The sequence below is a fragment of the Conger conger genome, chromosome 1, assembly GCF_963514075.1.
Source record: "Conger conger chromosome 1, fConCon1.1, whole genome shotgun sequence".
Lineage (NCBI taxonomy): Eukaryota > Metazoa > Chordata > Actinopteri > Anguilliformes > Congridae > Conger > Conger conger.
In genome coordinates this window covers 74,480,769-74,552,857 of record NC_083760.1, presented here as the reverse complement: position 1 = coordinate 74,552,857, position 72,089 = coordinate 74,480,769, and the positions used below count along the sequence as shown (strand labels likewise).

General features: G+C 41.6%; 3 protein-coding genes across 8 annotated transcripts; all 3 read right to left on the bottom strand.

The window, feature by feature from the left end:
• Positions 1-1,805: 1,805 nt before the first annotated feature.
• On the bottom strand, positions 1,806-6,105 carry LOC133142506 (membrane-spanning 4-domains subfamily A member 4A-like). Its single transcript, XM_061263770.1, has 7 exons — positions 5,987-6,105; positions 5,667-5,777; positions 5,258-5,314; positions 3,654-3,836; positions 3,273-3,386; positions 3,088-3,168; positions 1,806-2,624 (listed from the first exon to the last, which is right to left on the bottom strand). The coding sequence occupies exons 1-7, from the start codon at positions 6,023-6,025 to the stop codon at positions 2,538-2,540; spliced, it is 672 nt and encodes a 223-aa protein (XP_061119754.1). The 5' UTR covers positions 6,026-6,105; the 3' UTR covers positions 1,806-2,537.
• Positions 6,106-9,231: 3,126 nt separating this feature from the next.
• On the bottom strand, positions 9,232-17,383 carry LOC133142492 (membrane-spanning 4-domains subfamily A member 15-like). Of its 2 annotated transcripts, none has more exons than XM_061263758.1 (8): positions 17,208-17,383; positions 14,886-15,049; positions 14,564-14,674; positions 13,590-13,646; positions 11,968-12,123; positions 11,561-11,674; positions 10,220-10,297; positions 9,232-9,654 (listed from the first exon to the last, which is right to left on the bottom strand). In XM_061263758.1, exons 2-8 carry the CDS (start codon positions 15,030-15,032, stop codon positions 9,577-9,579), a joined length of 741 nt encoding a protein of 246 aa, XP_061119742.1. In that variant the 5' UTR covers positions 15,033-15,049; positions 17,208-17,383; the 3' UTR covers positions 9,232-9,576. The 2 variants fall into 2 exon arrangements, with proteins under 2 accessions (XP_061119742.1, XP_061119733.1); XM_061263749.1 differs by having other exon boundaries at positions 17,167-17,381.
• A 23,886-nt stretch (positions 17,384-41,269) lies between these two features.
• Positions 41,270-66,615, bottom strand: LOC133122791 (membrane-spanning 4-domains subfamily A member 4D-like). Of its 5 annotated transcripts, none has more exons than XM_061232963.1 (9): positions 66,487-66,615; positions 64,889-65,000; positions 61,962-62,125; positions 61,691-61,801; positions 60,802-60,858; positions 59,476-59,634; positions 59,061-59,174; positions 57,748-57,825; positions 41,270-41,692 (listed from the first exon to the last, which is right to left on the bottom strand). In XM_061232963.1, exons 1-9 carry the CDS (start codon positions 66,598-66,600, stop codon positions 41,615-41,617), a joined length of 987 nt encoding a protein of 328 aa, XP_061088947.1. In that variant the 5' UTR covers positions 66,601-66,615; the 3' UTR covers positions 41,270-41,614. The 5 variants fall into 5 exon arrangements, with proteins under 5 accessions (XP_061088947.1, XP_061088974.1, XP_061088956.1 ...); XM_061232954.1 differs by lacking the exon at positions 41,270-41,692 and adding an exon at positions 55,784-56,196; XM_061232990.1 differs by lacking the exons at positions 57,748-57,825; positions 59,061-59,174; positions 59,476-59,634; ... (3 more) ...; positions 64,889-65,000; positions 66,487-66,615 and adding exons at positions 42,263-42,340; positions 43,520-43,633; positions 43,951-44,106; ... (2 more) ...; positions 46,945-47,108; positions 48,965-49,067.
• Positions 66,616-72,089: the final 5,474 nt, after the last annotated feature.

Here is a 72,089-nt window from a genome sequence, read left to right as displayed (position 1 = left end):
AACTTTCAAAATTTTCAGAGTGAAGGGCTTGATTTTTCCCAACACACAAAAAAAGGTTAAATACTGTATGTTGCTAAACTAAGCAACTATGTCCACTGAGTGCAGTAGTCCCAACTAAAATTCCTAATTTACAAGGCAATCATACTTCAATACAAACAGACCATGCACTTCTTTCCTGTCTATTCTTTCTTGTCCTTTTTCCTCTACAATGGTGATCTGTAAGTAATTCCTTTGTTCCCAGTGTTTTCTGGAAAATGTAGTTTGTCACCAGGAGGAAGGCATAATACATTCTTAGAAAAAAGGGTTCTGAAATGGTTTTTTCGTTTTTTATGGAAACTTCTGTCATAAGTGTGAAAACTCCCATACAAAGAACCATTTCGCCTGATAAAGAACCCTTAACCAGATATGGTTAATCTATGGAATCACAATACAAGTGTATTGTATTTCCATCAGTGAACACCATACCTCATTATACTAATTTCTTGACACAAAGGGGAAATGGATGAACACTGCGAGACATAACACTTTCTTGAAAATTCACTTGCAGTGTCTGACGAGCTAATTCCAGCCAGCATTACACCTTTTTTTGGGTGATAAGCTGCTGAAACAATTGACATTGCAATTTGGTTTCACAACACTAGGTAGTCAATTTACTGTTCCAAATACACAAATATATTGCCCAGAATTGCTTAATGCCTCTCACTTAATTGAAGGCAGTTTATGTCACAGAAAAAAGGCAGGGTCAAAATAGCAAATGCAGAATTGTGTGTAATTCTTAAGTATGAGTGGACTTACTGCAAATCACTGAACAGCCTACAGTAAATACGCAAAACATTTAAGTACTTACCTATATTTTGCCAGACAAATAAATGAGTGAGTGATTTCAGTGCTGCGGGTTTGCATAAAAAGAGCCGAATGCTGCTGTTGTTTCACAGTTGAGGTGTGTGACTAAATAAGTGCATTGAAAAGCTCACATTGTGTATCAGTGCTAAATTACTGTGGTTACTTCCCCCTGTGCATTCTGGACTTTCCCATTTGAAGTGTGATGCCGAAAGACAATGTTAATTATTAACACAAAATTCAGTTAAACAGAATGTTGTGTACATCAAAGTTACACTAAGGTGTTTTTTTATCTTGCTTTCCCAATTGCTTTCATCACTTTGCATAACGGAAATTAAACACCTTCTACTCATTGTTCTTACTTTGAATTTTGAACTTAATTATGCATTTTTTGTTCAATATCTCAAACACCTTGAATAAAGAAATGTTTTCTGGCACAGTAACTGAATGAATGAATATGACTGTATTCTGACTGAGGTGCTTTTTATCACACTTCATATTTTTATGTGCACAAAGACAAGTAAAGATGGCCATATCCCAGAACTGAAAGTCCACAAATGATTCATATTGTATAACATCAGCAAATATTTGAAATATATTGAAATTAACTAATGTAATAATTATTGCACTGTTTACTACCAACTATTTTCCGATGTATAATGCCACCCATTATACATCAATTTAAAATATAGATACATTCCAAGTGTTGTAGATTGGTTCCATGGCTGACTTGTAAAACAGAATTATGCATACCCTTTGTATGTCCATGGTTTTTGCATGCAAATGCAGTATTAATAAAACACCATTTTTATTTTTAAATGAGCACAACATACAGTACATGTTACACAAAAGGGTATCCTGGGTGATATGCATGTAATTTGAACTTTGAATTTGAATAAAAAAGCACTAATATACTCCACTATATTCAATTTATTTAATATATTAAACAACTTATTCCATTTTTTTTAAGACAGTGATTTTATTTCCAATTGTCCCCTCTTCACATGTCATTGACTTACAGTTACATACCAGTGTTTGCATGTTCCGAATCATGGCTTGAAGACATGTACAATAAGAGTGTTTTTTAGTTGCCCATGGGCCAAAGAAACTGGAAAGGTCATTTGGATGGGTTCTCAAATAGACTATTGAATCATTTTCAAAGAGCACATCTTTAAATATAAATATTATAATTTCAGGTACACTCTGTCATTTATACTTTTGTATCCCATGGCTACAGACCTGATGCAATCAGAACATATTTATCCTTCCAAACTGTAGGGAGGCTGCAGTGTAAAATTCAGGTTCAGAAGATTCCAACCACCTGGATTTGCTAATTACCACAATTATTCCACCTTAAGGTAGAACAAATTTGTGAAATCAGCTGGCTGAGTCCATGGGTGGAAGAAAAACATGGAAGGACTTTTACTTTCTGACCCGAGGACTTTACACCTCTGCCACTTCTACAGTATAATTTATAACATACATACGATATTTCATAACGTGTGATGCTGCTGGCAAAATATATATAATGCAATATGTTATAGAAGGTGCTAAGTACATTGGAACTAATTGATATTTGTTGGTTATGGAAAAGCAGATGTTATTATATAGAAGTTCTGCAGAATAGCATCACCAGAAAATAAATGCATACGGTAGGAACATTCCCAGTGATTGGTGTGACCACTATGACCTCTCTTTCATGGACCAACTGTAGCATATGCAGGGGGCCTCTCTTCTGGCTTGTTGCCCATCACACTTTGGCCCAAGATCTGTGGAACTGGCATCTTGAGAAAGAACAGAGAGATAATAACAAAACTCGCTAACAATTAACTTGCCAGCGACAAGTGTTGGTGCAGTGCACCAGTTCAATATCAACAATGAAGTGGAGAGGACAGACTACGTTTTATTCAGTGTGTATCTGGCGCTCAGCTAGGAACTACTTCTGGTCTTCCAACAGACAAAGCAGCTCATTTAAATGGATAATTCCGGTATAGTCTGTCTTCAGTCTCTACACTCACCGAGCACTTTATTAGGTATTTATTAGACTCATTTTTTAGACTTATAACACAGTATATTGACAGAATAACAGTATTTTCTAAGCACATTGATTATGTGCATATTAAAACAAGTAGACATCATGTGAAAAGCTTGGAAAAAGCATTCCCTAAAAGATACAATAAGTAGAAACAGAAACAAGATTTGAGATCCATTATTTGTTATATTCAAGTGGAACAACGTCAATATTACCTCCTGAGTACTTGGCGCTGGAATGAAGTTTACTGGTGCGACACTTCTCAATTGATTGCTTGTGGGTATATATATCACTTGCTAAAAAAAGACATGGTAGTTCATTACCAAATTCTCATTGTCCAGAGGTTAATTCAATAGCAGGAAAAAGTCTTATGACCCCTCTACTTTACTGCACGTCTCACCTCTGAGGAGCAGTTACACACTGCTCTGCAGGCGAATGCTGACACACAGATGGAGATGATGAACTCCAGGATGGATAACAACAGCAGCACTCCTGTGATCCCATTTGACCTGGTCTGTTCAAAGAGAAACAGATCAACACATCAATGGCAGCAATATCATTCACTGCAATACTTATATCCCAGACTTGGACTTGTGCATAACAAATACTTGAGACTTGTTAAAATATTTCCAGTATGTATAGCTCAGTCTTTATTGGCTGGATTAGAGCCCATAAATCGGGAATAAGTTGGAAGGGCTCATTGTGATTTATTATCTGAGTCACATGTGTATAGCACATTCAGTTGTTAACTACAGAGATGATAGTGATGTTACTGTTGGACCTTGAGTACACGCCGGAGCATCTGACAGATGTAGGTGCTGGTTGAATAGGCACTCTCACTGTCATAGTCATAGTCATAGCAAAAGTAAAATCTTAAGTCTATCACACAGTCCAGAGAGAAAATTATGACAGCAATGCCAGCAGAGATGGCACTGAAGATGTTCATCACAAGCGCTCCTTTCACCTGTGGGAAAGAGACAAAGGCCAGCATGACTATAAGAGAAGTGCTGGTTGTTTTGGAGATGCAGGATATGAACATTACTGATTCATAGGAAATGAACACATACAAGATATGAACAGACAATATCGCGACATACATCTTGCTGATGTAGTGCCTACTGTTGCATTGAAAAATGAAATGGAAGTAGGAGTACAATCTAATGCAAAATATCAAGGCTAACTGGGTTCTCTTTTGTTATTTATTAATAAAATCTTCATGATAAAGTCTTTGGCACTGAACATGTATTTAATGCTTAATGCAATAATGCTTCTCATAAATATTGTCGAATCCACTTATCTAGGAGGACTGGTGGTGGCCAACTTGCAACTGCTTAAAATGTATGCTAAAAGGCCAGCTGTATTTGGTGTCTAGTGAAGAGACCCACTCGCCTTTGATACAGTTACCAAGATTGTTAATTGCAAAACAGAATTGTGGTGATTGGTTAACCATTTCCAGGTTGGTTCTGTGTTAAGCTTGGGATCACTGGGATCATTAGCGATATTCTTGTCAGGGTCTCCTTTGCATATTATTTATGTCACCTTTACTTTTTTGTTCGCCTGGCTTCCCATACGATTTTGACCACACAATGGGCCTCGTGCAACAACATTTTTGTATAATTAAATGTAAAAGCTGATATTTTTTTCGAACAAAGGGCTCATCTGTTATAATACAGTATAGATGGTATGGGGGTGGGTTCCGGCGGATAGACAGAATAAGCGATTTAGTCTACCACATAGTCCATTTCGGAAAACCTTTGAGGTGAGAAATAAGCAAAGCAGTTTCTAAATCTTGATTCATATTTCAAAAGTTTAATCTGAGTTCTGTGAGCCAGGTGAGCTGTGCTGACATGCATTGCAAGCTTCTCCATAGAAAATTAATGTAATGCATTGTTTACATCATTTGTATGACAGGTCGGGACCAAAATTGTGTTCCTACCATGGAAATAATTCTTAATTCGAGAAACTTGTGAATGCGCCAACTTTTAGATCACTCATACGACCGACTTAAGAACAAATCTGTTCATACGAGTGGTTCTTGCATGAGGCCCAATGCTACTGCTTTGCAAAATAAATATTATAAATATTATAAATATTTTCTGTTCATATAAAATTCAAATCTGATTTCATGTTTCTGGACTGAAATGACACACACACATGATGTCACAGTTGGAAGTCTTGAATAATTTTTTCAGCAAAGATGTGACTGCGCTTTTTGTATTGATTTGAGGTCAGACTTATAGTGAAGGTAACATCACTGCATGTTACATGACCACTTTCCAAAATAAATATTAACAGTCAAGCCACTCTGGGAAACATAAAGCCCTTCTAGTGAAATCTGTCAGTAAATTCCTGAAAAGTCAGCACCAGTCAGTGATCAGAACTCACCAGGCATCTGTTGAGTTTGTCACTCGCGGCAACACTCAGAGCTCCTGAGATAATGTACTGAGGGAATATCACAAAAGTATATTTACTCATTTGACTTGGGAATTCTTTTTCTCCTCAAATACACCCATTGCTCCAGAAGAAGGTATACTTAGTCTATTTGATAAATAAATATTCCATAGACACACAACTAGCAGCAAAACACTAACACTAATCTAATCAATGTCTAGAATTAAATTGACATTGACAAACAGCAGGTAGATTAGGTGGAGATTGAATTTCCATCTGATCAGTGTCTGGCCTGGGACTGAAGCATCTATCAGATTATTAGAGTTTAGTCCACATCTTTTATACCTAATGACCCAATTTAGGTCAGCATTTACGCAGGGCAGCTGGTAATGACTGAACGTACCAAAGAACCTCCCCAGAAACCAATCCCAGAGAAAACACCGATGCTATCAGGATATACGGCCATGACGCTGTCCAGTACTATGTTCATCACCCCAACCATTATTTGTACTATCTGTAAAAGACAATAAAGAAATGTTACCAGCTTGTGTCTGAGTTTAGAAAGGCACTGAATTTTATTGCATTGGACAGTATGCTTATGTAAATGTTTCTTTTCAGAGCTTTTCCACAGTGACAGTCTGAGTGTTGCTGCAGCAATGCCTCTGCTTGTAGGACCCTCCCCAGAGGGACTGAAGGGTAAAATAAGAGGAGAAATGATCTCACCCCCAGCCCCCTCGGGTCTCCTTTCAAAAACTTTCCCATCACAGATGTAACATGTTGAGTAGTGCAGATAGCCGGCACAACAGCACCACTTTGCTGAGGGTATGCCTGGGTGAGGACCATGAGCCTACTGCTGTCTGAGCTGGCCATATTATAAGCAGGGGTCACTGCGGGGAGAGGTGCACTGTAAAGGAAATATCCCATAAAAAACAGTGAAAAGACTGGCAGCCATTTTGTCACAGAAAAATAATTGAATAAAGTGAAATTGATCATTTAATGAACTGTATAATCCTATCATGGGTGGTAATCAAATAAAAACTGAAATTATTTTAACAAACATTTTACCATATATATCATTTATAAAAAATAATTCATGAATACACATAACATAAATACACATTTACACATAATAATTATATTTGACTATCACAAATTGTGCTCTGTAAATGTAGTTACACCATTTCAAAGAAAGAAACACCCAAATAGTGGGGCATGCAGACAAGGGAGTGACTGGGCTAGTAAACATTCAGACTCAGACATCGCAGGGGAAGACGAGTGCAAACTAATGACTATAAACAGAACACCAGACATAACAAGAATAACAATAATAAACAATGATAAACTAACAGACAGAACACAGGAACATAACAAATCCAGCTTGTTGGGTGTTCGTGAACAAGACTATTTCTGCTTTGATGACCTACAGTTCAGGGATTGGATGGGCAATTCTAGTCCTGAAGGGCTGGGGTGTATGCAGGGTTTTGCTGCCACAAGTTCAATCAGCGAATTAGCCATATTCGATTTACTCGTAAATTAGACCACAATAAAATGCTACAAGACAAGAACATTTATCAGATGTTGGAAATTACAGATTATGTAAATTATAGCAGAGCAGAAGTTGGTCTGAAATCCAGAAACAGATATAGTTCACTTTGTCCATCCCTGACCTAGTTTAATGAAACAGGCTAAATAGTCATTTTCGTGTGAAGCTGCCATGCACTGCATCTACAGTGTATTCAGAGCATTCACTACCAAGTTACGAAGTTATTTGAGAAGGCATCCAGCACAGTATTTTCGGAAAGGTAGCGGTATGATTTTGATACTTTTAATGACACACAGCAGGGTTTGGTCAGCCAACCCAGAAAACCTTTCAAAATGTATTGGGCGCTTACCAGCAGGGGGAGCCAACCGGTGGACAATCACGAAAATAGGAATTTATTATTCATTGTGCATGGATGCTAAATATAAAAAAAACCTGACACATACACTCATACAAATCTACTCTTTGTGTCGTTGTGCTTAATAAACTAATGATAAACAGTATTTGTGTACAGTTGCAGACTTAGAAACCATCTAACATGCTCCGGCATAACAAGCAGGAAGAGAATAGCCTATATGCAGCACAGACAAAACTCCTCACAACCAAAACAAGATGCAAGACCCATTACCACTTATACTTACTGGAAAAAATAACAAAAGGAAAAAACAATCGGCTCCTTACCTCATGTCTATTTTCTGTTGGGAGAAAGCAGAATTCAAACAGAAGACAGTGGTTTTCTTTTCTTAAGAAAATCAGCCACACAAGAACGGTCTGGATTAAAGTTGCAACTAAAACAAAATCTAAGATGCTTTGTTCATTTATTTTGCGTAAAAGTTAAATTAACTTTAATAAATGTACTCTCCCATTGTTACCACTGAGTAAATAGGCTACAGATCAATTACTTCTTAGGCCATCCCTGCACCGACAGTTATGTAGGCCTATTATAGTGTTTTCTCAAAATAAAAATAATAATTTTTAAAAAATCAAATACTTTTGTGGAGGGACAGAGTAGTTAATGCAACCCGTGAAAGATGGGAATAAATATATTAGCCGAAATAAGAGGAAAATAAAGGAAATACACAAAATAAATCAAATATGAATGATTGTTCAATTGAAGGCGCCTACGATGTGCACTAATTAAAACGTTCTTTCCCGCAATAACCGAAAACTATGCATAAGATGTACGGCATGTACTTACCGTTTCGACGAGCCCAGAAATTGCGCAGTAAACAGCCACAATAGCGTGACTCTTGGCCACAAACGGTCGTCTAGATAAACTCTCAGTAGACTACTGTTGTTTAGAAAACAGTAGCCTACAGGCTACACCCATTTTAAAATGAACTCGTTTCAGTCCAGAAATCAATGCAAGTAGATTAGGCTATATCAATACAATTTCAGGCTGGAGGGACAGTAGGCGAAGTGGCCGTGCTATACTGTAGGTTAACATCATTTAGCGAAATGCTTTTCACTGCTAAAAGCCAAAGTGTATCTACTTTGAAGTTATAGCGTCGTCATTAATTGATTTAATATGCATATTAATATGATACATATTGAAAACATAAATACACATTTCAAACAGTCCGCTGATCTTACACTGTACATCTTTGTTATTATTCAAATATAGAGTGGATTGGCTCAGTTGGAAAGCATGATGATGAAATCGGAGGAATAGGCAGGCCCCTGGGAAGAGAGACGGTGCTATAGCAACTAACAAGGAGCATGGCGTTCTTTATACAGGTTCCTGGAACTACGGTAGAATCGTGTAACTGTCACGTTTCATGCTTGTCATGTCATGTTTTATGTTCAGTTATTGTCTTGCTTATGTTATTGTCATGTCACGTATTATGTTAGTCTTGTCATGTCACGTAATATAGTTTATTGTCATAGTTTTGCAAACTTGTTATGTCACAATTTATGTTTCATGTTATGTTGTACTGTTCATTGATTAGCATACTTTTTCGTGTCTTTCTGCAAATCTTGCATTCCTGCTTTCTCTCTCTCCCTTTCTGTCACTCACACCCTAATTGTTTCAATTTCCATTGTCTTCTTACTAATCTACTAACTTTAGATCAGGATTGGGAATTGTGAATTGTAAATGTATTGAAATAAAAGTATAGTTTTTCCATGTTTGAACATAAAATATAGATCTTTATCCGTGTTGTTTAATATATGCAGCCTTTTTTCTCCATTCCTATTACTGTCCCACTGTACATACCAGTGTTTGCATGTTCCATCATGTCTAGAGGACATATGTACCTGACCCTGTTTTTTAGTTTGTAACTGTGGGTAAGGTGGGTAACTGAGGGTAAAAGTCCCATTTACAGTGCTGCCCATGGGGCATGAGAAATGGAATGGTCATTTGCATGGGTTCACAAATAGACAATTGGAACTGCTGTTTCTGAGCAAGAATAGGACAACAAAAAGCACATTTTGAAAATTAATTCTATGAAACATTTAATACCAAGTTACAGCATGTCATTTAAACTTCGGTACACATTGTGTGATTTTCATCCAATGGCTACAGACCAAAGGCAACCAAAAAACATTTAGCAGGAGGCCCTACTTTATATAATTATATGAATAACAAGATATTTTGTAAAATATATGTTGCTGATAAAAAATGTATAATTTTATGAAAGCTGCTAAATACAAAGTAAATCATTGATTTCTGTCATTTATATGGAAAATCTGAAGAATTGTATTGAATCATTTGTATTAAATTGTGTCGGATTAAAAGAGAAATATATATGAACAATATGAACACTGATCTCATTCAAGGTTGAACTTCTTCATATTTAGGAGGCTGCTCAGTTTTCACGCTGTCCATCACACCTTGGCCCAAAACTGCCGTCTTCAGAAAGGAAAGAAAGAGGTAATGAAAAAGGTTCATTCATGCCAGCTACAATTGTTGGTGCAGGGCAACTGTTTGAGTTTGAGTATAACTGTTATACTGAATATTCAGTGTGTATTTAGTAAGTCTGTGCAATACTTCTGGGCTAAAATCTAAAATGACTGTCTTGGGTCTGTATATATTTTGTGTACTGTGATGGTTTACCTGAGATTTCATACAAGAGACCAGAAGGCTAGCAGAATCACAACTGAAATCAACCATCCTGCTGTCAACCTTTAACACTGCTATAATCCTGAGCATAGTTTTACACTGAAGCATTATCATAGGAAGGGTTCAAAATAGTATGCTGACAAAATGTATTGTTCAAGCATTAGCACAGTATGTACATATCAATATATCTAGATATTATGTGAAATTCTTGAGAAAAACACCAAGAGGAAGAGGAGTATAATAACCTAAAACCAAGGATGATAAAAAGATTTTAAAAACTGAGAAACCAATCACCCAAGCACAGTATTTCAGATCTATCTGTTACATTCAGGAAGTAAGATAACATAATTATTACCTCATAGGCACATGGTGTTGACATGAGAGGATTTTCTGATGTGACTTGACCGCTTGCGGGTGCCATATATATCACTTGCTATAAAAAAAGGAAGATTTTGATCAGACATAGTACTTCAGCATAGAACTTAAAGCTTACAACTGCAATGTCATACACTTCAGAATTAACGTACAAGCAGTTGTCAAAAAGTTGAAAGCACCAGTATGAAGTCACTTTACCGGATGTTGGGCCACCGTCTGCCACCAGAAGAGCTTTTATCAGGCAGGAAATAAATATGGGACCACTGTGATCACTCACCATTAAATAGTGATGAAAATTTATAGTGATTAGTGCAACCAAACCACTACTGCTAGATCCCTTCACAATAAGAACCAAGCCCTCAGGCCTGTAGGCTTCTTTAGGTGTGTGCCATTTATCATAAACCACATTTAAAAAAATAAAAACTAGCCAAACTGTATTTGCAAACTGAAACAAAAAATAAACATGCTTATACAAAACAATTAATCTAAAGCCAAACTACAATTTCTCGCCTAAAAGAAAAAAAAAAAAAAGATTTTAGTTTTAGTTTAGTTTTCAATACAAAATATTTGTTTTGTCCTGCCTGTTGTTCTAGGTCATGGCCACTAGATGTTGATATGCTGCCTTGTGCACATTGTCATGACTGAAGACCTTTTGTTTCAACAAAACAGCTGTTTCACAAACTCTTAACAAAGATTTAAATGTAAAACTGAACCAACTCAACTGAATTGGAAATAACTTTGGAATGGTAAAGAAATAAAAATGAAAAACTATAATAATCTTAGTAAATGACGCTTTACCTAACCATAGCACATTACTCTACTACTCCACTACACTGCGAACAGCAACCTGAATATGACTACTCTTCATGAAACAGCCTGCTCTTCATAACCCACACTGAAATCTGCAGTCAGCTGATTTTGAGTAGTTTGTCTGTTTGGCCTTGTACCTTAAACTAATGCATGAACATATCACAATCCAGGAGTATGCACCTCCAACCATTGTCCTCTATTGATGATATCTTTCTTCAGAGTGCCATGAGCTATCACATTAGACACAGTCCCTTGTGAAACACCAGCATTTAAGAGTTGTCCTCATCACTGAAGCTTCTGCCCAACATACCGCAACAATCACCAAAAAGCCACTGAGGTTGTGTCTTCTAGCCATGCCATAACACAGGCAAACAAACCAGCCTAGAATTTTGTACGTGATCCTGAAAATGCTGGAATGCATTTTGGAGGCTGTTTGTACCCATCATCCAACAATCTAATGGGGCACATAGCGGTATGCTGCAGGCCTGAATGATGTCTATGTAGTTCTCACCGGTGAGGAGCTGTGGCACACTGCTCTGCAGGCAAATGCTGACACACAGATGGAGATGATGAACTCCAGGACCGAGAACACGATCAGCACTCCACGAGTCCCATTTGACATGTTCTGTGCAAAGAGTAACAGAGAACACATCAGCAGCAGTCAATCATACACGCCTGCATTTACACTGCACAGACCTGAACCTGTGCACAATAAGGTTTGTTAAAATATTTTCTGTATGACTATAAGTAGCTAAATCTTCCATTGTTTCACTTACAGAGCCCATGTGATCACTAGGGAGCTTGGTTATAAGGTTTTTGACATTATTCACTAGTGATAGTCATAATACATTGGGTTCTCCAGAATATCCATATACACCTACTCAGATCATGATAAAAGAAAAAATGTGAGTGTGTTACCTGAAACCATCTTCGATACCGTTGACAAGAGCCGTATGTGTTTTCAGAATCATAGCAGCCGTATCTCATTTGAACAACATAGTCCAGAGAGAAAAGGATTATAGCAAGGGCGGCAGTGATGGTGCTGAGGATGTTCATTACAAGTGCTGCTCTCACCTGCAAAGGCAAGAATTTTATATAAAGCACATATACAGCATATATAATGATAATGATACAGTATACATCATGGTATATATAATATTCATATAGACTGCATTTGTGTGAAACCAACATGAATGTCAAAGAGGTGTCTTTGGGAGCAAAGCAAGCCATTTTGCACAAACAGAGCCATAAGAAAAACAAAGTGGATAGCTTGTTCAACAACTTGGGAGTACCGAGCAACAGACATTGAACCAGTTGACCAAGGAAAACAACAGCAGTTAATGACAGAAACATTGTGAGAGCTGTGAAGAAAAACCCCAAAACATCAGTCAGTGACATCACAAACAATCTCTACAGGGCAGGGGTGAAAGTATCTCAATCAACCGTTAGAAGAAGATTTAGAGAGCAGCAATATAGAGGCTATACCACAAGATGCAAACCACTCATCAGTAGTAAGAATCAGACGGCGTTATAACAATTTGCAAAGAAGTAGAGAGATGAGCCACAAAGGTTCTGGAACAAAGTTTTATGGACCAATGACACCAAGACTAAGCTCTACCGAGCTCATCTGTGAAGCAAGGTGGAGGAAGTGTCATGGCTTGGGCTTGCATGGCTGCTTCTGAAGAGGAGATTGAAGGGAAAAAACAACAACTAGAAAAGGCTGCAGTAAAAGCCTGGAAAAGCATCACAAAAGAAGAATGCAACAGTTTGGTGATGTCAATGGGTCGCAGGCTTGATGCAGTTATTGTAAGCAAAGGATATGTTTTATTTATTTTCATTTACTTAAATAATCTCTGTTCCAAAACTTTTGCTTCCCTAAAAAATGGGTGGTCTGACACCAAAGGTGCTATGTTCTAAGTACAGGGCGGCAAGTAGCATAGTGGTTAAGGTACAGGACTGGGACCCGCAAGGTTCGATCCCCGGTGTACCCACAATAAGATCCGCACAGCCGTTGGGCCCTTGAGCTCCAGGGGAGGATTGTCTCCTGCTTAGTCTAATCAGCTGTACGTAGCTCTGGATGCCATTGCCAAATGCCATTAATGTAATGTAATGTAATGTAATAAACCCACCCCCCATTTCAGGGCACCACAGTGTTTCGGATAAATGGCTTCACAGGTGTTTCTGATTAGCCTGGTGCATTCAGTTATTTCAGTATCTAGTCTTGATTATAGGCTTTTGATTGCCTTTGAATTTTGTTATTGGCATTTGTTAACAGGAGGACCAGAGCTAGACATATGCCAAACCTCAGTTGAACAAGCAGTTAAAGGCTTAGTTAAAAGATGAGAATCTGCACTTTGATAACATATTAATTGTTTAATTACAAGCAGAGAAAATAAGACATTAATAGGCAGAAAAAGGTGTGTCCAAACTTTTGACAGGTACTGTATTTGCAGTAAAGCCACTCTGGGAAAGATAAAGCAGTTCTACTATCTATCAGTACATTTCTTAATGGTAACATCCAGTCAGCGATCAGAACTCACCAGGCAATTGTTGGGTTTGTTGCTAGCTGCAACACTCAGAGCTCCTGAGGAAATGAACTGAGGGGAAGAAGTGAAATTAAGTCATTTATTTTTAGTTCATAAATACACCCAGCACCCCAGTAAGTGCATTGGAACAAGAACGTTTCAGTCAAGAAATATACTACTAACAACAAGACATTTGATATTTTAGTATGCAATTCAATCCAGTCATAGGGATTACAATACGAGCTCAGGATTAAACTGCCATTCAATCCAGGCGTAAACTGTAAAATTGCACCTACATCAAGCTGAGATCAAATTTTCACCAGATCAGTGACACAACTGGGACTAAAGCACAAACATCTAATAGACAAAGGACCCATATCCTTTACACAGTAGAACCTCTGAAATCCAAACCTCAGTCTGGTTAACCAAACAGGGTATGGAATCGGAAGTATGACATTAACACAAAATGATGACTGCAAAACAAAAATGGGTAACACTATTATTTGAGAAAAAACCGGATATCAAAATGATGTTAAAATTAGACAAGGGAGAGAGCTTACTGGCTGTTTTTAAAGAGTAGCCTAAAAGGAAAGAACATGAAACCCTTTTGACAAAGAAAGGCTCCAGCAAAGATCATGTCGCACTGATGGCTGCAGACAAGGCAAGCTGTGACTTTTGTTGAGCATTGGTGTTCACCCACAAGAGTGCAAAACCTTGTTGCTTTGCCAATGTCACTATATGGATTTACAAGTTTAGCCAGTGGTCGGTTATTTGACTGCACTCTATATAACAGCAAATGCCACTGCAATGCCAATGCCACATTCATACTTAGTTTAGTAAAATTGGTGTATTTCAACGTCACTTTCAGAGCTGCGATCTACCTTCATTCTTGATGTGTTTGGTTCTCTGAGGCTCTACTGCACCTAATAACCCAACTTGGGTCAGCAAAGATATTTTTTAAACAGGACAATTGGAATGATTTAACTTACCAAAAGTGCTCCCCAGAAAACAATCCCGGAGTAAACAGCAAGGGTGTCAGCATTGATGGCCAGTACGATGCCAAATAATATCTCCATTACCCCAATCATTATCTGCACTGTCTGTAAAAGAAAAGCAACAACAAAAACATGTTACCAGCTTGTTTAGGTAATTGTAAGGCACTGATTGTAGGCTTATGTAAATGTATTTCTTTCCAAACTTTCTTTCTTTACAAACAGTCTGGGTGTTGCTGCAGAAACATATCTGCTGGTAGGAGCCCCCCCCCCCCCCCCCCCCAGGGGAGTGGAGGGTAAAATAGTAGGGAAATCTCACCCCCAGTGCCTTCGGATCCCCTTTCAGAAACTTTCCCATCACAGAAGTAACATGTTGGGTAGTGCAGACAGCTGGAGCAGCAGCTCCACTTTGCTGAGGGTACACGTGGGTGAGCACCACAAACCCACTGTTTGATGAGCTGGCCATATTACAAGCAGGGGTGTCTGTGGAGAGGTGGATAAAATCAGTGGAATTACAGTTTTCCATCACATGATCATGATCAAAGTAATATTTACATTTCATTATAAAAATGTACATTACATTTCTCAACAGTACACAACTGTAAATGTGGTTATACAATTTCAAATAAGTGTACTTTAGGACAAATAATCTTTACTATGTCCATATGTGGGGTTGAATTGAATATTTCACTCTGCGCACCTTTTTAGTTTCTGAATTCAAAATACCAAAGATTTAGGACATTAATATCAAATATCAGCAGTTATTAATTTAAAAAAGTTGTACTGCCAATGTTGTCATTGAAATACATTTCGAAAAGGATTCAATTCAGTAAGTACTGCCAACATGTATTTTTGCCCGAAAATCTGTTAATGTTCACATCAAAATCAACCATCAGCATGTGAAAAAAATCTAAGAGACTTTGATCGTGGAATGATTGTTGGTGGCATACAGGGTGGTTTGAGGATCTCAATAACTGCTGATTTTCATGCAGACTAGTCTGTAAAGTTTTCTAAGAAAAATCCAGTGAGCAGCAGTAATGAGAAACCCAGAATAGCCAAACTGGTCAAAGCTGACACGAAGGTAACAGTAACGCAAATAACCACACATTACAACAGTGATATGCAGAAGAGCATCTCTGAACACACAACGCATCATACCTCTAAGTGGATAGGCTACAGCAGTAGAAGTATATACCTAATAAAGTGCTCACTAATTTTCCACCAATAGCACTGCTTGAGAAATAAATTACAAATAAATAAACTCCCGGGCACAATTTAGTCTTATGTCAATTCGGCATTTCTTGGGGGGTTAATGCTTTTTGCAAATGCATTTATTGCATAATAATATTCTCATACTCATTTTTTTTATTTTATTACGAGAGAAGATGTCTCAACCAGCAAAGTTAAATGTAATCCTAGATGAAATCCACAAACTCATTTCGCCTTCTTGAATTCTCAAGTATTTGAGTCTGAGACTTTTTGTTTAGAAACTACCGTAGTTCTACTCGACAAGTCTGGGCTTGATAAAAGAGAAATGTGACTGAATATGCTCCTGCTCCCCTGACAAGGCTACAGAGAATGTTTTCTGCATCACTTTAATGGTTTTAAAAGCAATAATCTCGTCATACCTGGAAAACAAAGAGTCATGTCGAGATCTCAGGTTTCTGTCGTTATCTCGAAAACAAGTTTTGTTTTCTTACGATCTGGAGAAAATAATCTCCTTATCTCGGGAAAACAACATCTGTTATAACACGATTTCCTGTGGGATAACTGTCTTTGTTTTCTCGAGATCACGAGTTATTTAAGTCATTATTACTTATACTGAACAAATAAAATGTACTGGCCTTTCAGAGCTTCCGTAGCCTACATCTTAGCAGCACTTACCACCAGGGGGAATCTATGGCTGATTCAGATGGAAAAGAGTCGAAACGAAGCAGTTTAAGAGTTTTAGTTATGCCATTTAATTGTGTTAATTTTGCGAGCTAGAAGGAAGGCCATTTCACATGTTTTCAAGATAATTCAAAGTATGGCTGTAGTTATAACGTCAAAGAAATGGGCTACAATTTATTTCAGAGCGGATTTCTTTGGCAGTTGTTGGCCGGATTAATATCAATTGTAAATGTACTGTATATTATTCTCTGGTGGTTATGCCCCCTTTACATGGCTACTGTAGGCTACGCCAGTGGTTTTTAAAGACAAAACGCTTAAAACCCGAATTTTGCGTATATCTTGCACCTCATATTATAACAGTTTTCCAAGAGATGTTGTGTTGTCAAAATAAACGAATAACACAAAACGTTACACATTTACATAAATTAGGCCCACACGAAAAATCATAACATTTAAGCCTACAAATGTTTTTTAATTCTGACTGTCGCAGATAAGAAAATGTTTTAGCTATAAAGTAGCCAAGACAACATGAAGTAAACAACTGCCAGGAACAGTGCGCACAACATAAAATACAATCAACAACATCCAACATTCAAATTGTGCCCCGTTACTACTTCTTCATCGTGATAATAAACTTCTAAAAATAGAAACAAATAGTGTCCAAAATCAAACGTCAATTTGAAAACGATGTTTAACTAGTAGCTTCTTACCGTTAAAGCGAGCCCAGAAATATATGGAGTGAGCTTCTTACCGTTCAAACTACGCAGTAAATAAGAGTGGGGATCGCAGCCATAGACCCTCCTTCTCTTCCAGGAAAGTTGATCACCGTCATAGCCCGCGTAATAATTTCCTATTTATTATTGGATGCATGGTTGGTTAATACATGCAAGATGAGTTCCTGTAAGAGGCGAGGACAATCTTAGAGACATCTACTCGCTCTGCCCAGAAGACAACGAAAATAAATTATTAATGAGACATTCCACTCAGTTTACGTAAAAATAGAATTACGGAAATACGGGAACGTGCATGTCATTTGCGTATATTTACTGGAAATGTTCTTTGTTATTTTGGGCTTTCTTTTCTCTCTCCCTCATAAATCTTCTGAACAGGCTTCTAAAATCGAAAATGACACTCTGTCTTGGGTCAGTAGCTTATATGTTTTGTGTACCATCATGGTGTACGTTGGTTTTCATTCAACAAAAGAACAGAAGATAGGTTAAAAGGATCACAACTGAAATCAACCATCTGACCTTTAACAGAAGGTATGCTGACACAATAGGCTACACCCAGAGGAAGAGGGGGAAAAAAAACAAGAAAAAAACTGAGAAAGCCTATTGCCCAGCACAAATTGAGTTTTATTCAGGAAGTGAGATAACAGAATCATTACCTCCATAAGTATTTGGTGTTGAGATGAGAAGATTTTCTGATGAGACTTGACTGCTTGTGTATACGGTATGTCACCTAAAATAAAATAATAATAATAATAATAATAATAATAATAATAATAATAAACAGAAGATTAGAAGGCCCCTCCGAGGAATCGCCACCTTAACGTGGTGGAGGGGTTTGTGTGTCCCGGTGTCGCCGCCATGTGGGCTCACCACCTGCAGGGGTCGGCATCGGAGTCGGGTGCTTTGCCCAACGGGCAGTAGGCAAAGGCGGGGATCCGGGCGTGCTGATCCTCGGCGTCGCAGACTGGTTCTGGGGACGTGGAACGTCACCTCTCTGGTGGGGAAGGAACCGGAGCTAGTGCGGGAGGCGGAGTGGTACCAACTAGATATAGTTGGGCTCACCTCCACGCACAGTACTGGTTCCGGAACCAAACTCCTGGAGAGGGGCTGGACTCTGTTCTTTTCTGGAGTTGCTCAAGGTGAGAGGCGCCGGGCGGGTGTGGGGATACTCACAAGCCACCGGCTGAGCGCCACTGTGTTGGAGTTCCACCCGGGGAACGAGAGGGTCGCCTCTCTGCAACTACGTGTCGCTGGGTGGAAGGCTCTGACTGTCATTTGTGCGTATGCACCAAATGGCAGTTCAGAGAATCCGGCCTTCTTGGAGTCACTGGGTGGCATCCTGGAAAGGGTGCCACCCGGCGACTCCATAGTTCTGCTGGGCGACTTCAACGCTCACGTGGGCAATGACGGAGAAACCTGGAGGGGGGTGATTGGGAGGAACGGCCTGCCTGATCTGAACCCAAGCGGTGTTTTGTTATTGGACTTCTGTGCTGGTCATGGATTGTCGATAACAAACACCATGTTCGAGCATAGGGTAGCTCATAAGTGTACTTGGTACCAGAGCACCTTAGGCCAAAGATCGATGATCGACTTTGTGGTTGTATCATCAGACCTGCGGCCGTATGTCTTGGACACTCGGGTGAAGAGAGGAGCAGAGCTGTCAACTGATCACCACCTGGTGGTGAGTTGGATCAAGTGGCCGGGGAGGCTGCCTGACAGACCCGGTAAACCCAAACGTGTAGTGAGGGTGAACTGGGAACATCTGGCGGAGGCCCCTGTTCGCAAGGTCTTCAACTCCCACCTCCGGAAGAACTTCTCACGCATCCCGGGGGAAGCTGGGGACATGGAGTCCGAGTGGGCCCTGTTCAAAGCCTCCATTGCAGAGGCGGCAAGCAGGAGCTGTGGCCAGAAGGTCCTCGGTGCCTGTCGGGGCGGCAACCCAAGAACCCGCTGGTGGACAGGTGAGGGAAGGAGGCCGTCAAGCTGAAGAAGGAGGCCTTTCGGGCTTGGCTGGCCCGGGGGTCCCCTGAAGCAGCAGACAGGTACCAGGTGGCCAGAAGGGCTGCAGCTTCGGCAGTCGCTGAAGCAAAAACCCGGGTATGGGAGGAGTTCGGGGAGGCTATGGAGAAGGACTTTCGGTTGGCCTCGAGGAAGTTCTGCCAAACCATCCGACGACTCTCAGGCTGTTTTCAGCAGGGGGGGAGAACTGCTGACCCGGACTGGGGATATTGTCGGGTGGTGGAAAGAGCACTTCGAGGAGCTCCTGAACCCGAACAACACGTCCTCTGTGGAAGAGGCAGAGCCTGAAGACTCGGGGGAATCTGCACCTATATCCCTGGCGGAAGTTGCTGAGGTAGTCAAAAAGCTCCTCAGTGGCAAGTCGCCGGGTGTAGATGAGATTCGCCCTGAGATGCTGAAGGCTCTGGACATTGTTGGGCTGTCTTGGCTGACACGCCTCTTCAGTGTCGCGTGGAGATCGGGGACAGTACCTGTAGAGTGGCAGACCGGGGTGGTGGTCCCCATTTTCAAGAAGGGGGACCAGAGGGTGTGCTCCAATTACCGGGGTATCACACTCCTCAGCCTCCCTGGGAAAGCTTACTCTAGGGTACTGGAAAGGAGGCTCCGACCGACGGTCGAACCTCGGGTTCAGGAGGAGCAATGTGGCTTCCGTCCTGGCCGTGGAATAGTGGACCAGCTCTTTACCTTGGCAGGGTTGCTGGCGGGGTCATGGGAGTTTGCCCATCCAGTCCACATGTGCTTTGTGGACTTGGAGAAGGCTTTCGACCGTGTCCCCCGGGGAACCCTGTGGGGTGTACTGCGGGAGTATGGGGTACCGGGGCCGTTGTTACGAGCCATCAGGTCCCTGTATAACCAAAGTGAGAGCTGTGTCCGCATTCTCGGCACAAAGTCAAGCACGTTTCCGGTGGGTGTTGGACTCCGCCAAGGTTGCCCCTTGTCACCGGTCCTGTTTGTGGTATTCATGGACAGGATCTCAAGGCGCAGCCGAGGTGAGGAGAGTGTCCGGTTTGGTGACCTCAGAATCGCATCTCTGCTTTTTGCGGATGATGTGGTTCTGCTGGCTTCATCGGACCATGACCTTCAGCACGCACTGGAGTGGTTTGCAGCCGAGTGTGAAGCGGCCAGGATGAGAGTCAGCACCTCCAAGTCCGAGGCCATGGTTCTCTGCCGGAAAACGGTGGATTGCTCCCTCCGGGTTGGGAACGAGTCTTTGCCCCAAGTGAAGGAGTTCAAGTATCTCGGGGTCTTGTTCACGAGTGAGGGTAGAAGGGAGCGTGAGATCAACAGGCGGATCGGTGCAGCGTCAGCAGTAATGCGGGCATTGCACCGGACCGCTGTGGTGAAGAAGGAGCTGAGCCGGAAGGCGAAGCTCTCGATTTACTGGTCGATCTACGTCCCAACCCTCACCTATGGTCACGAGCTTGGGTAGTGACCGAAAGAACGAGATCGCATATACAAGCGGCCGAAATGAGCTTCCTCCGTAGGGTGGCCGGGCTCAGCCTTAGAGATAGGGTGAGGAGCTTGGACATCCGGAGGGAGCTCGGAGTAGAGCCGCTCCTCCTTCGCGTCGAAAGGAGCCAATTGAGGTGGTTCGGGCATCTGATCAGGATGCCTCCCGGGCGCCTCCCTTTGGAGGTTTTCCGGGCTCGTCCACCTAGGCGGAGACCCCGAGGGAGACCCAGAGCCCGCTGGAGAGATTATATATCTCTCCTGGCCAGGGAACGCCTCGGGATCCCCCAGGAGGAGCTAGAATGCGTTGCTGGGGAGAGGGACGCCTGGAATACCCAGCTTTGCCTACTGCCCCCGCGACCCGACTCCGGATAAGCGGGTGATGATGGATGGATGGATGGATAAACAGAAGATTTTCTTCAAAAAATGTTCATCATACATAGTACCAGCTGCAAAACAAGTGTGATGCTCGCTCTCTTTAAATATAGCTCACAATATGAATGTCATACACTTCAGAATTAAGCTACAGGTAGTTACCAAAAAGGTGGAAGTACCAATATGAAGTCACTTTATAGGACGTTGGGCCACCGTGTACCACCAGAAGAGCTTGTATCAGGCAGGAAATAAATATGGGACCGCTGCGATCAGTCAGAATCATCAGCATTTACCTTTCCTTGGAGATTAGTGCAACCAAACCAAGCCAAAGAAATGTACTCCACCACATTATGTTACTGCTAGATACAGTCACTATTGGAACCAAGCGCTTCTTCGGATGTGTGCCACACATGCATGTATGTGTTTGTCAGGGACGTTATTATCATTAAAACTAGCCAAGGAATATATTTGCAAACTTGAGAGAAAAAATATAAAAACACTTGCAGCAACAAAAAAAAAAAAAGAAGGATGCCAGGGATGGTTTTGGGGGTGTCAGTCGACAGAATCAAGGTCTACAGTTTTGGATTGCTACCTTTGGTTACCCTTTGTCATCCTGAGGTATAAAAGATATAATAAGTAGAAACTGAAACAAGATTTGAGATCCATTATTTGTTGTATTCGGGAAGTGGAACTAGTTTACTGGTGCAACACTTCTCAATTGATTGCTTGTGGGTATATATATCACTTGCTAAAAAAAGACATGGTAGTTCATTACCAAATTCTCATTGTCCAGAGGTTAATTAAATAGCAGGAAAAGGTCTAGGACCCCTCTACTTTACTGCGCGTCTCACCTCTGAGGAGCAGTTACACACTGCTCTGCAGGCGAATGCTGACACACAGATGGAGATGATGAACTCCAGGATGGATAACAACAGCAGTACTCCTGTGATCCCATTTGACCTGGTCTGTTCAAAGAGAAACAGATCAACACATCAATGGCAGCAATATAATTCGCTGCAATACATATACTTGGACTTGTGCATAACAAATACTTAAGACTTGTTAAAATATTTCCAGTATGTATAGCTCAGTCTTTCTTGGCTGGATTACAGAGCCCATTAATCGGGAATAAGTTGGAAGGGCTCATTGTGATTTATTATCTGAGTCACATGTGTATAGCACATTCAGTTGTTAACTACAGAGATGATAGTGATGTTAATGTTGGACCTTGAGTACATGAGTAATGTACTCCACCACATTATGTTACTGCTAGATACAGTCACTATTGGAACCTTCAGATGTGTGCCACACATGCATGTATGTGTTTGTCAGGGACGTTATTATCATAAAAACTAGCGAAGGAACAAATTTGCAAACTTGAGAGAAAAAATATAAAAACACTTGTACCAAAAAAAAAAAAAAAAGGATGCCAGGGATGGTTTTGGGGGTGTCAGTCGACAGAATCAAGGTCTACAGTTTTGGATTGGATTACATTACATTACATTACGTGGCATTTAGCAGACGTACAACAAAGTCCAAATCAATCACAAGAACAAGTGCAAAAGTCGACCTGAGAGGACAGTACAGTTCCGAGTCCTAGTGTAAACATACAGAAATTCAGACTCCTTGGAGAGTACAATCAGCTTTCAAACTAGCATACCACAGTTGGCAGCTAGAATACAACAACAGCCAATAAAAACAACAATACCTATACAAGTAACAATATCTATACATAAGTGCCATTACGGTCTATGGCTAATCACAATGATTGTGAGTTGGGGAGGGAAAGGTGTAGCCTGAAGAGATGGGTCTTCAGTCTGCACTTGAAGGAGGTCAGAGACTCTGCCGTTCTGACATTCACCGGGAGGTCATTCCACCACCGTGGGACCAGGACAGACAGCAGTCGTGAGCGTGAAGTGCAGGTGTGGCGAGGGGGAGGCGCCAGACGGCACGAAGTGGCAGAACGGAGGGGTCTTGTTGGTGTATAGGTCTTGATAAGGGATTGAATATACACAGGGGCTGATCCTTTAACTGCCTGGTATGCGAGCACCAAAGTTTTAAATTTGATGCGAGCCATAACAGGCAGCCAGTGGAGGTTGCTGAGCAGGGGGGTGACATGTGAATGTCTGGGAACATTGAATACCAGACGGGCTGCAGCATTCTGGATGAGTTGTAGGGGTCTGATGGCAGATGCTGGAAGGCCAGCCAGTAGAGAATTGCAATAGTCCAGGCGGGACAGGACCATTGCTTGAACAAGGAGCTGAGTGGAGTAGGTGGTGAGAAAGGGTCGGATTCTCCGGATGTTGTACAGGAAGAACCTACACGCCCGGGTCACCATAGCGATGTTCTTGGAAAAGGATAGCCTGTTGTCCATCACCACTCCAAGGTTTCTTGCACTAGGGGATGAGGTCACTGTGGTATCCCCTAGTGAGATGGAGAAATCAGAGAAGGGAGAGGTTAAAGCAGGGATGAAGATCACCTCCGTCTTATCTGGGTTGAGCTTTAGATGGTGGTTGCCCATCCAGCTCTGGATGTCTTTCAGGCAGGTGGAGATACGGGTAGAGACCTGTGTGTCTGATGGCGGGAAAGAGAGAAAGAGTTGGGTGTCATCGGCATAACAATGATAGGAGATGCCATGAGCAGAGATAACGGGGCCAAGTGTAGATGGAGAAGAGGAGGGGTCTGAGGACTGAGCCGTGGGGGACTCCTGTAACAAGGGGGCAAGGGGTTGACACTCCTCCAGCCCAGGACACCTGGGAGGACCGGCCAGAGAGATAAGATTGGATCCACTCTAAGGCTGTGCCACAGATCCCTGTAGATGCCAGGGAGACTAAGAGGATGGAGTGGTTGACCGTGTCGAACGCCGCAGAGAGGTCAAGAAGGATCAGGACAGAGGAGAGAGAGGTTGCTCGTGCAGCCTGAAGGGACTCATTGACAGAGAGGAGTGCAGTCTCCGTCGAGTGGCCAGGTCTGAAGCCAGACTGATGGGGGTCCAGCAGGTTATTCTGAGAGAGGAAGGAAGAGAGTTGGTTGGAGGCGGCTTGTTCAATGGATTTGGATAGAAAAGGAAGGAGAGATACCGGACGGTAGTTTTGAATGCAGGAGGGGTCAAGAGTGGATTTCTTTAGGAGCGGGGTGATGTAGGCCCTCTTGAATGATGAGGGAAAGCAGCCAGAGGACAGAGAGGAGTTAACAAGGGAGGTGACAAACAGAAGGATGTCAGGCATGATTGCCTGAAAGAGGTTTGAGGGGATGGGGTCCAGGGCACAAGTAGTAGGGTGGTGGGAGAGCAGGAGGTGAGACACATCAGCATCTGTAAGGGGACAGAAAGAGGAGAAACAGGGGGCAGACACAGAAATGGAGGGAGGCATAGAAGTGGGGGTGGTCGCGAAGGTGCTGCGGATATCTGCAACCTTCTCGTCAAAAAATATCGCAAAGTCATCAGCAGTGAGCGAGGACTGAGATGGTGGGGGAGGTGTGCTGAGGAGAGAGGAGAAAATGGAGAACAGTTGACGAGGGTTAGAAGTGGAGTTCTGGATTTTTGTTTGGTAGTAATTTCTTTTGGCAGTGGTGATAGCGGAGGAGAATTCCGCCAGGAGAGACTGGTAGGAAGACAGGTCCGACGGGTCTTTTGATTTCCTCCACTTCCTCTCAGCTGCACGTAGGCTTGGCCTGGAGGAACATAGAAGGTAAGAAACCCATGGGCTGGGAGGGGAGGATCGAGCAGGCCGGGAGACAAGAGGACAGAGAGAGTCAAGGGCTGAGGAGAGAGAGGAAAGCAGCACGGAAGATGCGAAATCCGTGGGTAGTTTGGAGAAGGATTCAAGAGGAGGGAGGGAGGCGGTGACTCTGGGGGCAAGGGAGGAGGGTGATAGAGAGCGGAGGTTACATTGGACAGAAACAGTGGGGGTGAGAGAAGGGGAGGGAGGTAGAGCAGCTAGGGGGATGGAGAAGGAAATGAAGTGGTGATTGGACTTGTGTAAAGGGGTAACAGTGGGGTTAGAAGAGGAGCAGTTCCTCAGAAAGATCAGGTCAAGAAGGTTTCCAGCCTTGTGAGTTGGGGGAGAGTGCTGCAGAGAGAGGTCAAAGGAGTGAAGTAGTGGTAAGAAGGCAGCAGACTGGGAGGCTTCCAGGTGGATGTTGAAATCTCCCAGGAGGATAAGTGGGGTGCCATCCTCAGGGAATGAGCTGAGTAGAGTGTCAAGCTCATCAAGGAAACTTCCCAGGGCACCTGGAGGACGATAAACAATGACAATATAAAGTTTAACACGGTGAGTAATTGAGACACCATGGCATTCAAATGTGGATAGGGATAGGTCAGTGAGGGAAAACGCAGAGAATTTCCACAAGGGGGAGATCAGCAAGCCAGTGCCACCTCCACGGCCAGAGGGCCGGGGGGTGTGTGAGAAGGAGAAGGAGGATGAGAGGGCAGCGGGGGTGGCAGTGTTCTCTGGTGTAATCCAGGTCTCGGTGAGGGCAAGGAACTGTAGGGAAAGGAGGGAGGCATAACCAGTAATGAAGTCAGCCTTCCGTGTGGCAGACTGGCAGTTCCATAGCCCCCCTGCAACTGTGAAGTTGTCACAGGGGGTCAGTGAGGGGTAGCAGAGGTTGGTGGGGTTCCATCGTCGTGGAGGGCCACGTCGCTGGAAGCATGTTCTGAAGGGGAGAGAGCAGACCATAATGGGGTGCTGACACAACATACCATTCATGAAAAAGGGAGGGAGCGTCGCTCTGAGCACGCCTATATAAACTGCTAATTACTAATGCAAACTAGCGATCTAAAAATTATCCTAACAATTGCAGCGTCCAAAGTATCTAACTGATTCTGATCACCTAATCAGAATAACAGAACCGAGCGAAACTGCCAGCGTCTGGTGAAAAACACACGAGATTTGCTAACTAATGACAGAAAATGCATCATACCTGGTCTAACTAACGCAGTAATTTGACAACAAATCTACAACTGCTGATAGACTAACAAGGTTTCCTTATAACCTACTGCTCACACGCAAAAAACACAGAAACAATACTTAAGTTCCCTGGAGGTCTTCAAGTACACACGGCTAGTGGAAAAAATGTACTTTTCTGTGCTACCTTTGGATACCCTTTGTCATCCTGAGGTATAAAAGATATAATAAGTAGAAACTGAAACAAGATTTGAGATCCATTATTTGTTGTATTCGTGAAGTGGAACTGGTTTACTGGTGCGACACTTCTCAGTTGATTGCTTGTGGGTATATATATCACTTGCTAAAAAAAAGACATGGTAGTTGTTCATTACCAAATTCTCATTGTCCAGAGGTTAATTAAATAGCAGGAAAAAGTCTATGAGCCCTCTACTTTACTGCGCGTCTCACCTCTGAGGAGCAGTTACACACTGCTCTGCAGGCGAATGCTGACACACAGATGGAGATGATGAACTCCAGGATGGATAACAACAGCAGTACTCCTGTGATCCCATTTGACCTGGTCTGTTCAAAGAGAAACAGATCAACACATCAATGGCAGCAATACAATTCGCTGCAATACATATACTTGGACTTGTGCATAACAAATACTTAAGACTTGTTAAAATATTTCCAGTATGTATAGCTCAGTCTTTATTGGCTGGATTACAGAACCCATAAATCGGGAATAAATTGGAAGGGCTCATTGTGATTTATTATCTGAGTCACATGTGTATACAGACGTAGTATAGTGTATACTGACAGACGTAGGTGCTGGTTGAATAGCCACTCTCACTGTCATAGTCATAGTCATAGCAATAGTAATATCTTAAGTCTATCACACAGTCCAGAGAGAAAATTATGACAGCAATGCCAGCAGAGATGGCACTGAAGATGTTCATCACAAGCGCTCCTTTCACCTGTGGGAAAGAGACAAAGGCCAGGATGACTATAAGAGAGGTGCAGGTTGTTTTGGAGATGCAGGATATGAACATTACTGATTCATAGGAAATGAACACATACAAGATATGAACAGACAATATCGCTACATACATCTTGCTGATGTAGTGCCTACTGTTGCATTGAAAAATGAAATGGAAGTACTAGTACAATCTAATGCACAATATCAAAGCTAACTGGGTTCTCTGATAAAGTCTTTGCCACTGAACATGTATTTAATGCTTAATGTCATAATGCTTCTCATAAATATTGTCGAATCCACTTATCTAGGAGGTTGGTGGTGGCCAACTTGCAACTGCTTAAAATGTATGCTAAAAGGCCAGCTGTATTTGGTGTCTAGTGAAGAGACCCACTCGCCTTTGATACAGTTAATTGCAAAACAGAATTGTGGTGATTGGTTAACCATTTCTAGGTTGGTTCTGTGTTAAGCTTGGGATCACTAAGATCATTAGTGATATTCTTGTTCTTGTCAGGGTCTGTGCACTCTTGTTTGCATATTATTTATGTTACCTTGAATTTTTTGTTCCCATAAGATTTTGACCACACAATGGGCCTCGTGCAATAACATTTTTGTGTACTTAAATGTAAAATCTTCGATTTCGAACAAAGAGCTCGTACATCGAATTCAACAAACGCTCCTAACTTTCCAAAATGAAGATATCTGTTATAATACAGTGTAGATGGTATGGGGGGTGGGTTCCGGCGGATAGATAGAATAAGCGATTTAGTCTACCACATAGTCCATACCTGATTGGGTAGGCAGTCCACTAAAATAGGTTTCGGAAAACCTTTGAGGTGAGAAATAAGCAAAGCAGTTTCTAAATCTTGATTCATATTTCAAAATGTGAAAGTAATCCGAGTTCTGTGAGCCAGGTGAGCTGTGCTGACATGCATTGCAAGCTTCTCCATAGAAAATTAATGTAATGCATTGTTTACATCATTTGTATGACAGGTCGGGACCACTCAAAAATTGTGTTCCTACCATGGAAATAATTCTTAATTCGAGAAACTTGTGGATGCACCAACTTTTAGATCATTACATTACATTACATTATTGGCATTTGGCAGACGCTCTTATCCAGAGCGACGTACAACAAAGTGCATACCCATCACCGGGGATAAGTTCGCTGAAAGACCCTAGAGGGAAGTACAATTTCAACTGTTACCTGTACAACAAAGATAAGGATGAGGGCCAATTTTATTTTTTATTTTTTTTGAACAAAGAAACAAACAGAGCAAAAGTGACCAAAGTTCACTATCCAAACACTGCTTACCTAGCTAACTAAAAATACCGATACACAAAGCAAGTCACAGAGACAACAATTAAGGTTCACAGGGAGGTAGGGAGGGATGGGGAGAGGTGCTGCTTGAAGAGTTGTGTCTTCAGCTTGCGCTTAAAGGTGGGGAGAGATTCTTCAGTTCTGACCTCAACGGGGAGTTCGTTCCACCACCGTGGAGCCAGAACAGACAGTAGTCGTGAGCGTGAGGTGGAGGTTCGGAGAGGGGGAGGTGCCAAGCAGCCTGTGGAGGCTGAACGAAGAGGTCTGGCAGGGGTGTAGGGTCTGATGATTGTTTGTAGATAAGCTGGGGAAGACCCCTTAACTGCTTGGAAGGCTAGCACCAATGTTTTGAATTTGATGCGAGCCATGACAGGCAGCCAGTGGAGGGAAGTAAGCAGGGGGGTGACGTGTGAGTATTTGGGAAGGTTGAAGACCAGACGAGCTGCTGCATTCTGGATAAGTTGGAGGGGTCTGATGGCGGACGCTGGGAGGCCAGCCAAGAGGGAATTGCAGTAGTCCAGGCGAGATAGAACCATCGCTTGGACCAGGAGCTGGGTCGAGTAGGGGGTGAGAAAGGAGCGGATTCTCCGTATGTTGTATAGGAAGAACCTGCAAGACCGGGTCACTGCCGCGATGTTATCGGAAAGGGACAGTCTACTGTCCATCACCACGCCAAGGTTTCTTGCACTGGGTGATGGCATGAGTGTGGTATCCCCGAGGGAAATGGAGAGATCCAGATGAGGAGAGGTATTAGCAGGGATGAGTATCATTTCAGTCTTGCCTGGGTTGAGCTTTAGATGGTGGTTGTCCATCCAGCTCTGGATGTCCCTCAGGCAAGCAGAGATACGGGCTGAAACCTGCATATGAGACGGCGGGAACGAGACGAAGAGTTGGGTATCGTCCGCGTAGCAGTGGTAGGATAGCCCATGTGCAGTGATCACAGGGCCAAGGGAGCGAGTGTAAAGAGAAAAAAGAAGCGGACTGAGGTGTTGTCTAGGACTGAGCCCTGGGGAACTCCTGTGGCGAGGGGCCGAGGTGTCGATACCGAACCAGCCCAGGCAACCTGGAAGGAGCGACCAAAGAGGTAGGACTCAATCCAGTCCAGGGCTGTGCCACAGATGCCCGTTGCTGACAGGGCAGACAGGAGGATGGAGTGATCCACAGTGTCGAAGGCAGCAGAGAGATCTAGAAGAATGAGGACAGAGGAGAGGGAGGCTGCTCGTGCGGCATGGAGTGACTCACTGACGGAGAGGAGCGCAGTCTCTGTCGAGTGGCCCGATCTGAAGCCAGACTGATGGGGGTCTAGCAGGTTGTTGTTAGAAAAGTGGCTCGTTTTATAGTTTTAGAAAGGAAAGGAAGAAGAGATACCGGGCGGTAGTTCTGGATGATGGAGGGATCCAGAGTAGGCTTTTTTAGCAGCGGAGTGATATGGGCCCTCTTGGAGGATGCCGGAAAACAGCCGGAAGACAGGGAGGAGTTGACAAGGGAGGTGACAAATGGGAGAATGTCAGGTGTGATAGTTTGGAGAAGAGAAGAGGGGATAGGGTCAAGGGCACAGGTTGTAGGGCACAGGTTGTAGGGCGATGGGAGAGCAGGAGTTGAGAAACATCAGAGTCTGTAAGGGGGGAGAAAGTGGAAAATGAAGGGATGGGCCTAGAGGGGGGGGAAGGGCACAGTGAGGGGGGCGGTGGTTGTAAAGGATCTGCGGATGACTGTGACCTTCTCATCAAAGAAATCAGCAAAGTCATCAGCAGCAAAGGAGGACTGAGGAGGAGGAGGCGGTGCGTTGAGGAGAGAGGAGAAAATAGAGAAAAGTTTCTGGGGGTTAGAACCGGAGTTCTGAATTTGTGTTTGATAGTATTTTGCTTTGGCGGCAGTGACAGCGGAAGAGAATGCCGCCAGGAGAGACTGGTAAGTCGTGAGGTCTGAAGCGTCTCTGGATTTCCTCCACTTCCTCTCCGCTGCGCGGAGGCTGGCCCTGGAGGTGCGGAGGGTGTCAGATATCCAAGCGGACGGGGGGGATGTGCGAGGCGGCTTTGAGACAGAGGGACAGAGGGAGTCAAAGGCGGAGGAGAGAGATGAAAGGAGGGTGGCAGATGCAGAGTCAGCGGGGAGTTTGGAGAAGGATTCGAGAGGGGGGAGTGAGGCGGTGACAGTGGTGGCAAAGGAAGAGGGTGAGAGGGAGCGGAGGTTACGGCGGGCTGAGGAAGGGTAGTTGGGAGGAGGATGGGGAGGAAGAGGGAGGGAGAATGAGATGAAGTGGTGATCAGATGTATTCAGAGGGGTAACTGTGAAATCAGAGCATGAGCAGTTCCTCACAAAGACAAGGTCTAGTTGCGGTAGGAAGGCAGCAGCCTGGGAGGCTTCAAGGTGGATGTTGAAGTCTCCAAGGAGAATCAGCGGGGTGGCATCCTCAGGGAAGGAGCTGAGAAGGGTGTCTAGCTCATCAAGGAAGCTTCCCAGGGGCCCTGGAGGGCGATAGATAACTGTAATAAAAAGGTTAGTAGGGTAGGATACTGCAACAGAATGGAATTCAAAAGTGGATATGGACAGGTCAGAGAGGGGGAGAACAGAGAATTTCCACGAGGGGGAAATTAAAAGACCAGTACCACCGCCACGGCCGGAAGGCCGGGGAGTGTGCGAGAAGGAGAAGGAGGATGAGAGGGCAGCAGGAGTGGCGGTGTTGTCAGGTGTGATCCAGGTCTCAGTTAGGGCAAGGAATTGTAGGGACTGGAGGGAGGCATATGCAGGGATGAAGTCAGCCTTCCGAGTGGCAGACTGGCAGTTCCATAGTCTCCCTGTGACAGCAAAGTCCTTACAGGGGGTCAGCGGGGGGTAGCTGAGGCTGGAGGGGTTCCGGCGCCGTGGAGGCCCACGTCGCAGGAGGTGTCTTCGGGGGAGAGAACACACTGGGATGGGGTGAAACATAACAACATAACAAACTGGGACGGAGCGACGCCGGCGTCGCTCTGAAGACGCCTATTTAAAGCACCTACAAATCGCTCACAAGCAGTATCAAATTAGCGCTAATCTCCTGACAAACTCTACAGGTATGCAACCAGTATGAGCGATTAACAGAAATACAACAGCAATACAATAAACAAACTGGCTCAAGCCCTAACCTTAGATTGTTCAAATTAGCAATGATAAAATTACACTTTACCGCGTCTAGTGGACGGTCTGCAACGATACCACACACCTGGTTACAATGATGCACTAATGACGTAGGACTACTTCCACGAGACTACTATACGCCGACTATATACCGACTTAAGAACAAATCTGTTCGTACGAGTGGTTCTTGCATGAGGCCCAATGCTACTGCTTTGCAAAAGAAATATTTCCTTGAATAGAAATATTTTCTGTTCATATAAATTCAAATCTGATTTCATGTTTTTGGTCTGAAATGACACACACCCATGATGTCACAGTTGGAAGTTTTGAATAATTTTTTCAGCAAAGATGTAACTGCGCTTTTTGTATTGATTTGAGGTCAGACTTATAGTGAAGGTAACATCACTGCATATTACATGACCACTTTCCAAAATAAATATTAACAGTCAAGCCACTCTGGGAAACATAAAGCCCTTCTAGTGAAACCTGTCAGTAAATTCCTGAAAAGTCAGCACCAGTCAGTGATCAGAACTCACCAGGCATCTGTTGAGTTTGTCACTCGCGGCAACACTCAGAGCTCCTGAGATAATGTACTGAGGGAATATCACAAAAGTATATTAACTCATTTGACTTGGGAACTCTTTTTCTCCTCAAATACACCCATTGCTCCAGAAGAAGGTATACCCAATTTAAGTCAGCATTTACGCAGGGCAGCTGGTAATGACTGAACGTACCAAAGAACCTCCCCAGAAAGCAATCCCAGAGAAAACACAGATGCTGTCAGGATATACGGTGTGGTGGCCCGATCGGGAATCGGTACACCACTGGAGTGGAACGGCCCGTGCGCCGGCGCCAAGTGCTAGGAAAAATTATTAACCACGTGTATTTCCCCAGGTCGTATCTAACAGAGCCGCACCGGAGAGAGAGCCGGCGAGGAGAGTCAGAACCATGGCCAGCGACACGGGGAAAGACGCGTGGGGATTGTGAGGAAGAAACGATTAACCCTTCTCATTGGACAGGCGCAGCCGTACCGACTCCGAGAGAGAGAGGAGCCTTACAAAAGACGAGGCGCAACCACAGAGCGGGGCTGAGTACGGAGGGAGACGGAGGCGAAGCCCAGTGAGTGGGAAACAGCCATTTGGAAGCAAGTGACGACACCACGGTGGAACCGCGGGTCTTCGGAGGCCCTACCGAAAGGCGCGGCCGGTACGGACCACCCAGAACCACCGACGAACCGGGAGACCTAATTTTTTGGCCTGTGTTTTTTTTTCCCGTTTTGCTGAGAAAGAAAGTTTTATTTTTGGGACGTTGTAAAAGTGCCCTGAAGGCACACCAGAAACTCATTAAATACCAATTTGATGAACTACTCTTGCTCTCTCTGCCTCTCTCTCCCCACGGGGCGCCACAACGGCCATGACGCTGTCCAGTACTATGTTCATCACCCCAACCATTATTTGTACTATCTGTAAAAGACAATAAAGAAATGTTACCAGCTTGTGTCTGAGTTTAGAAAGGTACTGAATTTTACTGCATTGTACAGTATGCTTATGTAAATGTTTCTTTTCAGAGCTTTTCCACAGTGACAGTCTGAGAGTTGCTGCAGCAATGTCTCTGCTTGTAGGACCCTCCCCAGAGGGAATGAAGGGTAAAATAAGAGGAGAAATGATCTCACCCCCAGCCCCCTCGGATCTCCTTTGAGAAACTTTCCCATCATAGATGTAACATGTTGAGTAGTGCAGATAGCCGGCACAACAGCACTGCTTTGCTGAGGGTATGCCTGGGTGAGGACCATAAGCCTACTGCTGTCTGAGCTGGCCATATTATAAGTAAGGGTCACTGCGGGGAGAGGTGCACTGTAAAGGAAATATCCCATAAAAAACAGTGAAAAGACTGGCAGCCATTTTGTCACAGAAAAATAATTGAATAAAGTGAAATTGATCATGGGTGGTAATCAAATAAAAACTGAAATTATTTTAACAAACATTTTACCATATATATAATATAATTTATAAAAAATAATTCATAAATACACATAACATAAATACACATTTACACATAATAATTATATTTGACTATCACAAATTGTGCTCTGTAAATGTAGTTACACCATTTCAAAGAAAGAAAAGACAAATCTAACATAGTATAAATAATCATATTATGTGCATATGTAATCAGGATTAGAATGGAATATTTCAATATACCTTATTAGTACAGTATTAATAAATAAAACAAATCAGTACATTAATTAAAAAATAGCAGTTATTAATTTATCATCCAAAGCACTGATTAGATAGAATGCACTGAATCACATTTAGTGGTTGGTCACACAGAAGCAAACAAAGTAACACCCAAGCAGCATTTAGAGATCATTTATGGTTAATGACACAGTATTTAAGAATTATTAGGTTAATTACATCCAGAATTAATCAATTACATTTTAACTTTGTGAATAAAAATGGGCAGGCTTGGATTAAATTATTGTCCGAGTGCACTAGAACCCACAAAATGTAACTTTTGTCCCCCACAAAGCCTGCTACAGTTACAGGAGTTGGCTACTTTAAAAAGCATTGCATACTTATGAATAATCCTGTTACGCCAGGGGAAATGGAAGAACCAAAAGCAGACAGGGGTGCAGAAAAATGGCAGGTTTAATTTCTAAAGGGGCAGACAGAGCGGAGTAAAAAAACAGGCCAGGGTCAAAAACCAGGGGGTCAGTCCAACAAAGCAGAGGTACAGATATCCATATAGCAAAGAAGAGTCCAGGGAAGCAGGCAGGGATCAAAAACCGGAAATACAGATAAACAAGGGCAAGGGAAAGGACTCAGGAACAAGGGCAAGGGCAAGGGCAAGGGCACAAGGAGGCTAGAACTGGGGGAAGGAATCAAGGGCTCAGGACAAGAAAACAGGACAAGACGAACTGGCGGCGTGCAACCGAAAAGGACAGGTATAAATACACTGGGGAATGAGACAAACTAGGCAGGGCATGGGAGTGAGGGCGGTCTAACAAATAAACATCAGGTGAGACACATTAAAGGATAATAGGACAATAACGAGGGGGAAACGTAAACGTGGACTGGATTCACAAAGACACACATGTAATACGAACGGCTCCGGACTAGGGAGTAGAAAATTTGCAGAGAATCAGGAGATGCAGAGATAAGGAGAGGCAGGTGTGAATACTTCGCTGAAACTAAGCAAGTAATCAGTGATAGAATAGGGAAGCAGAGTTACAGAAAAGAATTGAAACTGGAGATGCGTTAGTAAGTTAGTTAAGTGATTTAAATTACAAATACCCAAAACTAGTGACTGTTAGTTTGTTAGTTTGACAAACATATTAGTGTGTTAGTATAATTAGTACTGTACAAATTCTATGTTAGTTGGGAATAGTATATTAGTGCTATGTACAAACATGAAATGGAGAGAAAGCAGGAAGTAAGGAATGCAAGATTGGAAGGAAGGTTGAACCCCGGAACTACCGTAAACCCCCGAATAGTGGGGCATGCAGACAAGGGAGTGACTGGGCTAGTAAACATTCAGACTCAGACATCACAGGGGAAGACGAGTGCAAACTAATGACTATAAACAGAACACCAGACATAACAAGAATAACAATAATAAACAATGATAAACTAACAGACAGAACACAGGAACATAACAAATCCAGCTTGTTGGGTGTTCGTGAACAAGACTATTTCTGCTTTGATGACCTACACTTCAGGGATGGGATGGGCAATTACATGTCATGAGGTCAGCAGTTCCTGACTTCCCGGTGTCTGTGTTTTTGTTTCCCCTCCCTCTTGTGTGTGTGTGTGTGTCTCCCTCTGTCTGTGTGTAGGTGAGCCTACACCAACTGGCTGTAGGCGTGGCTCATGCTGGCTTCAGGAGTCTCCGCCCCCATGCACACCAGGCTCAGATTTCCTCATCAGCGCCAGTACAAGAGGGTGACTCTGAAGATTCCCCCTCGCCAGATCGTCTGTTTGCAAGCAATGAACTCTCCTCAAGCCTCTCAGTGTTTTCAAATCAGCTAAGGAACTTTTTTGCAGTAACTTGAACTCGGCTGTATCTGTTTTTTTGACCCCCCAGCTCCTTTTTGTTTTCAGTCAGCCGTAGCCTTATTCTTGTGTTTGGACTTTAACAAGTGTTCTTTTCTCGCTAGCCTGCTAGTAGATTTCTGTTCTCCAGACTCCCCTCCAGACTCTCTTGCGCCCCTGAAGACTCCTGAGTTTTTTCCCTTGGATTTTTGTGTACCTCTGGGCCGGTTCATTAAAGACTGTTACCACTTTTTCCAGTGTGAATTCAGAGTTGCCTTTTTGGTCCGCCATTTTTGTTACCTCATAACAGTACGATCTGGCCACATGGACCAAGCACACTCTGAATCACCTAGTGCACCCCCCAGTGCAGAGGCCATGCCCTGGCAACAAGCAACAGCCTCCCAGAATACACTCATTGGACATCATGACCAGTTGTTACGAGAGATGATGGATCATTTGAAGACTTTAACCCTCACTGTGAGTCAATACGGGAACCTGTTGGAACAAAGCCATGGAACCCCGGCCCAAACTCCACCACCAGCTCCACCGGATCCACCCGTTCCAGCAGCTCCCAACCTTGGCCTGATTCCCCGAGAGCCCCTGATTCCCACTCCCCAGCGTTATGCAGGCGAGTTAGGCAAGTGCAAGTCTTTTCTTTTGCGATGTAGTTTGGTTTTTGAATAGCAAGTTTCATCGTATGCTACCGATAGGGCTAAGGTTGCCTATATTATGGGGTTATTGGTAGATAATGCTCTAGATTGGGCCACAGCTGTCTGGGACAAACAGCCACACCTGTTTGCCTCATGTGCTAACTTTATGGCCGAAATGCGTAAAACCTTTGACCATCCAGTTACTAGCCAGGACTGCTCTCAGAGGTTGCTGTCCATATGTCAGGGGAGCCGTAGTGTAGCCGAGTACACAGTTGAATTTCGCACACTAGCAGCTGATTCTGGTTGGAATGATGAGTCTCTCCGTGGGACTTTTCTTCGAGGGCTAAGTGAGGTTTTAAAGGATGAGTTAGCTACGCGCGATGAACCTCAGACTCTAGATTCCTTAATATCTATTGCAGTTCGTTTAGATAACCGCCTCAGAGAGAGACGCAGAGAGAGGACTGTAGTGCTTGCTTTTCTAGAGGCCGCAGTCAGTTTCTGTCTCGAGTCCAGGCCCCTGTCAAACCCCCTTGTTCTAGTGAGCCCCCAGTCTCCCTCTCAGCCTCTGCCACCCCCGCTGAGGAACCCATGCAGTTGGGCAGAGCCCGCCTTTCCCCTGAAGAGTGCCAGAGGCATATGATGGCAGGCCAATGCCTCTACTGTGGACAGAAGGGACACTACATCGCCTTGTGCCCCCAGTGCACAAAAGGAAGAGCTCACCAGTAGCCGTGGGTGTACTGGTGAGTGACCCTTCGCCCTCAGACTGCCCACGACTACAGTTTAAAGCCACCTTACTCGTTAAACAGCTGAACTTCCCCGTGTTGGTTTTAATTGACTCCGGGGCAGAAGAAAATTTCATGGACCGTGACGTGGCTTGTCAGCTCAACACTCAGACAGAACCGCTGGAATTTCCCCTTGACGCTAATGCACTTGACGGGAGACTCCTTGACAGGGTAACTCACAAGACCAGTCCCCTCCAGCTTTTGATCTCTGGCAATCACCATGAGACTATTCAGTTCCACCTCATTAGCTCGCCCAATTCCCCAGTGGTCCTTGGCCATCCCTGGTTAAGTCAGCACAATCCCCACATAGATTGGAAATTAAACCAATAGTTAGTTGGAGTTCTTACTGTCACTCTACTTGTCTTCGTTCAGCCAGTTGTCTCTGAGCGCCTCCTGGAGACACCCACTCCTACACCCCCAGACCTAGCCTCCATTCCAGCTGAGTATCATGACCTTGCAGAAGTCTTCAGTAAAGATCGGGCCCTTTCCCTGCCACCTCACTGCCCCTATGACTGTTCAATTGACCTTCTTCCTGGAGCCCCCCTCCCTGCTAGCCGCCTATACAACCTCTCTAGACCTGAGAGAGAGACCATGGAAACTTATATTAAAGAGTCACTCGACGCTGGCATCATCCAGCCGTCCACTTCTTCATTGGGGGCGGGCTTCTTCTTTTTAGGCAAAAAGGATGGCAGTCCGCCCTTGCATCGACTACCGTGGTCTTAACAATATCACAGTTAAAAACAAATACCCCTTACCTCTTCTGTCTTCAGCCTTCAAACTCCTACAAGGAGCTACAGTGTTTACCAAACTGGACCTGCGCAATGCCTACCACCTCCTGCGTATCAGAGAAGGAGACGAGTGGAAGACGGCTTTTAAGACACCAATGGGACATTTTGAATACCTTGTAATGCCATTCGGAGTAACAAATGCCCCAGCATTTCAAGCTCTAGGTAATGACGTCCTGCGGGATTTTCTCAATCGCTCTGTTTTTGTGTACCTTGATGATATACTAATCTTCTCTCACTCTCTCGAGGAACACGTCCAGCATGTCCGGGAGGACCTTCAACGACTCTTGGAGAACCGTTTATTCGCTAAGGCAGAGAAATGCGAGTTCCATAAAGACTCTGTGTCTTTTTTGGGATTCGTGGTGGAGGGTGGAAGAATCAAGGCCGACCATGAAAAGGTGCAAGCTGTTGTTGACTGGCCACGCCCCTCCTCTGTTAAGCAGCTTCAGAGGTTCATTGGATTTGCCAACTTCTACCGCCGGTTCATAAAGGACTTCAGCAAGGTAATCGCCCCACTCACACGTCTTACCTCACCAGCTGTACCTTTGGTGTGGTCCCCTGAAGCAGAGCAGGCTTTTTCTGATCTCAAGAGGAGATTCACCTCAGCACCCATTTTAGTGCAACCTGACCCCTCCAAGCAGTTCATTGTAGAAGTTGACGCTTCAGAAGTGGGGGTTGGGGCAGTGCTTTCTCAACGTTCACACCTAGACCTGAAAGTTCACCCATGTGCTTTCTTTTCTCGCCGCCTCACACCTGCTGAAAGTAATTATGATGTAGGAAACCGAGAGTTACTAGCCATAAAGTTGGCTTTAGAGGAGTGGCGACACTGGCTAGAAGGCTCTGAGCACCCTTTTTTTGTCTGGACAGACCATAAAAACCTCGAGTACATTCAAGCTGCCAAAAGACTTAATCCTCGCCAGGCCCGTTGGGCATTGTTTTTCGGTCGTTTCAGATTCACCATAACCTACCGGCCCGGCAGCCACAATGTCAAGCCTGACGCGCTTTCTCGTCAGTTCCCTGCTGAAGATGCTGCTCAGAGTAACATAACATTCCAGTCCTGAAGGGCTGGTGTGTATGCAGGGTTTTGCTGCCACAAGTTCAATCAGCGAATTAGCCATATTCGATTTACTCGTAAATTAGACCACAATAAAATGCTACAAGACAAGAACATTTATCAGATGTTGGAAATTACAGATTATGTAAATTATAGCAGAGCAGAAGTTGGTCTGAAATCCAGAAACAGATATAGTTCACTTTGTCCATCCCTGACCTAGTTTAATGAAACAGGCTAAATAGTCATTTTCGTTTGAGTGAAGCTGCCATGCACTGCATCTACAGTGCATTCAGAGCATTCACTACCAAGTTACGAAGTTATTTGAGAAGGCATCCAGCACAGTATTTTCGGAAAGGTAGCGGTATGATTTTGATACTTTTAATGACACACAGCAGGGTTTGGTCAGCCAACCCAGAAAACCTTTCAGAATGTATTGGGCGCTTACCAGCAGGGGGAGCCAACCGGTGGACAATCACGAAAATGTTGTCGAAAATATGAATTTATTATTCATTAATGTATTATGAACAATTCATAGTTTAACATGGATGCTAAATATTTTTTTAAAAACTGACACATACACCTCATATTTAGAAAATCTACTCTTTGCCTACAGTTTATCATAAACTAATGATAAACAGTATTTGTGTACAGTTGCAGACTTAGAAACCATCTAACATGCTCCTGCATAACAAGCAGGAAGAGAATAGCCTATATGCAGCACAGACAAAACTCCTCACAACCAAAACAAGATGCAAGACCCATTACCACTTATTCCACTTATACTTAGGGGCGGCCTGTAGTGTAGTGGTTAAGGTAAATGACTGGGACCCGCAAGGTTGGTGGTTCAAATCCCAGTGTAGCTACAATAAGATCCGCACAGCCGTTGGGCCCTTGAGCAAGGCCCTTAACCCTGCATTGCTCCAGGGGAGGATTGTCTCCTGCTTAGTCTAATCAACTGTACGTCACTCTGGATAAGAGCGTCTGCCAAATGCCAATAATAATAATAATACTTACAGCAAAAAACAAACAAAAACAAAAAAAAAACTATCGGCTACTTACCTCATGTCTATTTTCTGTTGGGAGAAAGCAGAATTCAAACAGAAGATATGATAGATATTGAAAACATTTCAAACACAGTTAGCTGATCTTACACTGTACATCTTTGTTATTATCCAAATATAGAGTGGATTGGCTCAGTTGGAAAGCATGATGATGAAATCGGAGGAATAGGCAGGCCCCTGGGAAGAGAGACGGTGCTATAGCAACTAACTAGGAGCATGGCGTTCTTTATACAGGTTCCTGGAACTACGGTAAAATCGTGTAACTGTCACGTTTCATGCTTGTCATGTCATGTTTTATGTTTAGTTATTGTCTTGGTTATGTTATTGTCATGTCACGTATTATGTTAGTCTTGTCATGTCACGTAATATAGTTTATTGTCATAGTTTTGCAAACTTGTTATGTCACAATTTATGTTTCATGTTATGTTGTACTGTTCATTGATTAGCATAGACTTTTTAGTGTCTTTCTGCAAATCTTGCATTCCTGCTTTCTCTCTGTCCCTTTCTGTCACTCACACCCTAATTGTTTCAATTTCCATTGTCTTCTTACTAATCTACTAACTTTAGATCAGGATTGGGTAATACATTCTAACATTCTAACCATGTGTTCATGTTACCTTACGCTTCTTGTGCATGTAATTTACTAATTTACTAACGCTAGGGTAGGATAGGTTTATTACTAACGATTACTAATTACCTTGTTAACTTGTCAATCCTCCACACCTGATTTCCATTCTCATGCTGCTCTCAAGCTAATTGTCTACACCTGCATATAAAGCTCAGTTTCACGTCATGTCTTTGCGAAATTGTTGCCCCCCCCCTGTTCGTCAGTGCACCGCTTTAGCGGTATTGGCAAGCCATTTGTCTACCTGTTACGATCCAAGCCTGTTTATTGACTAAAGATTATTAACTTCTGTTTTGTTGACCATTGCCTGCCTGTACCACGACTTTGCTTGCTGTCTTTGTGCTTTTGCCCCGCGGAGCAGACTTTGGTCTTGACTCTTGCGCCGTTATCGACCCTGAGCCTGCCTACCGTCTGCCTGTACTTCTGCCCCGCTGACAGCTTTCCTGGCTACCGGACCTTTTGCATGGTGTACCGATTACAAGACTCCCTTCTCCCTCGGTACTGCACTTTGGTTTGGCTGGATTTTACGTGTCCGAACATTGCTTGTTTTTTGACTGCGCTCTCTGGATATTCCCCGAATAAAGCCCTGACGGGACATTATTACACCCCTGTTTCTGAGTCGTGCATTTTGGGTCCAACCCCCCCACGCACCCATCTCAGTAACCCGGTTTGTGAATTGTAAATGTATTGAAATAAAAGTATATCGTTTTTCCATGTTTGAACGTAAAATATAGATCTATAATAATATATGCAGCCTTTTTTCTCCATTCCTATTACTGTCCCACTGTACATACCAGTGTTTGCATGTTCCACATCATGTCTAGAGGACACATAGTCCGATTTACAGTGCTGCCCATGGGGCACGAAAAATGGAATGGTCATTTGCATGGGTTCACAAATAGACAATTGGAACTGCTGTTTCTGAGCAAGAATAGGACAACAAAAAGCACATTTTGAAAATTCATTATATGAAACATTTAATTCCAAGTTACAGCATGTAATTTAAACTTCGGTACACATTGTGTGATTTTTATCCAATGGCTACAGACCAAAGGAATCCAAAAAACATTTAGCAGGAGGCCCTACTTTATATAATTATATGAATAACAAGATATTTTGTAAAATATATGTTGCTGATAAAAAATGTATAATTTTATGAAAGCTGCTAAATACAAAGTAAATCATTGATTTCTGTCATTTATATGGAAAATCTGAAGATTTGTATTGAATCATTTGTATTAAATTGTGTCGGATTAAAAGAGAAATATATATGAACAATATGAACACTGATCTCATTCAAGGTTGAACTTCTTCATATTTAGGAGGCTGCTCAGTTTTCACGCTGTCCATCACACCTTGGCCCAAAACTGCCGTCTTCAGAAAGGAGAGAGAGATGTCATGAAAAAGGTTCATTCATGCCAGCTACAATTGTTGGTGCAGGGCAACTGTTTGAGTTTGAGTATAACTGTTATACTGAACATTCAGTGTGTATTTAGTAAGTCTGTGCAATACTTCTGGGCTAAAATCTAAAATGACTGTCTTGGGTCTATATATATTTTGTGTACTGTGATGGTTTACCTGAGATTTCATACAAGAGACCAGAAGGCTAGCAGAATCACAACTGAAATCAACCATCCTGCTGTCAACCTTTAACACTGCTATAATCCTGAGCATAGTTTTACACTGAAGCATTATCATAGGAAGGGTTCAAAACAGTATGCTGACAAAATGTATTGTATTGTTCAAGCATTAGCACAGTATGTACATATCAATATATCTATATATTATGTGAAATTCTTGAGAAAAACACCAAGAGGAAGAGGAGTAGAATAACCTAAAACCAAGGATGATGAAATGATTTTAAAAACTGAGAAACCAATCACCCAAGCACAGTATTTCAGATCTATCTGTTACATTCAGGAAGTAAGATAACATAATTATTACCTCATAGGCACATGGTGTTGACATGAGAGGAGTTTCTGATGTGACTTGACCGCTTGCGGGTGCCATATATATCACTTGCTATAAAAAAAGGAAGATTTTGATCAGACATAGTACTTAAGCATAGAACTTAAAGCTCACAACGGCAATGTCATACACTTCAGAATTAACCTACAGGCAGTTGTCAAAAAGGTGAAAGCACCAGTATGAAGTCACTTCACCGGATGTTGGGCCACCATCTGCCCCCAGAAGAGCTTTTATCAGGCAGGAAATAAATATGGGACCACTGTGATCACTCAGGACCATTAAATAGTGATGAAAAGTTATAGTGATTAGTGCAACCAAACCACTACTGCTAGATCCCTTCACAGTAAGAACCAAGCCCTCAGGCCTGTAGGCTTCTTTAGGCGTGTGCCATTTATCATAAAACACATTTAAAAAATTAAAAACTAGTCAAAATATATTTGCAAACTGAAACAAAAAATAAACACGCTTATACCAAAACAATTACTCTTAAGCCAACTACAATTTTTAGCCTAAAAATAAAAATAGATTTTCTAAACGTTTTATTTTTCAATACAAAATATGTGTTTTGTCCTGCCTGTTGTTCTAGGTCATGGCCACTAGATGTTGATATGCTGCCTTGTGCACATTGTCATGACTGAAGACCTTTTGTTTCAACAAAACAGCTGTTTCACAAACTCTTAACAAAGATTTAAATGTAAAGGACGCTTCACCTGACCATAGCACATTACTCTACTACTCCACTGCACTGCGAATAGCAACCTGAATATGACTACTCTTCATGAAACAGCCTGCTCGTCATAACCCACACTGAAATCTGCAGTCAGCTGATTTTGAGTAGTTTGTCTGTTTGGCCTTGTACCTTAAACTAATGCATGAACATATCACAATCCAGGAGTATGCACCTCCAACCATTGTCCTCTATTGATGATATCTTTCTTCATAGTGCCATGAGCTATCACATTAGACACAGTCCCTTGTGAAACACCAGCAATTAAGAGTTGTCATCATCACTGAAGCTTCTGCCCAACATACTGCAACAATCACCAAAAAGCCACTGAGGTTGTGTCTTCTAGCCATGCCATAACACAGGCAAACAAACCAGCCTAGAATTTTGTATGTGATCCTGAAAATGCTGGAATGCATTTTGGAGGCTGTTTGTACCCATCATCCAACAATCTAATGGGGCACATAGCGGTATGCTGCAGGACTGAATGATGTCTATGTAGTTCTCACCGGTGAGGAGCTGTGGCACACTGCTCTGCAGGCAAATGCTGACAAACAGATGGAGATGATGAACTCCAGGACCGAGAACACGATCAGCACTCCACGAGTCCCATTTGACATGTTCTGTGCAAAGAGTAACAGAGAACACATCAGCAGCAGTCAATCATACACGCCTGAATTTACACTGCACAGACTTGAACCTGTGCACAATAAGGTTTTTAATAATATTATAATATAATAATATTTTCTGTATGACTATAAGTAGCTAAATCTTTCAATGTTTCACTTACAGAGCCCATGTGATCACTAGGGAGCTTGGTTATAAGTCAGAAGGGTTTTTGACATTATTCACTAGTGATAGTGATAATACATTGGGTTATCCAGAATGTCCATATACACCTACTCAGATCATGATAAAAGAAAAAATGTGAGTGTGTTACCTTAAACCATCTTCGATACCGTTCACAAGAGCCGTATGTGTTTTCAGAATTATAGCAGCTGTATCTAATTTCAAGAGCATAGTCCAGAGAGAGAAGGATTATAGCAATGGCGGCAGCGATGGTGCTGAGGATGTTCATTACAAGTGCTGCTCTCACCTGCAAAGGCAAGAATTTTATATAAAGCACATATACAGCATATATAATGATAATGATACAGTATACATCATGGTATATATAATATTCATATAGACTGCATTTGTGTGAAACCAACATGAATGTCAAAGAGGTGTCTTTGGGAGCAAAGCAAGCCATTTTGCACAAAAAGAGCCATAGCAAAAACAAAGGGGATAACTTGTTCAACAACTTGGAGTACTGAGCAACAGACATTGAACCAGTTGACCAAGGAAAACAACAGCAGTTAATGACAGAAACATTGTGAGAGCTGTGAAGAAAAACCCCAAAACATCAGTCAGTGACATCACAAACAATCTCTACAGGGCAGGGGTGAAAGTATCTCAATCAACCGTTAGAAGAAGATTTAGAGAGCAGCAATATAGAGACTATACCACAAGATGCAAACCACTCATCAGTAGTAAGAATCAGACGGCGATATAACAATTTGCAAAGAAGTAGAGAGATGAGCCACAAAGGTTCTGGAACAAAGTTTTATGGACCAATGACACCAAGACTAAGCTCTACCGAGCTCATCTGTGAAGCACGGTGGAGGAAGTGTCATGGCTTTGACTTGCATGGCTGCTTCTGGAGTGGGTTCACTAATCTTTGTTGATGATGTAACTCATGATGGTAGTAGCAGGCTGAATTCAGAAGTCTACAAAAATGAGAAATTCGTACAATCTAATTGGCAGGAACTTCATCATGCAGCAAGACAATGACCCAAACACACTTCATTAGGGAGAAAAAGTGTAATGTTAAGACAGTCACCAGACCTTTGAGAAGAATTGAGCATGCAATTCACCTCCTGAAGAGGAGATTGAAGGGAAAAAAATATGTTTTATTTATTTTCATTTACTTAAATAATCTCTGTTCCAAAACCTTTGCTTCCCTAAAAATTGGGTGGTCTGACACCAAAGGTGCTATGTTCTAAGTACAGGGCGGCAAGTAGCATAGTGGTTAAGGCACAGGACTGGGACCCGCAAGGTTCGATCCCCGGTGTAGCCACAATAAGATCCACACAGCCGTTGGGCCCTTGAGCTCCAGGGGAGGATTGTCTCCTGCTTAGTCTAATCAGCTGTACGTAGCTCTGGATGCCATTGCCAAATGCCATTAATGTAATGTAATGTAACGTAATAAACCCACCCCTCATTTCAGGGCACACAAGTGTTTCGGATAAATGGCTTCACTGGTGTTTCTGATTAGCCTGGTGCATTCAGTTATTTCAGTATCTAGTCTTGATTATAGGCTTTTGATTGCCTTTGAATTTTGTTATTGGCATTTGTTAACAGGAGGACCAGAGCTAGACATATGCCAAACCTCAGTTGAACAAGCAGTTAAAGGCTTAGTTAGTTAAAAGATGAGAATCTGCACTTTGATAACATATTAATTGTTTAATTACAAGCAGAGAAAATAAGACATTAATAGGCAGAAAAAGGTGTGTCCAAACTTTTGACAGGTACTGTATTTGCAGTAAAGCCACTCTGGGAAAGATAAAGCAGTTCTACTATCTATCAGTACATTTCTTAATGGTAACGTCCAGTCAGCGATCAGAACTCACCAGGCAATTGTTAGGTTTGTTGCTAGCTGCAACACTCAGAGCTCCTGAGGAAATGAACTGAGGGGAAAAAGTGAAATTATGTCATTTATTTTTAGTTCATAAATACACCCAACACCCCAGTAAGTGCATTGGAACAAGAAGGTTTCAGTCGAGAAATATACTACTAACAACAAGACATTTGATATTTTAGTATGCAATTCAATCCAGTCATAGGGATTACAATACGAGCTCAGGATTAAACTGCCATTCAATCCAGGCGTAAACTGTAAAATTGCACCTACATCAAGCTGAGATCAAATTTTCACCAGATCAGTGACACAACTGGGACTAAAGCACAAACATCTAATAGACAAAGGACCCATATCCTTTACACAGTAGAACCTCTGAAATCCAAACCTCAGTCTGGTTAACCAAACAGGGTATGGAATCGGAAGTATGACATTAACACAAAATGACGACTGCAAAACACAAATGAGTAACACTATTATTCGAGAAAAAAACGGATATCAAAATGATATTAAAATTAGACAAGGGAGAGAGCTTATTGGCTGTTTTTAAAGAGTAGCCTACAAGGAAAGAACAAAAAACCCTTTTGACCAAAAAAGGATCCAGCAAAGATCATGTCGCACTGATGGCTGCAGACAAGGCAAGCGGTGACTTATGTTGAGCATTGGTGTTCACCCACAAGAGTGCAAAACCTTGTTGCTTTGCCAATGTCACTATATGGATTTACAAGTTTAGCCAGTGGTCGGTTATTTGACGGCACTCTATATAACAGCAAATGCCACTGCAATGCCAATGCCACATTCATACTTAGTTTAATAAAATTGGTGTATTTCAACGCCACTTTCAGAGCTGCCATCTACCTTCATTCCTGATGTGTTTGGTTCTCTGAGGCTCTACTGCACCTAATAACCCAACTTGGGTCAGCAAAGATATTTTTTAAACAGGACAAGGAATGATTTAACTTACCATAAGTGCTCCCCAGAAAACATTCCCGGAGTAAACAGCAAGGCTGTCAGCATTGATGGCCAGTACGATGCCAAATAATATCTCAATTACCCCGATCATTATCTGCACTGTCTGTAAAAGAAAAGCAACAAAAACATGTTACCAGTTTGTTTAGGTAATTGTAAGGCTTATGTAAATGTATTTCTTTCCAAACTTTCTTTCTTTACGAACAGTCTGGGTGTTGCTGCAGTAACATCTGCTAGCAGGACCCCCCCAGGGGAGTGAAGGGTGAAATAGTAGGGAAATCTCACCCCAAGTGCCTTCGGATCCCGTTTCAGAAACTTTCCCATCACAGACGTAACATTTTGGGTAGTGCAGACAGCCGGTGCAGCAGCTCCACTTTGCTGAGGGTACACGTGGGTGAGCACCACAAACCCACTGTTTGATGAGCTGGCCATATTACAAGCAGGGGTGTCTGTGAAGAGGTGGATAAAATCAGTGGAATTACAGTTTTCCATCACATGATCATGATCAAAGTAATATTTACATTTTATTATAAAAATGTACATTACATTTCTCAACAGTACACAACTGTAAATGTGGTTATACAATTTCAAATAAGTGTACTTTAGGACAAATAATCTTTACTCTGTCCATATGTGGGGTTGAATTGAATATTTCACTCTGCGCACCTTTTTAGTTTCTGAATTCAAAATACCAAAGATTTAGGATATTAATATCAAATATCAGCAGTTATTCATTTTAAAAAGTTGTACTGCCAATTTTGTCATTGAAATACATTTCAAAAAGCATTCAATTCAGTAAGTACTGCCAACATATATTTTTGCCCTAAAATCAGTTAATGTTCACATCAAAATCAGTTAATCTTCACATCAACCATCAGCATGTGAAAAAAATCTTTGATCGTGGAATGATTGTTGGTGGCATACAGGGTGGTTTGAGGATCTCAATAACTGCTGATTTTCAAGCAGACTAGTCTGTAAAGTTTTCCAAGAAAAATCCAGTGAGCAGCAGTAATGAGAATCCCAGAATGGCCAAACTGGTCAAAGCTGACAGGAAGGTAACAGTAACGCAAATAACCACACATTACAACAGTGGTATGCAGAAGAGCATCTCTGAACACAACGCATCATACCTCTAAGTGGATAGGCTACAGCAGTAGAAGTCTTTAAAAATACCTCATAAAGTGCTCACTGATTTTCCACCAATAGCACTGCTTGAGAAATAAATTACAAATAAATAAACTCCCGGGCACAATTTAGTCTAATGTCAATTCGGCATTTCTTGGGGGGTTAATGCTTTTTGCAAATGCATTTATTGCGTAATAACATTCTCATACTCATTTATTTTTTTATTACTAGAGAAGATAGTCTCAACCAGCAAAGTTAAATGTCTGGGCTTGATAAAAGAGAAATGTGACTGAATATGCTCCTGCTCCTCAGACAAGGCTACAGAGAATGATGTGTCCTGCATCACTTTAATGGTTTTAAAAGCAATAATCTCGTCATACCTGGAAAACAAGGAGTCATGTCGAGATCTCAGGTTTCTGTCGTGATCTCGAAAACAAGTTTTGTTTTCTTACGATCTGGAGAAAATAATCTCCTTATCTCGGGAAAACAACATCTGTTATAACACGATTTCCCGTGGGATAACTGTCTTTATTTTCTCGAGATCTAGAGTTATTTAAGTCATTATTACTTATACTGAACAAATAAAATGTACAGAGCTTCCGTAGCCTACATCTTAGCAGCACTTACCACCAGGGGGAATCTATGTCTGATTCAGATGGAAAAGAGTCGAAACGAAGCAGTTTATGAAAAATTTAGAGTTCAAAGGGGACGTTATCTTAAGTTCAAGAGTTTTAGTTATGCCATTTAATTGTGTTAATTTTGCTAATTCAAAGTATGGCTGTAGTTATAACGTCAAAGAAATTGGCTACAATTTATTTCAGAGCGGATTTCTTTGACAGTTATTGGCCGGATTAATATAAATTGTAAACGTACTGTATATTATGCTCTGGTGGTTATGCCCCCTTTACATGGTTACTGTAGCCTACGCCAATGGTTTTTAAAGACAAAACGCTTAAAACCCGTATTTTGCGTATATCTTGTGCCTAGACAACATGAAGTAAAGAACTGCCAGGAATAGTGCGCACAACATAAAATACAATCAACAACATTCAACATTCAAATTGTGCCCCGTAACTACTTCTTCATCGTGATAATAAAACCAACTTCTAAAAATAGAAACAAATAGTGTCCACAAATCAAACGTCAATTTGAAAACGATCTTTAACTAGTAGCTTCTTACCGTTAAAGCGAGCCCAGAAAAATATGGAGTGAGCTTCTTACCGTTTAAACTACGCAGTAAATAAGAGTGGGGATCGCAAGACCCTCCTTTTCCAGGAAAGTTGATCACTGTCATAGCCCGCGTAATAATTTCCTGTTTATTATTGGATGCATGGTTGGTTAATACATGTAAGATGAGTTCCTGTAAGAGGCGAGGACAGACTGTACTGCAATAATGCTGACATGCATTGCAAGCTTCTCCATAGAAAATTAATGTAATGCATTGTTTACATCATTCGTATGAGAGGTCGGGACCACTCAAAAATTGTGTTCCTACCATGGAAATAATTCTTAATTCGAGAAACTTGTGGATGCACCAACTTTTAGATCACTCATACGACCGACTTAAGAACAAATCTGTTCGTACTAGTGGTTCTTGCATGAGGCCCAATGCTACTGCTTTGCAAAAGAAATATTTCCTTGAATAGAAATATTTTCTGTTCATATAAATTCAAATCTGATTTCATGTTTTTGGTCTGAAATGACACACACCCATGATGTCACAGTTGGAAGTTTTGAATAATTTTTTCAGCAAAGATGTAACTGCGCTTTTTGTATTGATTTGAGGTCAGACTTATAGTGAAGGTAACATCACTGCATGTTACATGACCACTTTCCAAAATAAATATTAACAGTCAAGCCACTCTGGGAAACATAAAGCCCTTCTAGTGAAATCTGTCAGTAAATTCCTGAAAAGTCAGCACCAGTCAGTGATCAGAACTCACCAGGCATCTGTTGAGTTTGTCACTCGCGGCAACACTCAGAGCTCCTGAGATAATGTACTGAGGGAATATCACAAAAGTATATTAACTCATTTGACTTGGGAACTCTTTTTCTCCTTAAATACACCCATTGCTACAGAAGAAGGTATACCCAATTTAGGTCAGCATTTACGCAGGGCAGCTGGTAATGACTGAATGTACCAAAGAACCTCCCCAGAAAGCAATCCCAGAGAAAACACCGATGCTGTCAGGATATACGGCCATGACGCTGTCCAGTACTATGTTCATCACCCCAACCATTATTTGTACTATCTGTAAAAGACAATAAAGAAATGTTACCAGCTTGTGTCTGAGTTTAGAAAGGCACTGAATTTCACTGCATTGTACAGTACGCTTATGTAAATGTTATTCAGAGCTTTTCCACAGTGACAGTCTGAGAGTTGCTGTAGCAATGTCTCTACTTGTAGGACTCTTGATAACTGCCTCACCCTGGCTCCACAAGTATCCTCCACTGCCAGAACCTGCAGGTTCTTTCTGTATAATATACGCCGTATCCGTCATCTCCTGACTGAGAAAGCCACCCAGCTCCTAGTCCAGGCGCTCGTCATTTCCCGCCTGGATTACTGCAACTCCCTCCTAGCCGGTCTCCCAGCGTGTGCCATCAAGCCCCTCCAGCTGGTCCAGAATGCTGCAGCCCACCTGATCACCAATCAGCCCAGGTCGGCTCATGTCACCCCGCTTCTCATTGGCCTCCACTGGCTTCCCATTGCCGCACGCATCCGTTTCAAGGCCCTAGTGTTGGCATTTCAGGCTGCTAAGGGGACTGCCCCACCTTACATACAATCCCTGATCACTCCCTACTCCCCAGCTAGACCACTCCGGTCTGCCAGCTCTGGTCGCCTTACGGTTCCCTCTTTACGTGCACCTGGCGGTCGAGCTGCACGTTCACGCCTGTTTTCCGTTCTGGTTCCTCAGTGGTGGAATGACCTGCCTACCACTGTCAGAACAGCAGAATCCCTCCCCCTATTTCGACGCAGACTCAAAACCCACCTTTTCAAACTCTACCTTAGTCCTCACTCCTGATTTCCCCTGCCCCTCCTTTCTGATATCCCTATCCTTGTCTAACCCCCCCCCCAAAAAAAATAAAAAAAATACTTCTGATGACAACTATGTTTAGAACAGCATTTCCTGTGTATTTTGCTAGTTTCTGGATGTGATGCTCTGACTTATGGTAGAACCTATGCACTTGTAAGTCGCTTTGGATTAAAAGCGTCTGCCAAATGACTAAAATGTAAATGTAAATGTAGGACCCTCCCCAGAGGGAATGAAGGGTAAAATAAGAGGAGAAATGATCTCACCCCCAGCCCCCTCGGATCTCCTTTGAGAAACTTTCCCATCACAGATGTAACATGTTGAGTAGTGCAGATAGCCGGCACAACAGCACCACTTTGCTGAGGGTATGCCTGGGTGAGGACCATGAGCCTACTGCTGTCTGAGCTGGCCATATTATAAGCAGGGGTCACTGCGGGGAGAGGTGCACTGTAAAGGAAATATCCCATAAAAAACAGTGAAAAGACTGGCAGCCATTTTGTCACAGAAAACATTTTATTTTAACAAACATTTTACCATATATATAATATAATTTATAAAAAATAATTCATAAATACACATAACATAAATACACATTTACACATAATAATTATATTTGACTATCACAAATTGTGCTCTGTAAATGCAGTTACACCATTTCAAAGAAAAAAAAGACAAATCTAACATAGTATAAATAATCATAGTATGTGCATATGTAATCAGGATTAGAATGAAATATTTCAATATACCTTATTAGTACAGGATTAATAAATAAAACAAATCAGTACATTAATGAAAAAACAGCAGTTATTAATTTCTCATCCAAAGCACTGATTAGATAGAATGCACTGAATCACATTTAGTGGTTGGTCACTCAGAAGCAAACAAAGTGACACCCAAGCAGCTACAAGATACAGGTGCTAACAGGAATGAGAAATGTAACATCCATGTATCACTGCGCTGCAAGCATTTAGAGATAATTACATCCAGAATTAATCAATTACATTTTAACTTTGTGAATAAAAATGGGCAGGCTTGGATTAAATTATTGTCAGAGTGCACTAGAACCCACAAAATGTAACTTTTGTCCCCCACAAAGCCTACTACAGTTACAGGAGTTGGCTACTTTAAAAAGCATTGCATACTTATGAATAATCCCGTTACGCCAGGGGAAACGGAAGAACCAAAAGCAGACAGGGGTGCAGAAAAATGGCAGGTTTAATTTCAAAAGGGGCAGACAGAGCGGAGTCAAAAAACAGGCCAGGGTCAAAAACCAGGGGGTCAGTCCAACAAAGCAGAGGTACAGATATCCACATAGCAAAGAAGAGTCCAGGGAAGCAGGCAGGGGTCAAAAACCGGAAATCCAGACAAACAAGGGCAAGGGAAAGGACTCAGGAACAAGGGCAAGGGCAAGGGCAAGGGCACAAGGAGGCAAGAACTGGGGGAAGGAATCAAGGGCTCAGGACAAGAAAACAGGACAAGACGAACTAGCAGCGTGCAACCAAAAAGGACAGGTATAAATACACAGGGGAATGAGACAAACTAGGCGGGGCATGGGAGTGAGGGCGGTCTAACAAATAAACATCCACAGGCCGCTTGGCACCTCCCCCTCTCCGAACCTCCACCTCACGCTCACGACTACTGTCTGTTCTGGCTCCACGGTGGTGGAATGAACTCCCCGTTGAGGTCAGAACTGTAGAATCTCTCCCCACCTTCAAGCGCAAGCTGAAGACACACCTCTTCAAGCAGCACCTCTCCCCATCCCTCCCTACCTCCCTGTGAACCTTAATTGTTGTTTCTGTGACTTGCTTTGTGTATCGGTATTTTTAGTTGGCTAGGTAAGCAGTGTTTGGATAGTTAACTTTGGTCACTTTTGCTCTGTTTGTTTGTTTCTTTGTTAAAAAAAAAAAAAAATTGGCCCTCGACCTTATCTTTGTTGAACAGGTAGCAGTTGAAATTGTACTTCCCTCTAGGGTCTTTCAGGGAACTTATCCCTGGTTATGGGTATGCACTTTGTTGTACGTCGCTCTGGATAAGAGTGTCTGCCAAATGCCAATAATGTAATGTAATGTAACATCAGGTGAGACACATTAAAGGATAATAGGACAATAACGAGGGGGAAACGTAAACGTGGACTGGATTCACAAAGACGTAATCCGAACAGCTCCGGACTAGGGAGTAGAAAATTTGCAGAGAATCAGGAGATGCAGAGATAAGGAGAGACAGGTGCGAATACTTCGCTGAAAATAAGCAAGTAATCAGTGATAGAATAGGGAGGCGGAGTTACAGAAAAGAATTGAAACTGGAGATGCGTTAGTAAGTTAGTTAAGTGATTTAAATTACAAATACCCAAAACTAGTGAATGTTAGTGTGTTAGTTTGACAAACATATTAGTGTGTTAGTATAATTAGTACTGTACAAATTCTATGTTAGTTGGGAATAGTATATTAGTGCTATGTACAAACATGAAATGGAGAGAAAGCAGGAAGTAAGGAATGCAAGATTGGAAGGAAGGTTGAACCCCGGAAATACCGTAAACACCCGAATAGTGGGGCACGCAGACAAGGGAGTGACTGGGCTAGTAAACATTCAGACTCAGACATCACAGGGGAAGACGAGTGCAAACTAATGACTATAAACAGAACACCAGACATAACAAGAATAACAATAATAAACAATGATAAACTAACAGACAGAACACAGGAACATAACAAATCCAGCTTGTTGGGTGTTCGTGAACAAGACTATTTCTGCTTTGATGACCTACACTTCAGGGATGGGATGGGCAATTCTAGTCCTGAAGGGCTGGTGTGTATGCAGGGTTTTGCTGCCACGAGTTCAATCAGCGAATTAGCCATATTCGATTTACTCGTAAATTATACCACAATAAAATGCTACAAGACAAGAACATTTATCAGATATTGGAAATTACAGATTATGTAAATTATAGCAGAGCAGAAGTTGGTCTGAAATCCAGAAACAGATATAGCTCACTTTGTCCATCCCTGACCTAGTTTAATGAAACAGGCTAAATAGTCATTGTCGTTTGAGTGAAGCTGCCATGCACTGCATCTAATAATAATAATAAAAATAAAAATACTTTTGTGGAGGGACAGAGTAGTTAACAGAATTGCAACATGTGAGATGTGAATAAATATAGTAGCCTAAATAAGAGGAAAATAAAGGAAATACACAAAATAAATCAAATATGAATGATTGTTCAATTGAAGGCGCCTACGATGTGCATCAATTAAAACGTTCTTTCCCGCAATAACCGAAAACTATGCATAAGATGTACGGCATGTTCTCACCGTTCCGACGAGCCCAGAAATTGCGCAGTAAACAGCCACAATAGCGTGACTCTTGGCCACAAACGGTCGTCTAGATAAACTCTCAGTAGACTACTGTTGCTTAGAAAACAGTAGCCTACAGGCTACACCCATTTTAAAATGAACTCGTTTCAGTCCAGAAATCAATCCAAGTAGATTAGGCTATATCAATACAATTTCAGACTGGAGGGACAGTAGGCGAAGTGGCCGTGCTATACTGTAGGTTAACATAATTTAGCAAAATGCTTTTCACTGCTAAAAGCCAAAGTGTAGCTACATTGAAGTTATAGCGTAGTCATTAATTGATTTAATATGCATATTAATATGATACATATTGAAAACATAAATACACATTTCAAACACAGTCCGCTGATCTTACACTGTACATCTTTGTTATTATTCAAATATAGAGTGGATTGGCTCAGTTGGAAAGCATGATGATGAAATCGGAGGAATAGGCAGGCCCCTGGGAAGAGAGACGGTGCTATAGCAACTAACTAGGAGCACGGCGTTCTTTATACAGGTTCCTGGAACTACGGTAGAATCGTGTAACCCGGTTTGTAAAATGTAAATGTATTGAAATAAAAGTATATCGTTTTTCCATATGTTTGAACGTAAACTATAGATCTTTATCCATGTTGTTTAATATATGCAGCCTTTTTTCTCCATTCCTATTACTGTCCCACGGTACAAACCAGTGTTTGCATGTTCCACGTCATGTCATGGTGGGAGGTAGTGACCGATTGGGGCCACCAGGGGGCAGGGGGCTCATTGCTTTCACCTGGCCCTCATTAGTGCCAGGGGAGCGTTCCTCCTGAGAGTATTTAAAGGCAGTGCTGACAATCAATCGACGCTTTGGTGTCCACTGTTCGCTCTGGCACAAAGCTGGTACGCACAAGGCAGACTCAGATCTGGTTGAGTCAGGTAATGTGCTGGTTAGTGTTTCTGACAATCTTAAAAGGAAAAGGTAAGGAAGGTGTTCAGTTTGTTAGTGTGTGTTCACTGCCAACACCTTCCTATAGGTTCTTTGTTTTCGTTTTATTTTATTTTTCGTGCTCGTGTGAGCCTGTGGTAGAGGGACGGTGTCCCCGGGAAATGTATTTTGGTTTGTAGTTTTCTCTTGTGCTGCGATTCAAGGTTTTATTTTCGTGCCTAGTCTTTTGGTTCTTTTATTTTATCCCCGGTCCGGGGTTTTCAGTGCTCAGTTTAAGCGCTTATTTTGGTTGTGTAGTCGGCCTGTCTTTTAAGGGTTGTTTTATTTTCTCATAGCCGTATTGGGCTTGAGTTGATCGGAGTTACCATCCGTATTTTTTCTGTTCCTCCCTCTGTTCCGGGAGTATTCCTCATTTGTATTTGTACATCCCTGTTTCTGTTTCTTCCGGGATTTTGTGGCGAACACGCCTTCGTGTTCGCATATAGGGGTACCTTTAGTCACGTCTGGCTCTCCGCCCATCCTCGACATTACACATCATGTTTAGAGGACATATGTACATGACCCTGTTTTTTAGTTTGTAACTGTGGATGGAGTGATCCACAGTGCTGCCCATGGGGCATGAAAAATGGAATGGTCATTTGCATGGGTTCACAAATAGACAATTGGAACTGCTGTTTCTGAGCAAGAATAGGACAACAAAAAGCACATTTTGAAAATTCATTATATGAAACATTTAATTCCAAGTTACAGCATGTCATTTAAACTTCGGTACGCATTGTGTGATTTTTATCCAATGGCTACAGACCAAAGGCAACCAAAAAACATTAAGCAGGAGGCCCTACTTCATATAATTATATGAATAACAAGATATTTTGTAAAATATATGTTGCTGATAAAAAAATGTATAAAGTTATGAAAGCTGCTGAATACAAAGTAAATCATTGATTTGTCATTTATATGGAAAATCTGAAGATTTGTATTGAATCATTTCTATTAAATTGTGTCGGATTAAAAGAGAAATATATATGAACACTGATCTTATTCAAGGTTGAACATCTTCATATTTAGGAGGCTGCTCAGTTTTCACACTGTCCATCACACCTTGGGCCAAAACTGCCGTCTTGAGAAAGGAAAGAGAGAGGTAATGAAAAAGGTTAATTCATGCCAGCTACAATTGTTGGTGCAGGGCAACTGTTTGAGTGATGGTTTACCTGAGATTTCATACAAGAGACCAGAAGGCTAGCAGAATCACAACTGAAATCAACCATCCTGCTGTCAACCTTTAACACTGCTATAATCCTGAGCATAGTTTTACACTGAAGCACTATCATAGGAAGGGTTCAAAACAGTATGCTGACAAAATGTATTGTATTGTTCAAGCATTAGCACAGTATGTACATATCAATATATCTATATATTATGTTAAATTCTTGAGAAAAACACCAAGAGGAAGAGGAGTAGAATAACCTAAAACCAAGGATGATAAAATGATTTTAAAAACAGAAACCAATCACCCAAGCACAGTATTTCAGATCTATCTGTTACATTCAGGAAGTAAGTGTCACGTTTCAGGTCTGTCTTGCCTTGTTTTATGTTAATCATTTGTTTTTGTTTAGTCTTATCATGTATTATGTTAGTCTAGGTTCGTCATGTTGTTTAGTTTATTTCTTGTTACGATTAATTGTATTGTCATGTCTAGTTATGTTTTCGTTACGATTATTTTTACCTTGTTATGTGGAGTGGTTATCGTCTTAGTTTGTTTAGTGTTATGTTTTGATTTATGTTTATTGTTACGTAAACTGGTTGTTGTTTTATTCATACACTTTTACATGTCTTTCCGCAAACCTTGCGTTCTGGCTTTCTCTCTCTCTCTTTCTGTCACTCACACCCTAATTGTTTCTATTTGTCTATTTACTAAAACTACTAATGCTAGATCAGGATTGGGTAATACTAACAGACTAATCATGTGTTCATGTTACCTTATGTTTCTCGTGCATGTCATTTACTAATTTACTAATGCTAGGGCAGGATAGGTTTATTACTAACGATTACTAATTACCTTGTTAAACTTGTCATCCATCGCACCTGTTTTCCATTCCCTTGCTGCTCTCTAACTAATTGTCTACACCTGTCTACACCCGCATTTATAGCCCAGTCGCACTTCTGTTCTTTGCGAAATTGTCTGCCTCTTGTCCGTCAAAGCAACTCTTGAGCATTATTACCATTACACGTTAAGATCCAAGCCTGTTTATCGACCACCGTTTATTAATTTCTGTTTCGTTGACCATCGCTTGTTTTTGACCACGTCCTCGCCTAATGTTTTTGTACCTTTGCCTCGCTGTTTTTTTTATGGTTTCGACTTCCACATCGCCCTCGACTACGACTCTGCCTGCCGTCCGCCTGTACTTCTGCCCCGCTGACAGCTCTCCTGCTACCGGACCTCCCTGCACGTCTACCGACTACGAGTTTGCCTCTTCCCTCGGCACCGTGTTTTCTGATTATTTATTATTTTATTGGCTGGATCTGTATGGACTTTGCTTGTTTTGACTACGCTCCTGGGATTCGTCCCAAATAAAGCCCTGACGGGACTTTATTTTACTATTGTTTCTGAGTCGTGCATTTTGGGTCCAACCCCCATGCACCCATCTCAGTAAGATAACATAATTATTACCTCATAGGCACATGGTGTTGACATGAGAGGATTTTCTGATGTGACTTGACCGCTTGCGGGTGCCATATATATCACTTGCTATAAAAAAAAAGGAAGATTTTGATCAGACATAGTACTTAAGCATAGAACTTAAAGCTCACAACGGCAATGTCATACACTTCAGAATTAACCTACAGGCAGTTGTTAAAAAGGTGAAAGCAACCAGTATGAAGTCACTTTACCGGATGTTGGGCCACCGTCTGCCACCAGAAGAGCTTTTATCAGGCAGGAAATAAATATGGGACCACTGTGATCACTCAGAACCATTAAATAGTGATGAAAATTTATAGTGATTAGTGCAACCAAACCACTACTGCTAGATCCCTTCACAGTAAGAACCAAGCCCTCAGGCCTGTAGGCTTATTTAGGTGTGTGTCATTTATCATAAACCACATTTTAAAAAATAAAAACTAGCCAAAATATATTTGCAAACTGAAACAAAAAGTAAACACGCTTATACCAAAACAATTAATCTAAAGCCAAACTCCAATTTCAAGCCTAAAAATGAAAAATAAAAATAGATTTTCTAAATGTTTTATTTTTCAATACAAAATATGTGTTTTGTCCTGCCTGTTGTTCTAGGTCATGGCCACTAGATGTTGATATGCTGCCTTGTGCACATTGTCATGACTGAAGACCTTTTGTTTCAACAAAACAGCTGTTTCACAAACTCTTAACAAAGATTTAAATGTAAAACTGAACCAACTCAACTGAATTGGAAATTACTTTTGAATGGTAAAGAAATACAAATGAAAAACTATAATAATCTTAGTAAAGGACGCTTCACCTGACCATAGCACATTACTACTCCACTACACTGCGAACAGCAACCTGAATATGACTACGATTCATGAAACAGCCTGCTCATCATAACCCACACTGAAATCTGCAGTCAGTTGATTTTGAGTAGTTTGTCTGTTTGGCCTTGTACCTTAAACTAATGCATGAACATATCACAATCCATTGTCCTCTATTGGTGATATCTTTCTTCATAGTGCCATGAGCTATCACATTAGACACAGTCCTTTGTGAAACACCTGCAATTAAGAGCTGTCATCATCACTGAAGCTTCTGCCAACAATCACCAAAAAGCCACTGAGGTCGTGTCTTCTAGCCATGCCATAGCACAGGATAACAAACCAGCCTAGAATTTTGTACGTGATCCTGAAAATGCTGGAATGCATTTTGGAGGCTGTTTGTACCCATAATCCAACAATCTAATGGGGCACATAGCGGTATGCCGCAGGCCTGAATGATGTCTATGTAGTTCTCACCGGTGAGGAGCTGTGGCACACTGCTCTGCAGGCAAATGCTGACACACAGATGGAGATGATGAACTCCAGGACCGAGAACACCATCAGCACTCCACGAGTCCCATTTGACATGTTCTGTGCAAAGAGTAACAGAGAACACATCAGCAGCAGTCAATCATACACGCCTGCATTTACACTGCACAGACTTGAACCTGTGCACAATAAGGTTTGTTAAAATATTTTCTGTATGACTAAAAGTAGCTAAATCTTTCATTGTTTCACTTACAGAGCCCATGTGATCACTAGGGAGCTTGGTTATAAGTCAGAAGGGTTTTTGACATTATTCATTAGTGATAGTCATAATACATTGGGTTATCCAGAATATCCATATACACCTACTCAGATCATGATAAAAGAAAAAATGTGAGTGTGTTACCTTAAACCATCTTCGATACTCTTCACAAGAGCCGTATGTGTTTTCAGAATCATAGCAGCCATAGTATCCCATATCAAAAACATAGTCCAGAGAGAGAAGGATTATAGCAATGGCGGCAGCGATGGTGCAGAGGATGTTCATTACAAGTGCTGCTCTCACCTGCAAAGGCAAGAATTTTATATAAAGCACATATACAGCATATATAATGATAATGATACAGGGTTCACTAATCTTTGTTGATGATAACGCCTGATGGTAGGAGCAGGCTGAATTCAGAAGTCTACAAAAATGAGAAATGCGTACAAACTAATCGGCAGGAACTTCATCATGCAGCAAGACAATGACCCAAACACACTTCATTAGGGAGAAAAAGTGTAATGTTTTAAACTGGTTAAGACAAACACCAGACCTTTGAGAATAATTGAGCATGCAATTCACCTCCTGAAGATGAGATTGAAGGGAAAACCCCCCCAAAACAAACAACAACTAGAAGAGGCTGCAGTAAAAGCCTGGAAAAGCATCACAAAAGAAGAAGAAGTAACAGTTTGGTGATGTCAATGGGTTGCAGGCTTGATGCAGTTATAAGTTGTAAGCAAAGGATATGATTTATTTATTTTCATTTACTTAAATAATCTCTGTTCCAAAACTTTTGCTTCCCTAAAAATTGGGTGGTCTGACACCAAAGGTGCTATGTTCTAAGTACAGGGCGGCAAGTAGCATAGTGGTTAAGGTACAGGACTGGGACCCGCAAGGTTCGATCCCCGGTGTAGCCACAATAAGATCCACACAGCCGTTGGGCCCTTGAGCTCCAGGGGAGGATTGTCTCCTGCTTAGTCTAATCAACTGCACATAGCTCTAGATGCCATTGCCAAATGCCATTAATGTAATGTAATGTAATGTAATAAACCCACCCCTCATTTCAGGGCACCACAGTGTTTCGGATAAATGGCTTCACAGGTGTTTCTGATTAGCCCGGTGCATTCAGTTATTTCAGTGTCTAGTCTTGATTATAGGCTTTTGATTGCCTTTGAATTTTGTTATTGGCATTTGTTAACAGGAGGACCAGAGCTAGACATATGCCAAACCTCAGTTGAACAAGCAGTTAAAGGCTTAGTTAGTTAAAAGATGAGAATCTGCACTTTGATAACATATTAATTGTTTAATTACAAGCAGAGAAAATAAGACATTAATAGGCAGAAAAAGGTGTGTCCAAACTTTTGACAGGTACTGTATTTGCAGTAAAGCCACTCTGGGAAAGATAAAGCAGTTATACTATCTATCAGTACATTTCGTAATGGTAACATCCAGTCAGCGATCAGAACTCACCAGGCAATTGTTGGGTTTGTTGCTAGCTGCAACACTCAGAGCTCCTGAGGAAATGAACTGAGGGGAAAAAGTGAAATTAAGTCATTTATTTTTAGTTCATAAATACACCCAGCACCACAGTAAGTGCATTGGAACAAGAAAGTTTCAGTCAAGAAATATACTACTAACAACAAGACATTTGATATTTTAGTATGCAATTCAATCCAGTCATAGGGATTACAATACGAGCTCAGGATTAAACTGCCATTCAATCCAGGCGTAAACTGTAAAATTGCACCCACATCAAGCTGAGATCAAATTTTCACCAGATCAGTGAATCAACTGGGACTAAAGCACAAACATCTAATAGACAAAGGACCCATATCCTTTACACAGTAGAACCTCAGAAATCCAAACCCGGGTTTGGAATCGGAAGTATGACATTAATACAAAATGACGACTGCAAAACACAAATGAGTAACACTATTATTCGAGAAAAAAAACAGATATCAAAATGATATTACAAAGTAACCTACAAAAAAAGGATCCAGCAAAGATCACGCACTGATGGCTGCAGACAAGGCAAGCAGTGACTTTTGTTGAGCATTGGTGTTCACCCACAAGAGTGCAAAACCTTGTTGCTTTGCCAATGTCACTATATGGATTTACAAGTTTAGCCAGTGGTCTGTTATTTGATTGCACTCTATATAACAGCAAATGCCACTGCAATGCCAATGCCACATTTATACTTAGTTTAGTAAAATTTGTGTATTTCAACGTCACTTTCAGAGCTGCGATCCACCTTCATTTCTGATGTGTTTGGTTCTCTGAGGCTCTACTGCACCTAATAACCCAACTTGGGTCAGCAAAGATATTTTTTAAACAGGACAATTGGAATGATTGAACTTACCATAAGTGCTCCCCAGAAAACAATCCCGGAGTAAACAGCAAGGCTCTCAGCATTGATGGCCAGTACGATGCCAAATAATACCTCCATTACTCCGATCATTATCTGCACTGTCTGTAAAAGAAAAGCAACAACAAAAACATGTTACCAGCTTGTTTAGGTCATTGTAAGGCTTATGTAAATGTATTTCTTTTGTAGTGTTGCTGCAGTAACATCTCTGCTTGCAGGACCCCCCCAGGGGGGAGCGAAGGGTAAAATAGTAGGGAAATCTCACCCCCAGTGCCTTAGGATCTCCTTTCAGAAACTTTCCCATCACAGAAGTAACATGTTGGGTAGTGCAGACAGCTGGAGCAGCAGCTCCACTTTGCTGAGGGTACACATGGGTGAGCACCACAAACCCACTGTTTGATGAGCTGGCCATATTACAAGCAGGGGTGTCTGTGGAGAGGTGGATAAAAATCAGTGGAATTACAGTTTTCCATCACATGATCATGATCAAAGTAATATTTACAATTTAAAAAAAAAAATGTACATTACATTTCTCAGCAGTACACAACTGTAAATGTGGTTATACAATTTCAAATAAGTGTACTTTAGGACAAATAATCTTTACTATGTCCTTATGTGGGGTTGAATTGAATATTTCACTCTGCGCACCTTTTTAGTTTCTGAATTCAAAATACCAAAGATTTAGGAATTTAATATCAAATCAGCAGTTATTTAAAAAAGTTGTATTGCCAATTTTGTCATTGAAATACATTTCAGAAAGCATTAAATTCAGTAAGTACTGCCAACATGTATTTTTGCCCAAAAATCAGTTAATGTTCACATCAAAATCAGTTAATCTTCACATCAACCATCAGAATGTGAAAAAAATCAAAGAGACTTTGATCGTGGAATGATTGTTGGTGGCATACAGGGTGGTTTGAGGATCTCAGAAACTGCTGATCTCCTGGGATTTTCATGCAAACTAGTCTGTAAAGTTTTCTAAGAAAAATCCAGTGAGCAGCAGTAATGAGAAACCCAGAATAGCCAAACTGGTCAAAGCTGACAGGAAGGTAACAGTAACGCAAATAACCACACATTACAACAGTGGTACGCAGAAGAGCATCTCTGAACACACAACGCATCATACCTCTAAGTGGATAGGCTACAGCAGTAGAAGTCAATAAAAAATAATAATAATAAATAAAAAAAATAAAATAAAAAAAAAACCAAAGTGCTCACTGATTTTCCACCAATAGCACTGCTTGAGAAATAAATGACAAATACAGTGGTGTGAAAAAGTGCTTGCCCCCTTCCCAATTTCTTATTTTTTTTGCATGTTTGTCACACTTAAATGTTTCAGATCAAACAAATTTAAATATTAGTTAAAGAGAACACAAGTAAACACAAAATGCAGTTTAAATTAAGGTTTTTATTATTAAGGGAGAAAAATCCAAACCTACATGGCCCTGTGTGAAAAAGTGACTGCCCCCTAAACCTAATAACTGGTTGGGCCACCCTTAGCAGCAACAACTGCAATCAAGCATTTGCAATAACTTGCAATGAGTCTCTTACAGCGCTGTGGAGGAATTTTGGCCCACTCATTTTGCAGAATTGTTGTAATTCAGCCACATTGGAGGGTTCGAGCATGAACCGCCTTTTTAAGGTCATGCCACAGCATCTCAATAGGATTCAGGTCTGGACTTTGACTAGGCCACGCCAAAGTCTTCATTTTGTTTTTCTTCAGCCATTCAGAGGTGGACTTGCTGGTGTGTTTTGGATCATTGTCCTGCTGCAGAACCCAAGTTCGTTTCAGCTTGAGGTCACAAACAGATGGCCGGACATTCTCCTTCAGGATTTTTTGGTAGACAGCAGAATTCATGGTTCCATTTATCACAGCAAGTCTTCCAGGTCCTGAAGCAGCAAAACAGCCCCAGACCATCACACTACCACCACCATATTTTACTGTTGGTATGATGTTCTTTTTCTGAAATGCGGTGTTAACTTTACGCCAGATGTAATGGGACACACACCTTCCAAAGAGTTCAACTTTTGTCTCATCAGACCAGAGTATTTTCCCAAAAGTCTTGGGGATCATCAAGATGTTTTCTGGCAAAATTGAGACGAGCCTTAATGTTCCTTTTGCTCAGCAGTGGTTTTCGTCTTGGAACTCTGCCATGCAGGCCCAGTCTCTTTCTTTTCGTGGAGTCATGGACACTGACCTTAACTGAGGCAAGTGAGGCCTGCAGTTCTTTGGATGTTGTTGTGGGGTCTTTTGTGACCTCTTGGATGAGTCGTCGCTGCGCTCCTGGGGTAATTTTGGTCAGCTGGGCACTCCTGGGAAGGTTCACCACTGTTCCATGTTTTCGCCATTTGTGGATAATGGCTCTCACTGTGGTTCGCTGGAGTCCCAAAGCTTTAGAAATGGCTTTATAACCTTTTCCAGACTGATAGATCTCAATTAATCTCTCTCTCTCTCTCTCTCTCTCTCTCTCTCTCTCTCTCTCTCTCTCTCTCTCTCTCTCTCTCTCTCTCTCTCTCTCTCTCTCTCTCTCTCTCTCTCTCTCTCTCTCTCTCTCTCTCTCTCTCTCTCTCTCTCTCTCTCGTTCCTGAATTTCTTTAGCTCTCAGCATGATGTCTAGCTTTTGAGGATCATTTGGTCTACTCTACTTTGTCAGGCAGGTCCTATTTAAGTGATTTCTTGATTGAGAACAGGTATGGCAGTAATCAGGCCTGGGTGTGGCTAGAGAAATTGAACTCAGGTTTGATAAACCACAGTTAAGTTATGTTTTAACAGGGGGGGCAATCACTTTTTCACACAGGGCCATGTAGGTTTGGATTTTTTTTCTCCCTTAATAATAAAAACCTTCATTTAAAAACTGCATTCTGTGTTTACTTGTGTTGTCTTTGACTAATATTTAAATTTGTTTGATGATCTGAAACATTTAAGTGTGACAAACATGCAAAAAAATTGTAAACCACTGTAAATAAACTCCCGGGCACAATTTAGGCATTTCTTGGGAGGTTAATTCTTTTAATGCATTTATTGCATAATAACATTCTCATACTCATTTATTTTTTTTATTACTAGTGCTACGACTGCAAATAATGTGTTAAAATTTGTAAGGTGATCTCTCCTCCTGTAGCCTGTTGGGTGTGAGAGAGAGAGTTAAGAGGTGGAGATGAGCGGCAGCTGGTTTCCTGTGATTGGAGTACCTGAAAAGACTGCTGGCTGCTGATTGGTCCAGGAGACTACTTCCACATATTTAAGTGGCAGCGGACAGCCACTTCCTCCCCTTATCTCTGTTCCCACACACACTGTGTGTTTCTGTGAAAAGGGTTTTTGCAGCTGAACTTTGTAAGCGCAATATGCAGTGTTGTAATGTTGGCAGTTGCAGCCCAATGTAAGTTGAGAATCCTTTTTCCTTTGTTTACAGTTTTATCCTGTGTTGGTGTTAGGAGTTAGGCCTGAGGCCTGTTTTTTGTTTGACTTTTATTTTATGTTTATAGGGAAGTTTTAGGGCTCAAGAAGTACATTTTTGTTTGTGTTGGGGTTGCTCAACTGGGAAAAAACCTGAAAATAAATGGCTGCTTGTTTTAATTATAAATCGGTTTAATGGTCTTGGCAACAGTAGAGTTGGGGCCACACCACATGCTATGCCCAGGTTACTAGGCCTGGGACATAAAACTAGAGAAGATGTCTCAACCAGCAAAGTTAAATGTAATCCTAGATGAACTCCACAAACTAATTTCGCCTTCTTGAATTCTCAAGTATTTGAGTCTGAGACTTTTTGTTTAGAAACTACCGTAGTTCTACTCGACAAGTCTGGGCTTGATAAGAGACATGTGACTGAATATGCTCCTGCTCCCCTGACAAGGCTACAGAGAATGAGGTTTCCTGCATCACTAATGGTTTTAAAAGCAATAATCTCGTCATACCTGGAAAACATGTCATGTCGAGATCTCGAAAACAAGTTTTGTTTTCTTACGATCTGGAGAAAATAATCTCCTTATCTCGGGAAAACATCTGTTAACACGATTTCCCGTGGGATAACTGTCTTTGTTTTCTCGAGATCTCGAGTTATTTAAGTCATTATTACTTATACTGAACAAATAAAATGTACTGGCCTTTCAGAGCTTCCGTAGCCTACATCTTAGCAGCGCTTACCATCAGGGGGAATCTATGGCTGATTCAGATGGAAAAGAGTCGAAACGAAGCAGTTTATGGAAAATTTAGAGTTCAAAGGGGACGTTATCTTAAGTTTAAGAGCTGTAGTTATGCCATTTAATTGTGTTAATTTTGCGAGCAAGAAGGAAGGCCATTTGACATGTTTTCAAGCTAATTCAATGTATGGCTGTAGTTATAACGTCAAAGAAATGGGCAACAATTTATTTCAGAGCGGATTTCTTTGGCAGTTGTTGGCCGGATTAATATCAATTGTAAATGTACTGTATATAATGCTCTGGTGGTTATGCCCCCTTTACATGGCTACTGTATACTACGCTAGTGGTTTTTAAAGACAAAACGCTTAAAACCCGCGAAAAATCACAACATTTAAGCCTACAAAATTTTTTAAAAGGTTTAAATTCTGACTGTTGCAGATAAGAAAATGATTTAGCTATAAAGTAGCCTAAACAACGTGAAGTAAACAACTGCCAGGAATAGTGCGCACACCATAAAATACAATCAACAACATCCAACATTCAAATTGTGCCCCGTTACTAGTTCTTCATCGTGATAATAAAACCAACTTCTAAAAATATAAACGAAGTGTCCACAAATCAAACGTCAATGTTAACTAGTAGCTTCTTACCGTTAAAGCGAGCCCAGAAATGTATGGAGTGAGCTTCTTACCGTTCAAACTACGCAGTAAATAAGAGTGGGGATCGCAAGACCCTCCTTTTCCAGGAAAGTTGATCACTGTCATAGCCCGCGTAATAATTTCCTGTTTATTATTGGATGCATGGTTGGTTAATACATGTAAGATGAGTTCCTGTAAGAGGCGAGGACAGATTGTACCGTTCAGTCAAAATAATATGCATCTTAGAGAAATATACTCGCTCTGCCCAGAAGACAACGAAAATAAATTATTAATGAGACATTCCACTCAGTTTACGTAAAAATAGTCGAGTCCAGAATTACTGGAAACCTTGATAGTTATTATGGAAATACGGGAACGTGCATGTAATTTGCGTATATTTAGTGGAAATGTTCTTTGTTATTTTGCGCTTTCTTTTCTCTCTCCCTCATAAATCTTCTGAACAGGTTTCTGTAATCTAAAATGACACCCTGTCTTGGGTCTGTAGCCTATATGTTTTGTGTACCATCATGTTGTACGTTGGTTTTCATTCAACAAAAGAACAGAAGATGGGTTAAAAGGATCACAACTGAAATCAACCATCTGACCTTTAACAGAAGATATGCTGACACAATAGGCTACACCCAGAGGAAGAGGGGGGGAAATTCTGAGGCTAAAACAAGATAAAAACTGAGAGCCTATTGCCCATAAGTATTTGTTGAGATGAGAAGATTTTCTGATGAGACTTGACTGCTTGTGGATACGGTATGCCACCTAAAATAATAATAATAATAATAATAATAATAATAATAAACAGAAGATTTTCTTCAAAAAATGTTCATCATACATAGTACCAGCTGCAAAACAAGTGTGATGCTCGCTCTCTTTAAATATAGCTCACAATATGAATGTCATACACTTCAGAATTAAGCTACAGGTAGTTACCAAAAAGGTGGAAGTACCAATATGAAGTCACTTTATAGGACGTTGGGCCACCTTGTACCACCAGAAGAGCTTGTATCAGGCAGGAAATAAATATGGGACCGCTGCGATCAGTCAGAATCATCAGCATTTACCTTTCCTTGGAGATTAGTGCAACCAAACCAAGCCAAAGAAATGTACTCCACCACATTATGTTACTGCTAGATACAGTCACTATTGGAACCAAGCGCTTCTTCGGATGTATGTGTTTGTCAGGGACGTTATCATAACTAGCCAAGGAATATATTTGCAAACTTGAGAGAGAAAATATAAAAACACTTGTACCAAAAAAAAAAAAAAAAAAAAAAGAAGGATGCCAGGGATGGTTTTGGGGGTGTCAGTCGACAGAATCAAGGTCTACAGTTTTGGATTGCTACCTTTGGATACCCTTTGTCATCCTGAGGTATAAAAGATATAATAAGTAGAAACTGAAACAAGATTTGAGATCCATTATTTGTTGTATTCGGGAAGTGGAACTGGTTTACTGGTGCGACACTTCTCAATTGATTGCTTGTGGGTATATATATCACTTGCTAAAAAAAGACATGGTAGTTGTTCATTACCAAATTCTCATTGTCCAGAGGTTAATTAAATAGCAGGAAAAGGTCTATGACCCCTCTACTTTACTGCGCGTCTCACCTCTGAGGAGCAGTTACACACTGCTCTGCAGGCGAATGCTGACACACAGATGGAGATGATGAACTCCAGGATGGATAACAACAGCAGTACTCCTGTGATCCCATTTGACCTGGTCTGTTCAAAGAGAAACCGATCAACACATCAATGGCAGCAATATCATTCGCTGCAATACTTATATCCCAGACTTGGACTTGTGCATAACAAATACTTAAGACTTGTTAAAATATTTCCAGTATGTATAGCTCAGTCTTTCTTGGCTGGATTACAGAGCCCATAAATCGGGAATAAGTTGGAAGGGCTCATTGTGATTTATTATCTGAGTCACATGTGTATAGCACATTCAGTTGTTAACTACAGAGATGATAGTGATGTTACTGTTGGACCTTGCGTACACGCCGGAGTATCTGACAGACGTAGGTGCTGGTTGCATAGGCACTCTCACTGTCATAGTCATAGTCATAGCAATAGTAAAATCTTAAGTCTATCACACAGTCCAGAGAGAAAATTATGACAGCAATGCCAGCAGAGATGGCACTGAAGATGTTCATCACAAGCGCTCCTTTCACCTGTGGGAAAGAGACAAAGGCCAGCATGACTATTAGAGAGGTGCTGGTTGTTTTGGAGATGCACGATATGAACATTACTGATTCATAGGAAATGAACACATACAAGATACAAGATACAGGCAGCCTGCAGAGCACTGCATGCTCATTGTGAGCCACGACGTCAACGGTTCGAATCCGACCGTCTGACAATTTGTCGCATTTCTTTCCCTCTCTCTCGCCCCCATTCTTCCTGTCTCTATATACTGTCCAATAAAGCTGAAAAAGGCCTAAAAAAATAGCAGTTATTAATTTCTCATCCAAAGCACTGATTAGATAGAATGCACTGAATCACATTTAGTGGTTGGTCACACAGAAGCAAACAAAGTAACACCCAAGCAGCTACAAGATACAGGTGCTAACAGGAATGAGAAATGTAACATCCGTGTATCACTGTGCTGCAAGCATTTAGAGATCATTTATGGTTAATGACACAGTATTTAAGAATTATTTGGTTACATCCAGAATTAATCAATTACATTTTAACTTTGTGAATAAAAATGGGCAGGCTTGGATTAAATTATTGTCAGAGTGCACTAGAACCCACAAAATGTAACTTTTGTCCCCCACAAAGCCTGCTACAGTTACAGGAGTTGGCTACTTTAAAAAGCATTGCATACTTATGAATAATCCTGTTACGCCAGGGGAAACGGAAGAACCAAAAGCAGACAGGGGTGCAGAAAAATGGCAGGTTTAATTTCAAAAGGGGCAGACAGAGTGGAATCAAAAAACAGGCCAGGGTCAAAAACCAGGGGGTCAGTCCATCAAAGCAGAGGTACAGATATCCACATAGCAAAGAAGAGTCCAGGGAAGCAGGCAGGGGCCAAAAACCGGAAATCCAGATAAACAAGGGCAAGGGCACAAGGAGGCTAGAACTGGGGGAAGGAATCAAGGGCTCAGGACAAGAAAACAGGACAAGACGAACTGGCGGCGTGCAACCGAAAAGGACAGGTATAAATACACTGGGGAATGAGACAAACTAGGCGGGGCATGGGAGTGAGGGCGGTCTAACAAATAAACATCAGGTGAGACACATTAAAGAATAATAGGACAATGACGAGGGGGAAACGTAAACGTGGACTGGATTCACAAAGACACACATGTAATACGAACGGCTCCGGACTAGGGAGTAGAAAATTTGCAGAGAATCAGGAGATGCAGAGATAAGGAGAGACAGGTGCGAATACTTCGCTGAAACTAAGCAAATAATCAGTGATAGAATAGGGAGGCGGAGTTACAGAAAAGAATTGAAACTGGAGATGCGTTAGTAAGTTAGTTAAGTGATTTAAATTACAAATACCCAAAACTAGTGAATGCTAGTTTGTTAGTTTGACAAACATATCAGTGTGTTAGTATAATTAGTACTGTACAAATTCTATGTTAGTTGGGAATAGTATATTAGTGCTATGTACAAACATGAAATGGAGAGAAAGCAGGAAGTAAGGAATGCAAGATTGGAAGGAAGGTTGAACCCCGGAACTACCGTAAACACCCGAATAGTGGGGCATGCAGACAAGGGAGTGACTGGGCTAGTAAACATTCAGACTCAGACATCACAGGGGAAGACGAGTGCAAACTAATGACTATAAACAGAACACCAGATATGAATATGAAAAATAATACATAACAAGAATAACAATAATAAACAATGATAAACTAACAGACAGAACATAGGAGCATAACAAATCCAGCTTGTTGGGTGTTCGTGAACAAGACTATTTCTGCTTTGATGACCTACACTTCAGGGACGGGATGGGCAATTCCAGTCCTGAAGGGCTGGTGTGTATGCAGGGTTTTGCTGCCACGAGTTCAATCAGCGAATTAGCCATATTCGATTTACTCGTAAATTAGACCACAATAAAATGCTACAAGACAAGAACATTTATCAGATGTTGGAAATGACAGATTATGTAAATTATAGCAGAGCAGAAGTTGGTCTGAAATCCAGAAACAGATATAGCTCACTTTGTCCATCCCTGACCTAGTTTAATGAAACAGGCTAAATAGTCATTTTCGTTTGAGTGAAGCTGCCATGCACTGCATCTAGAGTGCATTCAGCTACACTACCAAGTTATTTGAGAAGGCATCCAGCACAGTATTTTCGGTAGCGGTATGATTTAGATATTTTTAATGACACACAGCAGGGTTTGGTCAGCCAACCCAGAAAACCTTTCAAAATGTATTGGGCGCTTACCAGCAGGGGGAGACAACTGGTGGACAATCACAAAAATGTTGTCGAAAATATGAATTTATTATTCATTTGAAGTATTATGAACAATTCACAGTTTAATATGGATGCTAAATATATTTTTTTAAACTGACACATACACCTCGTGTGTAGAAAATCTACTCTTTGCCTACAGTCGTTGTGCTTAATAAACTCATGATAAACAGTATTTGTGTACAGTTGCAGACTTAGAAACCATCTAACATGCTCCGGCATAACAAGCAGGAAGAGAATAGCCTATATGCAGCACAGACAAAACTCCTCACAACCAAAACAAGATGCAAGACCCATTACCACTTATACTTACTGAAAAAAAAACCCCAACAACAAAAAAAAACAATCGGCTACTTACCTCATGTCTATTTTCTGTTGGGAGAAAGCAGAATTCAAACAGAAGACAGTGGTTTTCTTTTCTTAAGAAAATCAGGCACACAAGACCAGTCTGGATTAAAGTTGTAACTAAAACAAAATCTAAGCTGCTTTGTTCATTTATTTTGCATAAAAGTTAAATTAACTTGAATAAATGTACTGTCCCATTGTTACCACTGAGTAAATAGCCTACAGATCAATTACTTCTTAGGCCATCCCTGCACCGACAGTTATGTAGGCCTATTATAGTGTTTTCTAAAAAAAAAAAAAAAAAAAAAAAAAAACTTTTGTGGAGGGACAGAGTAGTTAACAGAAATGCAACATGTGAGATGTGAATAAATATATATATATACATATATATATATATATATATATATAATATATACATTACATTATTGGCATTTGGCAGACGCTCTTATCCAGAGCGACGTACAACAAAGTGCATACCCATAACCAGGGGTAAGTGCGCTGAAAGACCCTAGAGGGAAGTACGATTTCAATTGCTACCTGTACAACAAATTTTTTTTTCAACAAATAAACAAACAAACAACAAAGCAAAAGTGACCAAACTTAACTATCCAAATACTGTTTACCTAGCCAACTAAAAATACTGAAACACTATGTAAATCACAAACACAACAATTAAGGTTCACAGGGAGGTAGGGAGGGATGGGGAGAGGTGCTGCTTGAAGAGGTGCATCTTCAGTTTGCGCTTGAAGGTGGGGAGAGATTCTACAGTTCTGACCTCAACGGGGAGTTCGTTCCACCACCGTGGAGCCAGAACAGACAGTAGTCGTGAG

Bases quoted from the DNA above. Each gene is read 5' to 3' on its own strand.
- LOC133142506 (XM_061263770.1), bottom strand. From the start codon at position 6,025: ATGGGAAAGTTTTTGAAAGGAGACCCGAGGGGGCTGGGG. The intron at 3,387-3,653 runs GTCCAACAGTAA...CTCTTTGAACAG, and splicing joins TGCTCCGGCGTGTACTCAAG to ACCAGGTCAAATGGGATCAC. The intron at 2,625-3,087 runs GTAATATTGACG...TTCTTTCTCAAG, and splicing joins CAGCGCCAAGTACTCAGGAG to ATGCCAGTTCCACAGATCTT.
- LOC133142492 (XM_061263758.1), bottom strand. From the start codon at position 15,032: ATGGCCAGCTCATCAAACAGTGGGTTTGTGGTGCTCACCCACGTGTAC. The intron at 11,675-11,967 runs GTAACACACTCA...CTCTTTGCACAG, and splicing joins GGTATCGAAGATGGTTTCAG to AACATGTCAAATGGGACTCG. The intron at 10,298-11,560 runs GTGAGAACTACA...CTTTTTTTATAG, and splicing joins TGTGCCACAGCTCCTCACCG to CAAGTGATATATATGGCACC.
- LOC133122791 (XM_061232963.1), bottom strand. From the start codon at position 66,600: ATGACAGTGATCAACTTTCCTGGAAAAGGAGGGTCTTGCGATCCCCAC. The intron at 59,635-60,801 runs GTGAGTTCTGAT...TTGCCTTTGCAG, and splicing joins ACAAACCCAACAATTGCCTG to GTGAGAGCAGCACTTGTAAT. The intron at 57,826-59,060 runs GTGAGAACTACA...TTTTTTTTATAG, and splicing joins TGTGCCACAGCTCCTCACCG to CAAGTGATATATATGGCACC.